The 72,089-nt window shown below is 41.8% G+C and overlaps 2 protein-coding genes and 1 long non-coding RNA gene across 8 annotated transcripts in view; all 3 read right to left on the bottom strand.

The window, feature by feature from the left end:
• Positions 1 to 1,458: 1,458 nt before the first annotated feature.
• On the bottom strand, positions 1,459 to 16,647 carry LOC121928755. Its single transcript, XR_006103569.1, has 3 exons — positions 16,498 to 16,647; positions 2,293 to 2,368; positions 1,459 to 2,049 (listed from the first exon to the last, which is right to left on the bottom strand). It is a non-coding gene; the product is annotated as an uncharacterized LOC121928755 (long non-coding RNA).
• A 3,509-nt stretch (positions 16,648 to 20,156) lies between these two features.
• On the bottom strand, positions 20,157 to 54,096 carry ZNF76 (zinc finger protein 76). 3 transcript variants are annotated; one of them, XM_042463786.1, is made up of 11 exons: positions 53,925 to 54,096; positions 47,291 to 47,371; positions 46,097 to 46,299; positions 43,234 to 43,350; positions 39,119 to 39,194; positions 38,663 to 38,788; positions 36,079 to 36,258; positions 35,485 to 35,715; positions 35,183 to 35,292; positions 25,266 to 25,454; positions 20,157 to 22,634 (listed from the first exon to the last, which is right to left on the bottom strand). In XM_042463786.1, exons 1-11 carry the CDS (start codon positions 54,013 to 54,015, stop codon positions 22,467 to 22,469), a joined length of 1,572 nt encoding a protein of 523 aa, XP_042319720.1. In that variant the 5' UTR covers positions 54,016 to 54,096; the 3' UTR covers positions 20,157 to 22,466. The 3 variants fall into 3 exon arrangements, with proteins under 3 accessions (XP_042319720.1, XP_042319721.1, XP_042319722.1); XM_042463787.1 differs by lacking the exon at positions 53,925 to 54,096 and adding an exon at positions 53,865 to 53,922; XM_042463788.1 differs by lacking the exon at positions 25,266 to 25,454 and having other exon boundaries at positions 53,925 to 54,092.
• A 4,098-nt stretch (positions 54,097 to 58,194) lies between these two features.
• The window catches only part of SCUBE3 (signal peptide, CUB domain and EGF like domain containing 3), a 177,224-nt gene continuing 163,329 nt past the window's right edge, over positions 58,195 to 72,089 (bottom strand). For all 4 annotated transcript variants that reach the window (XM_042464257.1, XM_042464254.1, XM_042464256.1 and 1 more), the window contains 6 exons: positions 71,104 to 71,271; positions 68,910 to 69,071; positions 68,440 to 68,637; positions 65,972 to 66,124; positions 64,708 to 64,787; positions 58,195 to 61,027 (listed from right to left, as the gene is read on the bottom strand). In XM_042464257.1, the coding sequence (XP_042320191.1) occupies positions 60,878 to 61,027; positions 64,708 to 64,787; positions 65,972 to 66,124; positions 68,440 to 68,637; positions 68,910 to 69,071; positions 71,104 to 71,271 (911 nt within the window). In that variant the 3' untranslated portion in view covers positions 58,195 to 60,877. The remainder of the gene's footprint in view (positions 61,028 to 64,707; positions 64,788 to 65,971; positions 66,125 to 68,439; positions 68,638 to 68,909; positions 69,072 to 71,103; positions 71,272 to 72,089) is intronic.

Raw genomic sequence — 72,089 nt, forward strand, 5'->3', positions numbered from 1 at the left:
ACTGGGGTCTGGAATGGGTGTTCTGGTTTCAAAACAGGTGTTTGCCCTGAATCTTAAAAGGTGATAAGATGCTACTTCTATGGGAGAAGAAGAACTGAGATGACAAAGTTCTATAAACAAGAAGGGAGAAATGATAGCTGAGGTTAGAGTAACTGGCTGGCCTGAGAACTCTTTTCCTGATATGCTATATGCTTAGGTGATGTTATTCCAGTGTAAAAATTCTAGCATCTTAGGAGTAAGGGCAGAGAATAGATTCAAAGCTCTGCAATGAGTATGAGAAATGGAAAAGCAGGTGTGCCTCAGGTCTGACTGGTTAAGATGTTACATCTCTGTTTTCTTAGATTATGACATCCATGCCTGTTTGTTTTCTTGATCTAGGCTCTAGGGCATCTGCTATAAACTCCTTGTGTGTTCTTGGGCAACTCATTCTCTCTCAGTTCCCCATCTGCAAAATGGAGACAACAGTAACTGGAGTCACAGCTTTCTTGTGAAACTAAAGAGAGAAAACTGTGGGATGAATTTATGTTCTTGCATAGATAGAATAGTAACACTGAACCCACATGGCAATGAACCTCTTGAAGGAAAGACTAGCTGCACATTAGTTTTGTATTCAGGGTGTTGTAATTTTTCTGAGAAAGCCCAAATAATTATGGGATGTAGATAAATGGGAGAACACATTCTTTACATGCAGAAGATCCCAGGTTGAATTCCTGGCATCTCCAATTAAAAAGAGAAGATAGCAGATGCAATAAAAGAATTATCTCACAAACCATCAAGAAATGCTTGCCATTCAAAACAGGCAATACTGGGCTAGATGGATAAATATTCTGACTTGATGTAATTCTGACCTAGTTTCCTAATCAGCTGGGTCTTAAATGAAACTACAGCAGAAAGAGAGGGAGATTGGAAAAGTTCCTTTTTTGTACTACAACTCACAGAATTCCCCTGTCACCAAGCTCACAGTAGAAATCTGGAAGCTGTGGTCCCCTCCCCCCCAAAAAATTGAAAAAGAGGCACAATAGCAACACACCACCAAGTGCAATAATATAGCACACTGTTCCCTGCAGGAAATCCATAGCACAAAATCCCTGTTCAGCATGGCAAACAGGCAGTTACTGGAAGAATGTTATCCTGTACCACTTCAGTCTTTCTTTTCTCCAATGTAACATACCCATGTCCTTCAAATATTTTGCACAAGTATGTTTTCCAACACAGCCATTTTCTTCATTGCTCTCCTTTGAATCTATTTTACATTAACTATACACTTCTAAAAATACTGCAATACAGTATTGTATTTTCTAATGAGCCATTCCTTCGCATGATGTGACCAAAATATGACAGCCTCAGTTTGATCATCCTGGCTTTCAGGGAGATTTTAGGCTTGATCTGTTCAAGGACACATTTGTTTGTCTTTTACACTGTCCACAGTTTTCTCAGCACTACATCTCAAATGAACTGATTTTCTTTTTATTCATTTTCTTCACTGTGCAGCCCTCACATCCATACATGGCGATGGGGAATACAATGGATTGGATGATTCTAACTTGAATGCTCTGTTGTATAACTTTATTATTTGGAATCTTGTCTAGTTCTTTCATTGCTGTCCTTCCCATTCCTAGTCTTCTTTTTCTTTCTTGACTGCATTCTCCTTTCTGATCAAATGTTTGATCCAAGGTACGGGGAATCTTTAACTACTTCTGTTTCCTCATTGTTTAGGTTGAATGTGTGCAGATCCTCCATGGTCATTATTTTTGTTTTCTTTATGTTCAACAACAAGCCTGCCTTTTCATATTTCTTGCCTACTTCCAATCCTAGCAACTAAAGAGTAACCAGTTCCACAAGAGTTACCAACTTCTCTAATATACTTCTTGGAATCGTGCTTCCTGGTAAGACCAAACTATCTGCTGCTGCTTTTTTCATCTGAAGATCAACAAGTTGTCAGGTGGCTCAGGTGACTGAGTCAAATAGCTGAAGTTTGTGGATTCTTCATCTGTCACAGTTCTTCTTGCATTTCCAAGAAATGCAGAAAACAGTTTCTCAATGGCACATCTGTGAAAGAAAATGATATAGAGGTTCTTCCTAAAGGAGAAACCAAACATTACAAACTCCCTAATACACTATCTAGGGCTTACTGAGGGGGGGCAGAAAATAATCCTTCTTCCCCACCATGTCAGACTGGATATGTGTTACAGGACATACATGGACATCATTCTAAGCCATATTTGCAAGATGTGGAAAGATCCCCTTGGCTACCATCTTAGGACAAAATCACCAGGTAGTAAGCTCATTTACCATAGCAGATTTACTTCTGAGCAGATGTGCATAGGACTGCACTCCTTCTCACATTTGCTGGATTCCGGCAATCTGTCTTTTAGGGTGAAAAAAAAATCCCATTTATGATTAAACAATTCTCCTCGCTATATCTAATCACATAATTCTCTTTGTGCTTTGCTAGATCTAGTTCCCATATGTATTTTCAGTTCTCTTTTCACAACTGTTCTCTGGTATCCAGAAAACCTATTTCGATACTCTTTGTGCTTTCGAGGTAATCCAATTCCCTTTCCAGATTCTAACTGTTCTTCTACTTTACCTAAAAAGTGTACTGCTAATGCCCTAGTGGTTGGACATGAGCACCAAACAGCACAGAAATTGCAATCCTTTGGCATTTTCTTCTAGCAGTACAGCCAATCATACATTTATAATCAGAATGTAAATTGAGGGAATTTTTAATCTTCTACAAAATTAATCTATAATCCCCCCCCCCTCAAATGGGCTATTCTCACACTTGCTACTGTGTGCCTTCAAGTCATTTCTGACTTATGGAGACTTTAAGGCCTATTATGGCGATTTCCTGGCATGATTTGTTCAGATGGCAATTTGCCACTTCCTTCCCCTGAGGCTGAGAGAATGTGATTTGCCTAAGGTCATCCATTGGGTTTCATGCCAAGTGGGGAATTGAATCCTTGTCTCCAGAGTAGTAGTCCACTCAAACCACTAAGACACACTGGTCCTCACATGGGTAAAATCAAATCAATTGGAAGCTACAGCTGATAGTGGCCAGAGCCAAAGATAGCCTGGGTTTGCAGGGGTGCTTCACCCGGCTCTCTTCTTCTGTGCCCTGTCACATGAATTAGGCTGAGGCTAGCATAGGTTCTATAGCTGCCAGCTCCCCAATTGGTATAGCCTTTTAAGTACTGCCAAAAAAGAGGAAACACATCATCCTCCAAAAGACCAACAAAAGTAATCTTGCAGACTTGCATGAAGTTTGCATATAAATAAAATTGTAGAAGTGTGTGTGTGTGTGTGTGTGTGTGTGTGTGTGTGTGTGTGTGTTTCAACTTCAAACTCACTGCCCACCAATTTGGGAAAGGTTGTGAATATTGCTCAGTTTCCTTTCTAGATGCCCACTGCTGCTGGGCTACATCAAAGCCCCTGCTCTCCTTTTTTCTATAATTAGACTCTTTGTATCCATTGGGCTTTGGTTCCAGGACTCCTTGTGGACACCAAAATCTGTGGATGCTTAAGTCACATCAAATGACATAAAGAAATGGTATCCCTTATATAACACAGGAAAATCAAGGTTTGCTTATTGGAATTTACATATATTTTAAAAATATTTTCAAGACATGGTTGAACATGTGGATAAAAAGTCCATGGATATGGAGAGTTAACTGTAGTGCCTGACCTTTGAAATAAATTTGAACTAGACTACAAAGTGCAATATATGCGCTACATATGGTCCTCGGGGTCCCTATGTGTGGCACCTGAAGCCCCCCTCCCGAATTTACTTTTTTAGGCTGATCTGAGGGTACTTTCCCCTCCCCAAACCAGCCAAAATCACAGTGGTTTCTAACCCTCCAAAGCCACCCAAGCATCCCAAAACATAGGGGCAAAAGTATGCAAAGGGATATTTTAGAACCTTGGAGAGTAACTGAAAGAAAGAAGCTGACAATATGAGCTTTTGTAGACTTGAGTCCTTAGATGCAGATGCTCTCTTTGAATAAGGAAAAAAGTTATAATTGGCAGAAAATCAGTCACAATGCAAGCTGGAAGTGACAGTGCATCACTTTAGATGGACTGAAATGCACCGGTATGGCCTGCCAAGTGGGTACAGAGAGGAAAAATTCCTACTCACTCCTCAACTAGACAGTCCTTCAAACAAAGGGCGTTCCCCTGCAAAGGATACTTTAACTCCATCCAGTGCTATTGATCTGTCTCCTGATCAAGTGACCTTAAATTTGATTTTTTTATCCATTAGAATACTTAAATTCTACTCTATGTCTGAAGATCTCAGGATAACATGCAATAAAAACAATCTGAACAACTTAAAATTTAAAGAAGTGAAAATAAATTGCACATTGTGAGATATACAGTACAACAATCTTAGAAAACAGTTAAAACCACGCACATGAGAATTTGGATAAGAGCCATTAGACCCCCAAAAGCTTTGGCAAAAAGCTATTTTTATCTTGCTAGCCGGTAAACATTAGCACCAATTGGGCCACTAAGAGGAGGGCATTCTACCTGTTATGCGCACAACAGAGTATGCAGTTTCCCATATCCTCACATGGTGCACTGCTCCCACTGGTGGGACACAACCTGCCAGGCCAGTGCCTGGGACAGAGCACATCAGCAGCACACATCCACTCCTTATTTTTTAGCAAAAATTCAGAAAAAAAGATTCAAGGAGGAGGTCTTCTGCACTGAGTTTTGTATTATGCAGAAGATCCTCTTCTCAAGCTCAGCATTGTTGCGAGAACTATCCCAGTCTTTTCTCCCAATTGAGAGATCATCTTTAAGAATATCTGGAGAGGCCCTTTTCTTTGTCCCATCACCTTCTCAGGTTCATTTGGTGGGAACAATGGAGAGATCCTTTTCAGTGGATGCTCCCACTCCTTTGAACTCCCTCCTTAGGGAAGCAAGACTGGGTTCCTCCTTGCTCTCCTTCCATCAGAAACTGGGGGGAAAAGTGCCACCAGGCTTTTAGAATGGGATGGAGTTTTAATGCTATGCAGTGTAGTTTTAAAATAATAAATAATAATAATAAAACTTTATTTCTATACCGCTTTTCCATCTGATCAAAGCGGTTTATATAGTGATCATAAATAAGCATACAATTCAATAAAAATTTAAAATCTACATACAACAAGATAAAATCATCAATCTCAGAATCTATCAGTCAAATCCTAAAGTGAACTTCCATCGGGGAGTAACATTCTACAAAGAGTCAGGCGGGTATGCCAACCGAAATAAATGAGCCTTCAAGGCCTTCTTAAAGGCATCCAAGGTGGAACAGACCCGAATTTCATCTGGAAGTTTATTCCAGAGGGTTGGAGCTGTCGACGTAAATGTCCTTTGGTGAATAGATGTCAATCTCACCCTAGGGCACTCTAGCAAATATTTCCCTGTTGTTCCGAGAGTGCGGGGCGGATTGTGTGGGAAGAGGCGCTCCCTCAAGTAACTCAGGCCCAAGCCATGTAGGGCTTTATAGGTAACAACCAACACTTTGTATTGAGCCCGGAAGCTAATAGGCAGCCAATGAAGAGATCTTAATACCAGTGTTATATGGTCTGACCTGGAAGTTCCAGCGACCAATCTGGCTGCAGCATTTTGTACTAGCTGAAGCTTCCGAACCTGGTACAAAGGTAGCCCTATGTAGAGCGCATTACAGAAATCTAAGTGAGAGGTTACCAGTGCGTATATTACTGTTTCAAGGTCCTTTCAGTCCAGACAGGGACGCAGTTGGCGTATCAGTCGAAGCTGGTACCAAGCACTCCTGGCCATCGCATCCACCTGTGATGACAACTGTAGAGATGAATCCAAGAGTACTCCCAAACTGTGAACTTTGTCCTTTAGGGGAAGTGTGACCCCGTCCAGGACTGGATGGCAAATTTCCCTGCCTGGACTTGGGGCACCTATCACGAGTACCTCTGTTCTCTCTGGATTCAGCTTGAGTTTGTTTTCCCTCATCCAGCCCATTACTGACTCCAGACAGGCATCCAGAGGAGAGGTGCCTTCTTTGGTCACTGTATCGGTCGGAGACATGGAGAGATAGATCTGGGTGTCATCAGCGTACTGATAACACCATGCTCCATGTTTTCAGATGATCTGTCCTAGCGGCTTCATGTAAATGTTAAATAGCATGGGGGACAGAATGGCGCCCTGAGGGATGCCAGATGTCAGCTCTCTTTTACGAGAGCAACAGTCCCTCAGCCTCATCATCTGGAACCTTCCCGAGAGATAGGACTGGAACCACTGGAGTGCAGTGCCCCTGATACCCAAGTCCCTCAGGCGTTCCAGAAGGATACCATGGTTGATAGTATCGAAGGCCACTGAGATGTCCAAGAGCACCAACATGGTCATACTTCCCTCGTCGATGCTCAGACATAGATCATCGACTAAGGCGACCATAGCAGTCTCAACTCCGTAACCCGCCCGAAAGCCAGTTTGGAGTATAGTGGAGTCTCCTTCCTTGGAGGTCTTTAAGCAGAGGCTAGATTGCCATCTGCTGGGGATGCTTTGATTTGGATTTCCTGCATGGCAGGGGGTTGGACTGGATGGCCCGTGCGGTCTCTTCCAACTCTATGATTCCATGATTCAGATAATCGGTTTCCTCCAAGACAGCTTGGAGTTGGAATTTTTTATAGGAATTTTAATGTTTTTAATTTTAATTATTTAACTGTACAAATTGTTTGTTTTTAAAATCTTATATTTATATTTTTATGAATGCTTTTGTATCATTTGTAATTTGCATTGTTTTAAATATATGGGTAGCCCCACTGAGTCCCACCATCAGGAAAAAGGCGGGATAAAAATGAATAAAATAATAATAAATTAGAATGAAGGTGAGGATGGGTGGAGTGATTCTCCTTGTACACAAAAATTTGGGGTGGTGTTTAAGCCAGCACAATTCGCAAGCTTCCTCTGTCACCTAACCTCTCAGACATGCAGTGAGGAGGAAGCCACGGAAAGCATAAGCAACAGTAGACTACTGAAGAAAGCCAAAAAAAATATTGTGGCCCTTCTTCAATTTAAGAACATTACTAAAACAATTCTCCACGAACTAAGAAGTAGGCTCCATCCAAAACAATGCTACTTCTATCTCCTTACTCCTGTCTCTACTTTGAAATTAGTATTTGCATCCTAAAAAAAAGGGGGGGGAGGTGAAGGAAAGAAAGCACAACAGCTTTTGATTTTATAGTAAATGGGAGCATGGCCTGAGGTTAAAGAATCTAACTCGACAAAGTTAGGCAAAGCAGCTTCCTTTCTTCCACCATCAAGTCTGCAGCTTTGAGCAGGTCATGTGATAATTGCCTCTGCTCAGAAGCCACAAAGCAAGTTTAGAAAGTGGTTTAATTACAGTACTTGGGTGAAATTCATAATCAGCCTGGACTACTACTATTTGATATAAGAAGATGCAATAGACACACTTTCTCACAACATTAGGTAGCAAAAACCCAGCATGTCCTACCACTTTATGGCAGCAACCAGAGAAAAACTAGTTTGGTCCTTTCCTCACTAGACATTTATAGAAATACAGTGGGCCTTTGGTATCCACTGGGGTTTGATTTCAGGACCTCCCTCCTTTGGATACAAAAACCCATGGGTGCTCAAGTCCCATTGTATTCAATGAGGTAGTAAAATGTTGTTATTGTTGTTAACTACTCTTGAGTCAGCCCCAACTCATGATGACCCTGCAGACAAGACAACTCAAAAACCTCTTGTTTTCCACTACTCTGCTTAGGTCCAGTAAATCCAGGTCCATGACTTCTCCCAATGAGTCTGCTCATTTGACATATGGTCTTCCTCTCTTTCTGTTGCCTTCTGCCTTCCCTAGCATTATTGTCTTTTCTAGTGAGTAATGCCTTCTCACGATCTGGCCAAAGTATGACAGCCTCAGGTGTCCCTTAAATTAACATTTCTTTTCAGATTTTTAAAAATATATTTTCAAGGGGTGGATGAGTTAATCCATAAATGCAGAATCCATGGATATTGAGAGCCAACTGTATCATCCCACTACCATGCCTTCATCCTATGGAATCCTGGGTTTTGTAATTTGCAATTGGAGCAATCTGACTAAGAATATTAAATATTGTACCCTCATGAACTACATATTCCAGAATTCACTAGGATGAAATCATAGCAGTTAAAGTGAAATCACAGCATAATAATTGTATGAAAGAGCCCATTTCCTGTAGACACAGCACCAATACTCTATTCTACTACACACTGCCAATTTTTGAGAAGATGGATGGTCTGAAGCCCTAATTATGTCTTTTATTATTTTATGATACTTAACTGTCTTTCTTCTCTTCAAGTAAAGGATTAGATTGGAGAATAGGGTAATGGTAGCGACCCACTGTTGTGTAGTACAGAAATGTTACTAATACGACGACCACCAATGTCACTACATTCTACACAACAGCTAGTAGGCTTAACCGTTTCTCAGACTGCTTGCTGCCCAGAATGAGGTTGTCATAAGGAAAGACTGCAGAGTTGGACCAAGACATTTTGCTCCCTTGGGTGAAGAACAAAATGGCTCCTCACCTACCTTCCATTCCACATTCAGAAGCCAACTGGACTAGCAGCTGAGTACTACAACACTGTTGACAGGCACCTGAGGACAGAAAACTAGCTTGGATAGTGTTCAAGGAATGTTGTGTAGGACAGTGCTAGATCAGCAGTAGTGCCAGACAATGAATGCCAGTCCCTGGAGAGTTTCCAGAAGAGAATGAAACAATTGTGTCCAACAGCCACAAATATGGTTTTGGCACAATGGAAAAAAAAGAATTGCCAGTCCCCAACATCAGACAGCTTGAGAAGCACTGGCATAGGTCATAGAAGCCCTATTCTTCGGCAGAGGGGAATGGCTAAGGGTCTCAAGAGAAACAACTGGGAAGGCTCCCATCCCCTACCCTGAATCCACCGACTGAACCTAAGAGTAGAGCTGGCCCCATGAGGTTGTAAGGATGTTTTTATTGTTGCTTTGTACCTTCAAGTCATTTCCAATTTATGGTAATCCTAAAGTCCAATGCTCAAGCTACTACACCATGCTGGCTCTCAGTAGGCACATGCTAGTGTTAACAATAGATCTGCAGAGTTTATCAGACTAGTCATACTGCACAATTTTTTAAATACTACAAGTACTAAAAAGTAGTGACATGCTTTCACTGTTGGATTAGGATTCTGGGAGACATGGATTTGAATCTCTGTTTAGCCATGGAAACCCACTACGTGACCTTGTGCAAGTCACACTGTCTCTGCTTAAGAGGAAGGCAGTGGCAAACCTCCTCTAAATAAATCTGGTAAAAAAAAACTCCTAGGGATAGGGTTACCAAAGACTGGAATGAATCTCAAGACACATAACCATAAACTTATCAAAAGTACAGATGGTAAGCACGTTTTACAAGAGACATTGTGCCACCCATGAGAATGAAAAAATGGGGAATGATACCTAAGATGATGATACCTTAGGCAATCCTGCCTAGAAGTGAAGAAAGCTCTCACCCTCTCCCTTTAAGGACTACTGTGTTCTTCTCATGTACAAATTTACATAACTATAACTACAATTACCATTAGACTGACCAAAAATGTATTTAAATAGGGTGTTGGCAGCACGCTAGTTAATAGTAAAGTAAAGGATGTATAAACTATCCAAGATTAGCTGGAGACCAAAGCCTTTATACATGTTAGGATAGATAAATAGACAGATGGACAGACAGGGATTTTCCACCATAGTTTTGCTACCAAGTAATATGTTTTAATCTGAATAGATGGGTTCAAACAGAAATGTGAAATTCAGAAGTTGAACCCCCTAAAAAAGCACACAGACTTAAAACATGAGAGAAACTAAAAATTACATGACGATTGTCTTGTTGCAACAAGCAAAGAAGAACAAGGAGTAGCAACATGTTCCATGCCTGCAAAAATCCCCTTTGCTAAACAGTACAGGAAGCCACAAATACCATTGTGCCCTCTGCTTTTTACAATAACATCAGTATTTGAATCTAAACGTTGCTTTAAAGGCTTTGAATGTCTTAGTGAACCTGATAGGAAGAGCAAGACTTTAGAGATAAGCAGGCAAAGTGAGGTTTAAGTATGCCATAATTGTTTAACATGAAACAAATTGGAGATGAAGCCCTGCTTTAAAAAAAAACACCCGTTCACACTGGATAATTATGATGCTGAGAATCCACTTTAACTGACATAGTAACATCCTATGGAATCCAGGTGTTTGTACTTTAGTGAAGCACTAGAGTTCCTTGGTTAAAAAATCTCTAAACTGCAAATCCCAGGAGTCCATAGAATGTTGCAGAATTATAGTGCTATAATTTAGTGAAAGAACTGCAGATGTTGAAAAGGACATTCTCCATGTGAACAATTCACGCCACTCTTATTTTTACAACAAAGTTTGCTGATATCTAGCACTGAGAATGGGTTCTCAGCTGACAAGCAATGAAGCAGGAATGATAATGCCCAAGTCAGTTTTATTCAGGTAGGGTCACAGCTCACACTGAAAGGGCATGTGCCCTGCATGCCAAAAACACAGACATCCATCATTGGCATTTCCAGTTAAAAGATACTCTCATAGCAGATGAAAATGTGTTGCCTGATCTTCTGGAGAGTTATTACCAGTTAGAGTAGACAATACTGTATTGGGCAATATGGACAAAGTCTGATCTACTATAAGGCAGAATCATACTTTACATCAAGCAGAGAATGGTAGAGGAAGCCATTATTCCTAATATCTGTTCCTAACATGTCCCGGGGGTGAGAAATGTGCAGCCCTCAATAGCTTTAGCCAGCACAGAAATAGAGGGAAAAATGTGGGAGGGAATCTAGCAATACCTTTAAGACTAACAGATTTATTTTAATGTGAAGTCGAAGGCTTTCATGGTCAGCATCCATAGTTTTTTGTGGGTATTTTGGGCTATGTGGCCATGTTCTAGAACTATAGATTTATTTTAGTTTGAGCTTTTATGGATTTCAGTCCACTTCTTCAGACACACTGATGAAATCAAAGCAAAACAAAGGCATATTAGCAGCTTCATACCGGTACAGATGGAATCAGAGCATAATAGGAGTCTCAAGAAGGGGACTGAAATCCATAAAAGCTCATGCTAAAAGAAATCACGTAAGTCATACAGGTGCTGCGAGATTCCTCCTTTCTCTCTTTTCATCCCTTACATTCCAAAGTCATCAAATCACAAAACATTTTACCTAGAGGCAGTGGCTTCAAAACCATGAGGTTCTGAAGATAGCATAAATTTCTAGAGAAGTGAATAATGTGTACAACTAAACAGGAAGAAAAGTCTTACTGCTGAGACCACTTTCTGCATACCACAGGAAGAATTCGGGTGAAGCAGGCAGCAGTTTTACGACCATACAGTACTAATATATTACAAAGGCCTAACACATCAAATTACTATGTTTTCTTCCCAGAAGGGCTCCTTTGCTTTTAAACAGCTGCATGGCAGGTTGAACAGGTGATGTTCTCTTCAACATTACATCCCGATACTGGTAAAGTAATCACCTAGTAAATTTTTGCGCAGGACAAAGAAAAGATAAAAGAACTGGGGGGAGGCAGAATACTACTTGTGGCAAGAGAAGCAATTTTTTTTCTTACTGACTATAATCAGTTTTCCCCTGCTATTGTTGGAATCATTACTATATAGTTAAAGGAATTAATATAACCAATGGAAAGACCAGTGGGCAGGGATTTCCCCCCCACACACACACACACATGAGCAGGTGAAATGTCTACCATTTATTGTAGACCTATCAACTGACCACTGGTGAGACTTAGCTGGGTGGTTAGACCAAGGGTCATTTCACACTACATAATTATAGCATGAAAATTCTATGTACAACCCTCTAAACTGCAAACCCTAGGATCTCACAGGACGGAATCATGGAAGTTAAACTGGGTGACCTTGGGCAAGTCACATGCTCTCAGCCTCAGGTGAAGAAAGCCATGGCAAAATTCCGCTGAACATATCTTGCCACGAAAACCCCATGCCAGTTTTGCCTTAGGATTACACAACAACAACAGCAACAAGAAGAAAGAATTATAATTATTTGATGTGAAAGGGTTTCAGGACTCTCCTCCCGTTTTGGGATAACACTTTGTGTCTTTGGTTCTATCACAGCAAAACACTTTCCCTTTTTAAAAAAAATAAAGGTTTGGAACCTGCACTTTATGACTTAACTATGTGTGTGTGTATGTGCGCGCACACACACACACACATTTTCTGCTCTTGCTTCCCCTCCACAGATGCCCATAGTTAAATATAGGATACCTTTCTTTTACCAGTGCTTTGGAAACTTGCTTTTTTTAACTACAAGTCCCAGAATCCCACAGTGCTAGTAAGGGGTTCTGGGAATTTTAGTCCAGAAGAACAATTATTCCAAACTTTTAGTTCAGAATAGTTCTTCCAAACACAGTTGCTGTGTGCCAGAACAACAACTTACCTATGTGAGCATGTAGATCAAGTCTACAAAAGCTAATGCTACAATTTCTTTCGCTCACTTTGGGGCTGTGCAGACCACCCCTGAAGGTGTGGCCTGCAGCCGCCTCCATTTTTGCCAGATTGGGACCGCAACAACTGCACCCCATGGATCTGGCCTTTCTGCAGTGGAAAAAGGAGCTCCAAAAAGCAGTTCTATTTTGTGCCCTGGAAAGGGCACCGTAGCCATTGACACCACGGCTTTACAGTGCTCCTCTGGCACCGCATCATCCAGATGCAGCGCCAGAGGAGTGCCATGACGCTGTTCACCATGCGGTGCAGTGCATGACAGCACACCAGCCTAGGGATGGAGTCAGAGTGTGTGTAGTGTAGACGCCATGCTGCGACTCCACCCGGTCTGCACAGCCTCTTTGTATCAAAAATTCTACAAGATCCCTTTGCATACTACTTTTCCAGGCTAACATGCATATTTCTCCAAATTTTAAATATTCCTTATTCCAAACTGTCATTGATAGCACAAAATACATACCACTTATTGTAGCATAACAGCACAAAGAGGCTGTTATTTTGAAAGAAATCTGCTCATAGAACTCTATATCTTTAGCTACTGACAAACTTATGTGGTATAGAGTATGTTTGCGGTATTGATAGATCAGATCAAGTCTCCTTCTAATTCAGCATCCTGTTTCCTTCACAGAGTCTTACACTATGTCTACCAAAAACCCAGAAGCAAGACATGAGGGAAAGAGTGCCATTACTAGGGTTGGTGTCACCCTGTGCAGTGTGTCACCCCACCCCCCATTGACTTCCTCCCTCACCACACCATACACAATCCTTGGTAATGATTTTTGTACTAATCTGAAGTCAAAGGCTTTCATAGCTGGCATCCATAGCTTTTTGTGTGTTTTTCGGGCTATGTGGTCATGTTCTTGCAGAGTTTCTTCCAGATGTTTCGCCAGCATCTGTGGCTGGCATCTTCAGATGCTGGCAAAACATCAGGAAGAAACTCTGCTAGAACATGGCCACATAGCCCGAAAAACACACAAAAAACTTTGTACTAATCTATTCATAAATCGTAATTACCATATGTCACTGAATGTATTATACCTTTAAATTACAATATCATACATACAGAATATATGTGTTTACATTTACATAGTTTCATGTGGTTAAAGTAAAAATTTGGTAAAATGTGATGTTCTTAAAGAATTTTTTTATAAATTAAAAAAATTAAAATTTAAAAGTGTTTTAAAAAAATAAATTTTAATTAAAAACAACAACAACCCTGGAGCCTCTTCTTTCTCCTTCCACTGAGCTTGCCTCCCCCCGCAACCCCCCAGCATCTGAAACGTCTCCCTTGCTTTAATAATATTTGAGTCCAAGAAGTGGAAGTTGCTAACAGAAGCATATAAAGACCTTTGGTCTCTTTGCAGTGAGCAAGATGCCGTGGAGAAACAATGATGTAATGACTGTGATGTCTCAGTGGCTGTTTTGGTCTTTATTTATTCTTCACGCACTGCCCTGTCTCTGCAGGTTTTGCAGTGTTTATACGCACATGTTTTGGCCTCATCAGGACTCCCTTTCCACAATGCCTGTTTAAAACTACTTTTTTCCAAAGCCAAAAGAAGCAAACACTCCCACACCTAAATCAAGTATATTGCCTGGGGCCAGCAAGAAACATATCCAAAAATCCTACTTTTGGACCGGCTCTAGAGTTGGCTCCTTACAAACCTGAGCAATCATCATTCATTTCTGGAGGGAAAAAAATGAAATGACGTTTTCAGAAAGAAGTGCAAATCTATCTCAGCCCTTAATGCATAACAACAACAACAAAAACCCTGAAATTGCAATTGAAGAGTATAGTTACACAAGAAAAATTTGAAATGTGATGTCAATTAAAGAGTATACTTACACGAGAAAAAATGAAAACGTGATAGCAATTAAAGAGTATATTTACACGAGGAAAAGCACACTTGACCCGGCATGTCATTAGGGTGTAAAATCTTTCTTCCAAAAACATCATACAAAAACCAAGAACTATGTCAGTGTGGGAGTTATCCGAAGGAAAGTTGGCCAGGCCAGACAGCTGCCCAGTCTCCGCATTCATATGACTCTGGCACTTCTGCCAACCTTTCATCAGCTGAGCCATTACATTATACAAGAAGGAAGACAGTCCTCGCCTTTATCACTTACATGTATCTGCTTGTGTTGATTTCACAAGGTGTCACCACCATTTACATCAAACATTAACCAGTATTTTCTGTCCTACTTCCCCTGCGTACCTCTACAATCTCCCTGCCTCTCCAACCTCTGCAATGAAACACCACATTCTAATCCAAGCCAGCCCCCCATCACTGCTACTAAAAGTGGGCGCAGGAAAAGTTTCCCCCCCCTCTGTTTCTTTCACTAATGGTCCAAAACTGCCCCGGCTCAGTGCTAGGGAATCCTGGGAATTGTAGTTCATTGTGGCACCAGAGCTCTCTAACAGAGAAGGCCAAATGTCTCACAAAACTACAGTTCCCAGAATTCCCTAGTATTGGCCAGGGCAGTTAAATCGGTCTCAAACTGGATTATTTCTGCAGTGTGCTTCGGACCTAAAGAAAGCTGGTTTTGCTAACAATCTCAAGCAGCTGAGGAAGGGGCTCAAGTCTAGGAAAACTCATGCTACCAGTCTCTTTCTTTCAGCTTGCCTCTGTGCTGCAGAAATACTGTAATCTGGTTTGACACCACTTAAACTGTTATGGCTCAATGCTATGGGATTCTGGGCACTATAGTTTGTTGGGCATTGTAGTTTGTAGGTTTGCCTTGGTGCCCCAACAAACTACAGTGCCCAGAATCCCATAGCAATGAGCCATGGCAGTTCAAGTGGTGTCAATCCGGATTATTTCTGCAGTGCGGCCGCTGATTTAAGTCTCAAAGGTGCTGCAAGATCCCTTTGCACACTGATTTTTCAGACGACTGTGCCTTTGAATTCAACAGTCAAGTTAAAACACCTGATGCTCACCCTAGTAAAGATTTGAAAATATAGCCGTGTTAGTCTGTAGACTCAGTATCTAGAGAGATGTTGCAGCACTAACTGAAAGAAAGAAGTTGGCGGCATGAGCTTCCCTAGACTAAAGTCTTCTTATTTCTTTCAGTTAACAACATCTCTCTACCTAGTAAAAATAACCAAGGAAGAGGAGAGGGAGAAGCTCTTGTGAAGACAACCCACACTTTGCACACAGTTTGCCCTCTTTAAAAACATGTGCCTCAGATCAGTACCAGTGAGTTTGAGCACATCAGTATTTGCACATTAAAATGCTCTTTGGAAAGAGGAGAGAAGCCAATGTCAAGTAATTCCTTCCCTCTCTGTCTTGGGTTTAAATTCTAATGAAGAGAAGGGCGGGGGCAGGGTGGCCAGAGCCACAAAGGAGGACAAGGCGCCCCAAAATGGAGGACATTCAATAACATGTAGGTCATTCCAAATGAACAGTTGCAAACACTCGTATAAATGTGAATTCGGGCTTCTTAGCCATGCTTAAGATGGAAGACATTTGGAAAAGCCTCCTGGACAGATGTTTGAAATGGAGGGCATGTCCTGGAAAAGGAGGACGGCTCAATGAAAGTTCAAAACACTCCTATGAATGTAAACCCATGCTTCGTGCCTATGCTCAGAATGGAGGACATTTTGAAATGCCTCCTAGACTGAAATGTAGGACATGTCTTGGGGAAAGGACCGGGCACCAGAAAATGTAGGACCTTCCAGGAAACATGTAGGACATTCCAAGAGAAAAATTAAAAACAATCCTATAAAAGATGAGTCCTGCTCAAACTAGAGGACCTTTTGGGGAACTCTCTCCTGGGCTGAAGGGGAAGGGAATGGAGGAGGCGTCCGGGAAAAGGAGGACTTCTGGCCCAGGCTGACAGACGTCCACACCACAAAACAGAGGCCCATGCTTCAGAGGACCTTTGGGAGGAATCCCTCCTGGGCAGAAGGGGAGGGGAATGGAGGAGGCGTCCGGGAAAAGGAGGACAGCCTCTCTTGACTTACTTTGAGCTGGGACTTGGAGACCTTGCCACTCTTCTCTGCGTCCAGAGCCGTGAAGGCGTACCAGATGGACTTGAGCAGCTCTGCTCTCAGCTCCATGGCGCCAAAGAGCCCAAGAGCAGCAGCAGCAGCAGCAGCCCCTGCCTGGCTCCCTCTGAGCCTCAGCCCACGAGGCGCCGCCTCCTCCTCCTCCTCCTCCCTCCCCAGCCGCTGCCTTGGTTCCCTCCCAGAGGCGCAGCGCCCCCTCCCGGCCCAGGGCGAAACAGCAGCAGCTGCCCCTTGCCTTTGGCCACTCTGCAGAAGCAGCCTGCTGTGACAGCCCTTGAACTGCTAGGCCTGGGGGCTATGGAGTTCTGGGTGGCACCAGAGCATTCTGACAGAGAAGGGCAAATGCCTCACAAAACCACAGTCCCCAGATTCCCACAACACTGAGCCAGGGCAGTCAAAGAGGTGTCCCACTAGAATTATCTGCAGCCTAGAACTGCTGTCATTTTCAGCTTTAGCATGGCCCCCGAGAGTTGTGGTCCATTTGGTCCTAGCTTTAAGGCTAGGCTGATGCTTAAGGAACTATCCATATAAAAAGGATACGTGTCTCACAAAACTACAGTTCCCAGATTTCCATAGCACCGAACCCGGATTGTTTCTGCAGTGTGGATGCAGCCCTTGAAAACATATCCAGGGTGGCCTTGGTGGCAAAGTGCAGTAACATCCCAAACCCACAAATGTAGCAGACAACAAAATCCACAAAGCACACCAGGTATTTTGTGCATTTTAGTTGGTCCACAACTCCACTGCAAACACACCGCAGAAATAATTCAGTTCAACACCACTTGAATAGCCATGGCTAAAGGCTAGGGAAATTCTGGCCACTGCAGTTGTTTGTGGCCCCAGATGCCCCCTGTAAGACAAAACAGTCTTCAGGTTGTTTCATTTACTTAAACCCATGCTTCTCACAGACATAGTGAGTATGTAGAGAGATCTTGTAGCACCTTTCAGACTAAGGGAAAGAAAGAAGGTGGCATCATGACTATTATTATCATCATTACAGTTTATTTATAGAGCACCGTAAATTTACACAGCGCTGTGCATAATCAGTTAAGTTAAAAATAAAAGACCTGTCTGAGGGTGTACAATCTAAAGTAAACAGTTGTAATGACACAAGTTAAAATACAGCAATAAAATATATTGGAAAACAGGTTAAAATAAAGGTCTATATTTTGTGCATCTGAGGAAGTAGACTTAAGTCTACAAAAGCTCATGCCAACTTTACTTTCTATTAGTCTGAAAGGTGCTACAAGATCTCTCCACATATTGATTCTGCAGACTGACACAGCTGTATCTTTGTATTCTACTACTAGTACAATGCTTAAGAACTATGGGATGAAACAGATGGACAAAATGAAGGGGCTTCCGACAATATCTTTTTATTGTTAGTAAGGTATCTTAAGGCAGAAAAATGAAATGCATAGATATAGGATGGGGGACACTTGCTTAACAAGACTACCTGTGAAAGGGATTTAGGAGTCCTAGTAGGCCACAAGTTGAACATTAGTTAACAGTGTGATGCAGCAGCTAAAAAGGCCAATGTGATTTCTAGGCTGCATCAACAGAAGTATAGTGTCTAGATCAAGGGAAGTAATAATGCCACTGTATTCTGCATTGGTCAGGCCTCACCTGGAATATTGTGTCCATTTCTGGGCACCACAGTTCAAAAAGGATGTTGAGAAACTGGAGTGTGTCCAACTGAGTGAAGGGTGACAAAAATGGTGAAGGGTCTGGAAACCATGCCTTATGAGGAGTTAGGGAGCTTGGGATATTTAGCATGAAGAGAAAGTTAAGAGGTGACATGATAGCCATGTTTAAATATTTGAAGGGATGTCATATTAAGGAGGGAGCAAGCTTGTTTTCTGCTGCTCCAGAAGACAGGACATGGAGCAATGGATGCAAGCTCCAGGAAAAGAGATTCCACCTCAACATTAGGGCTGTTCGACAGTGGAACAAACTCCCTCAGAGTGTGGTGGTCTCCTTCCTTGGAGGTCTTTAAGCAGAGGCTGGATAGCCATCTGTCGAGGATGCTTTGATTGAGAGTTCTTGCATGGCAGGGGGTTGGACTGGATGACCCTTGTCGTCTCTTCCAACTCTATGATTCTATATCCACACACACATACTGCTTTCCACTTCCTCTGTGAATTCCACTTCCTCTAGGAACTACAGATTGACACCGCAACCTTATATATGATTCTGAAATAAGTTCCACAGTGTTCCATGGACTTTACTTTCAAGGAAATGTCCAAAAGGTTGTACTTAATTATTGGGACTAAAACCCATTTAAGTACACTGGGACTTACTTCAAAGTAAATGTGCACAGATCATAAAAACACTGACCTCTTTATGTGCATTTGGGGTTTTAAACAACTGCTATCTTAACATATCTAAACACATAATTTACAACACATGACTGGAATTTTGGAAAACAAAAAGGCAAAGGAAGCCTCACGTTTAATTTTGTATATGATCACCACGGCCAGAATTTTGTATGCCCAATTTTGGAGAAACCCGCAAACCCCAACAGCTGAGGCATGGTTGGTCAAAATCAGGGAGGCTAAAAGTCTAGATATACTTACCGCCAGCCTGAGAAATAAAAATGTTGATATGGTTAAGGAAGAATGGAATTGTCAAAATATATAAGATGGAATGAAAGCAGTGTACAGTAATTAGGGAGTTAGACGAAATATAGCATATATATAATAATATTCAATGAAGAGATTAAAATATAGGATCTTTTTCCTTTTCTCTGGCTTAAACGATTGAATGGATATAACTGAAGGGAAAATATATTTTTATAATTTTATATGAATTTTTCCCTTTACTCTTATTTCCTTTTCCCCATACGGATACTCTAAAGGATATATGTACTAATACAGTTTTTTCTTTTTTCTTGGTAGTATTTGCTATAAACTAAAAAAGAGGGATACCAATTGGCTTCCTGGAAGCAATGGAAGTGTTTAGCTTTAGAGATTTACTGATAATATGTATAATATGTATGCGTGTATGTACGTAATGTCTATTTGTAAAATGCTTGTTAGTTTGTTATTATGTGTCATTATTTGTTATTCGTGTTTTAATTTTAAAAAGTGGGGGGAAATAATTTACGACACATATAATTTACTTTCAATTAGTGATTAAAAGGAAATTCCTCTTAGATTTTAGTCACAATGATTTAAAAACATCAGTGTTCAAGACTCATCAGTATTGTGGATTGTCCTGCATCCACAAATGCTTATATGTAAAACAGAATATCCACTGATTTCAATTGAGTTATATCAGTTTCAGTTGCCATGGGGCTGTTTTTGCTAAAAGGAACAAAGCTACATATTTTTCCTTTCAACATGACTCCTCTACTTTTTAAGTACATAAATGATGTAAAAGAGATTTTAAAGTTTTATTTTCATCAATAGAGTCCTTTTAAGAAACCTCATTTGTTGTTGTTGTTTTACTGTAATGATGTGTGCAAGTTTTATTCTGAATTCACTATTCCATCCCAATCCTATGCATGCTAAGCAGCATGCACCACCAGGTTCAATCACACTTACTTCTAGGATCAAGCAAGGAGTCCCATCCTAGGTATTGTTAAACATAAAACATACTAGGAAAAAAATAAGTGATTTTAACTCTTTATCAGACTTCAGGTTTAGTCAATTATTTACACCAGCAAAAACTTTCTGCCTATAGACAAGTGAATTCAAGAAATAATCACAGAAACATTGTACACTGTAATGTAAAAAAACAAAACAAAAGGTTAAGCCAGTATCCTGGAAACAACTGATATCAAGTTGTGCAGGGACAGAATATGTTGTTGTGTATCACTGATCAAAAGTTGTGGATTCTCTGATGTCCCTTGGATAGTTACCAAAGTTCCAAGAATGTCTTGGAACTAGGAAATTAAGCATAGCTTTAATACATAAATGGGTGTGAAGTTTCACTTTCATTAAATATAAACTCAAAGAGGAGCCAGCTCAGCTATAAACCTGAGGGCTTTCAATAAACCCTTTTTTCTGTAATGATGAGATTAGAGGTTAGATTATTAGAGATTGTCTTCAACCCCATACATTTACTTGTAAGAATGTTCACTGCCTTTGAGTTTTAAATATATCACAAATGTATCCTCCCTTTCCCCCAAAATGCAGGGTTCTCACCTGCAAAATATACTAATGTAGTTTACAGGTTTTGTGGGGTGTTTGAATTTGTCTCCATAACAGTATTTTTCCAGCTCTTTGCTGCTGACCATGAACTGGTGAAACAGTGCTGACAAAACTGTGCCTGTTCATTTTCTGCCTTGCTATCTCCATCACTGGTTAAGGTCACTGGGTTCTGTCCTCCTAGCCTACCACTCTCAGGTTATGACTACTGCTTTCTGTTCCAGAAATTGCCAGCTGCATTGGTGCTTTAAAGGGAAAATGTTTCATGAGAATATTGATCTGACAAACCAACATGTTTTATCTCTTGAAAAGACTCTGGCTCAGGGCCATTTTCCCCCTCCCAAGTCATAGCAATCTATTTTTAAAAAATCTAATTCTAATTTCACAAGGATCTGTCACAAATGACACAATATTTTCTATAAAGCAGAGAGAGAGAGAGAGAGAGAGAGAGTTCAAATGTGTTCAGAAACCTGGGCAACATTACAGGTTACAGAGTAAAAATATAGGGTATAAGACAGTACAATAGCATGAGTTGCACTAGAAACTAATGTGCAAAATAAACAAGGTCATGTTAATTTAAGATTCAATATGCTGCCAATGTTCACCAAGTAGAACACCAAATTTACAGGTTCAGGATGTTCTCCAATGTATCCTGTTCTTCAAATCTAAGTTGCTGCCTCTTGCACCTGGTTCTGCCTAGTGAATCCTGGGGGCTCTTGTTAAAACCAAAGAACAGTCAGGAAACCTGAAGCCTGCCTGTACCTGTTCTGTGTGAACTATAAGCAATCCAAGGCATAAATAATTCTGACAGAAGAAATATTTCATTTGTAATCCATTCTTTGTTGCTGAGAGACCAACAGGACTACACCTACTGATAAAGAGATCAGTATTAGATGCTTAATTGAATTGTGGTTATATAACTACACAGCTTTTGTGGGTACATTCCAGTTCTTTTAACAATGGGTTCAAAGCTGCTGCTGAGAAAATTAAAAAATAACAACATATGTTTCACAGTTTAATTAAACAGACATTGCAAGCTTCCATTAGGTTTTACAGAGAGAGAAAAAGCAACAAATAAAATGTTATAAAAAGCCCTTTGATTTTCTTTCAACTTCTCTACTTAGTGTTGGCTTCAGTTTATTCTACTACAGCTAAAGTGTGGAAGTGATCTCTTTGAGGGAGGAAAATGAATGAAATTATCACTACACAAATATATGTTCTTACCCCGTGCTCTGCATTTTGGAACTGCCAATGGTGAGTCCTGCTTTATGGCTTCTACCCTGACCCTTCTGACTGGGAGAGCAGAAAGCACACAGTCAGCTGTGACCCCTTCCAAGACCATCTACAGCTAGAATATATGTTCAAATGCTAAACACCATGAAGTAATAAAGTAGTTCCACTGTGAAAGTTCTATGCAAGACCATCATTTCTGTAGGCTTTCCCTTTCAAACAGACAGTGACTTTTAGGTGCTCATTCCAGTAACACTAAGCACAAATTAGAAAGGTCCAAAATATTGATGGATTCTCTATCCAAAAGTTAAGGAGTAGTTTTCGTAAAGTGGCCATAAAATATATTGTAGTGCTTGTAGAAAGGATATTTAAAAATTAAGTATCATCGAACAACCCATGTATATGGTCCATCATCTTTGCTAGTCCATTATCTACCCCTTGTGCTAGATAGAGGGCAACAATTACTAAGAATCCTCTTGAGGTCTAGATGGCTATCACACAACACTTGGGTTTTGAAGAGGAAGTTCTGTAGATATGAGTTGTCTATCCAGATGCTGTCGTTCCTTCAGAGCACTCCACTCCCTGATCTTCTGCTGGTGTAAGATGCCCACATCCACTTACTGATGTTGCCGCCTTAACCTTTTCAGGCTCCTGTTGAATAGTTGCAGTTGTTATGCCTATGGTGTCCTCCAGGCTGTGCGGTTTTTTTAGCTGGAAGGAGAAAAAGACAAGAGTTTTTACAAGACAGGTGAAACGTTACTGCTTTGAGACAGATAAATTATCCAAGTAGAAATACCTCAAGAACAGTAATCTCTTTGATCCTGTCCCTTTCAACAGAATAATATTAATTCCCCCCCATAACGTTCATAGAAACTAAAGTGACATTTGTCATCACAGCTCCTTATAATAATCCTAAAAACATCTATTATGGTTATCATGGAGACCTATTTATAAAGCTCTGATGACAATTTGGTGGGGCCCAGTCATCCACTCCAGAGTTGCTACATTAAGAAAAAAACTGCAAAAAAAAAGTTCCCCCAAAGTTAGCAATTGTAGCTTTGTTTGTACAATTATTTTCAACAGACAATGGCTGCTGTCTATGCAAATTTTATATTTGGGAGATGGCTATGATGAAGCAAAAGTGGCTGAAGGAGGAAATGAAGAGATATGTGGGAAATGAAATAACTGCATGAGGCAAAGAGAAGAGTCAATGTAGAAGGGTACACTTAAGGAAAACAAGTTATCTATGGATATATAGCATTCTTAATATTACTACTTTGTATGTACTTTCCAGAAATAGCTACTATCTATTGCCCTGCATAGATAATATTTTTCTTTGAGAAACCCAAATTATCACAGGAAAAAGTATTGTACTTTTTGTGGTCCTTGCAGTTCCCAAATATTCTAAGTAAATATTCACAATAAAACCATTTCTCTGGACCAGCTGTTGGAATGGTACAGTACTCCAGAAATGGTAACCTGTAGCTCTCATCACCTCTAGCCAGCACAGCCCATGACAAGGAATGCTGGGAGATGCAGTTCCACCAGGCACCTGGTTTTTCAGGAATCTGCACAATTCCCATCTCTGCTCTGGACCTAGCTGTTGGTGGTGGCGATGGTGGAAGCATAACACTCTGATATCTCAAAGTAAATTAACTGCACATAAAATGGGGAAAATTAACACCACCGTTGTAAAAAGAAATGGGTGTAGGCTGTTTGGGGTGATGGGCTACCAAGTGGATTTCACTTCCTTTCACTCAGTCTTCAAAGTACAGGCATATCTCAGTTAACAAAACCTCTGACAAAGAAACCTTTTTTGCAATTTTTTTTCACCTCAGCAGCCTCCTCTTTTTTTCTTGTCAAAAGTCTACCTAAAAATTTCTTTGCTAGATGGCAGTTTTGGCATTGGGAGGATGGTGAAAAAGGCCTACAGAAACACATTGTCAGTATGTGGTCTCAACAGCATGTCTGTAGTAAAAAAAAAAAATGCAATAAAACCTGAGCTGGGAAAGAATGGTACTGTATTCTATTAACTAATCCTACTGTAGCTGTGTGTGGTTGCCTAGAAGAGGCAAGGTAATCAACAGGTGTCTCTAGAATTCCTTAATGAACACATATGCACAGCAAAACAGCAAAAAGAGGAAAGCCAGTAAGCTTGCCTTATCTACCCCCAAGGATGATTTTAAAAGAATAGGTATATAAGTTTGGTCACAAAAATAAAAATGATATGAAAAGTGGAAGCTGATGAAAGAAAAATATATTCCTGAATTCATTTTGGAAGAAACTTTGAAATAGTCTCTAGAAGGTTCAACATGTTTCTGTTTACTTATGCAAGGCCTACCTTATCTGGTTGTTTCATTTCACATGGGTAAATTATTAGTTTTAGATAAAAGGTTTGTTAAAACATATTGAACTGCCCTTTTTTGTGGCACTGGAATGCATTCCTATTCGTTCCATGTTATTTCTGTCTTTGTCTTTCAGAAATAATGTGCAGGAAGACATCTACTTTGTTAACTGAGGTATATCTATATTTGGCTCAAAACTGTATTTGGATTACGGCTTCTCCCGCTCCCGCAACAGTATCCCTTTTGTTTGTCTTTCAGGAGTCTGCCAGGATATCTGCTCAAACATTTGTTCAATGCTTTATATTTTTATTTTTAAAAATAATGCTGCGTGTGACTGAAATACAGGCAGGACCCTGGACAAAAACAACTGCAGACCAGTCTCGTTTTTGCCATTTCTAAGCAAGACGATCGAGAGAGCAGTCACCATTCAACTCCAAGCAGTCTTGGAGGAAACTGATTATCTATATCCATTTCAAACCGAATTTAGGAAAGGATACAGAGTTGAGACTGCCATGGTCACCTTAATCTGGGCACTGACAGGGGAAGTGTGAACCTGTTGGTGCTCTTGGACCTCTCAGTGGCCTTCGATACCATCAGCCATGGCATCCTTCTGGAACGCTTGGGAGATCTGGGAATTGGGGGCACTGCATTGCAGTGGTTCCATTCCTATCTCTCAGGCAGGTTCCAAATGGTGATGCTGGGAGAGTTTCTCTTCTGAAAGAGAGTTAAGATCTAGCGTCCCTCAGGGCACCATCCTGTCTCCCATGCTTTTCAACATTTAGATGAAGCTGCTGGGTGAGATCATCCAGAGACATGGGGTGGGGTGTTATCAGTATGCTCATGACACCCAAATATGTTGTCTCGGACTGCTGCAGTGACTAAGGATGGCATCTCTCGTCTGAATGAATGTCTTAATGCAGTAATGAACTGGATGAGGGAAAACAGACTCAAGCTGAATCCAGGTAAGACGGAGGTACTTGTTTTAGGGACCCCTAACCCGGGAATGGAGATATGTCCACCAGTGCTGGATGGGGTCACACTTCCCCTGAAGAACTGTGTTCGCAGCTTGGGGGTGCTTCTGGACTCGTCTCTCCAGTTGACAGTTCAGATTGATGTGAAGGTCAGGAGTGCCTGTTATCAGTTTCGGCTGAGATGCCAGCTGCACCCCTTCCTGGAGCTCGGTGACCTAGAAACAGTAGTACATGCACTGGTAACCTCTCAACTTGACTTCTGCAACACGCTCTACATGGGGCTACCCTTCCACCAAGTTCAGTAACTTGAATTGGTGCAAAATATGGCAGCCAGGTTGGTCGTAGGTACATATAGAACCGACCACATAACACCTGTTCTGAAATCTCTTCACTGGCTGCCAATTAGTTTCCGGGCAAGGTACAAGGTGTTGGTTATAACCTTTAAAGCCCTACATGGCCTGGGTCCAGACTACTTGTGGGAGTGCCTTCCTCCACCTAATCCACCCGCACACTTGGGTCCTTTGAGAAGAATCTGTTGCAACCTAAGAAGACCAGACTGGCTGTAGTGACCCAGAGGATCTTTTCATCTGCCACTCCTAGGAATGACCTGCCAGACGAAAGCTGTCACATCACCACTCTAGAAGCCTTTTAAAAAGGCCATTAAGACGGATCTCTTTCAGCAGGCCTTTCCAGATTAGACCTTCCAGACTGCCTCCCCCTCACTGACATCATTGGCCCCGTTTCCCCCCCCCCCCGAAGAAGATACTCATCTTGCCTCAATTCTATCCGCAATTTTAGCTAATCTGTATTTGATATTTTTAATTTACCTTGTTGTTTAATTTCTATTTTACTGCTTTCCGACTAATGTTTTTATGATTGTGGGGAGGGTTGGGTTATGGGATTTTTTATAATTGTGAATTTTATTTTTATGTATTTTATTGCTATACTTATGTTATAATCCACCTTAATTACTATGGGAAAAGGCAGACTATAAATAATAATAACAACAACAACAACATTATTATTATTATTATTATTATTATTATTATTATTATTATTATTATTCACATAAAGTACCTGAACTGCAATGTGAGTGCTATTAGCCATTGCTGGCACTGCCAGCTGCTGTTCATGGACAGATCTTATAGCAGAAACTTCTGATAGTATTTTTCTAGAAGTGATTATTGCTGTCTAAAATCACTGAGGAGAACAGGACTTGAGGTCCCACAGAATTTGCCATCCACTGCAGAGGGGTACAGAACAAAACCCCCATGGATATGAAGGACCTGCTGCAGCTGTTGAAAGTCTTCTCACCTCAACCATGATGCTTTTTGCAATTGAGCTTTACACTTTCACAGCTGGCAGCCACCTTGTATGTTGATGCATGAACCAAGACCACAGCAAGGGAGACTAAGGGGAATTACACTTAAGAGCCTTCAATGATTCACAAATATGGCAGAAGGACCTTGTGCTTTATGTTCCCCTAAAGAACTGGAATTCTGAGTGATTAAATCAGAGTGCACAAGTGTGAGTCTCCCTCAACAGCCTTTTAAATTTGGTTGGGGGGGCAACCAAATTTGGCTGAAAGAGCTCTCCGCCCACCCCATGTGGCTCCTTCAAACACTATGATTCTATGTCCTCTAGGGGCCATAAGAGCAATTCGCCACATCTGTAGGTACTGAGCTGCTTTAGGCTGTGGTTATTTTTCCTTCCCAAGTGGAAGTGACTTCTGGTCATTTCAAAACTGGGAAGAAGTCCTTGCCTTGAACTAAAAAAGGCTGGAGAGGGTGTTCAAAATGAGACAAAACTGGACCCCATTCCCTTACAGAGCACAAGAAAACTTATCTATTAAAAAAATACAAAAAGATTAGACACAAGGGTGTGGGATGAGCTGTACTGGCCTTCTGGGTCTTTCAAGATTTGTATGCCTCACTAACAGCCATGGTTCAATGCTATGGAGTCCTGGGATTTGTAGTTCATTGTAGCACCTGCGTTCTTTCTAACAGAGAAGGATAAATATCTCACAAAACCATCCATCCCAGAATTTCATAGCATTGAGTTGTGGCAGTTAAAGTGATGTCAAACTGTATTATTCTGCAGGGCAAATGCAGCCTTAGCCATGACAGTGTGACATCGCTTTAACTGCCACAACACAATGCTCTGAAATTCTGGGATGGGAGGTTTTGTGAGATATTTATCCTTCTCTGTTAGAAAGAGCTCAGGTGCTACAATGAACTACAAATCTCAGAACTCCATAGCATTGAACCATGGCAGTTAAAGCAATGACCAGCTGTATTAATTCTGGCTAAGAATTAAGGCTAAGACTTTGTTTCATGGAGAATCCAGCCAAGTGGTATTTCTCAGTTCACTACTAACAAGCCAGTAAAATGTGGGCTAGACAAGGTAACTGTTACATGGATTTGTAATTGATTGACTGGCCAAACCCAAAAGATGCTCAATAATGGCTTCTTTTCATCTTGGAGAGAGGTGACCAGTGGGGACCCATAGGGTTCTGTCCTTGGCCCACTGCTATTCAACATCTTTATCAATGACTTGGATGACAGAATTGGGGGCATACTTATCAAATTTGCAGATGATACCAAATTAGGAGGAATAGTTAACACCCCAGAGGACAGGATCAAAGTTCAAAATGACCTGAATAGACTTGAAAGCTGGGCCAAAACTAACAAAATGAAATTGAACATGGAGAAATGTAAGGTACTGCACCTAGGGCGGAAAAATGAAATGCACCAATATAGGATGGGGGACACCAAGCTGAATGAGGCTACACGTGAAAGGGATCTAGGAGTCCAAATAGACCACAAGTTGAACATGAGTCAACAGTGTGACGCAGCAGCTAAAAAGGCCAATGCGATTTTAGGCTGCATCAATAAAAGTATAATGTCTAGATCAAGGGAAGTAATAGAGCCACTCTATTCTGCTTTGGTCAGACCCCACCTGGAATATTGTGTCCAGTTCTGGGCACCACAATTCAAAAAGGACATTGAGAAACTAGAGCATGTCCAAAGGAGGGTGACTAAAATGGTGAAGGGACTGGCAACCATGCCCTATGAGGAAAGACTCAGGGATCTGGGGATGTTTAGCCTAGAGAATAAAAAGTTAAGAGGTGATATGATAGCCCTGTTTAAATATTTGAAGGGACTTTGCCTTGGGGTCTGTTGTTTTATAGCAGGCTGTTAGCCACACCCAGGAGGACAAAAGGAGTTTCTTACAGCCAGGCAGATACTTCACTGGTGAAGACTCTGTTCTTTCTCCCAGAAAAATATACAAGTTCCCCCCAAAAGTATTTATATGCTATCTTGGTAGATTTAACTTCAGCCTTTGACAGAATAAACAGGCAGAGGTTATGGCATAAATTCTGGAGGTTGGGAATGGATAGACGCTTGCTGATCTTAATTAAGAATTTATACTCAAATACTAGTATCCAAGTAAGAGTAAGTAAAACAGGACAATTATCAGAAGAGGCTAAAACTTCCAAGGGTGTGAGACAAGGCTGTCTGCTTGCCCCATTTTTGTTTAATATCTATGCAAATAATATAATTGCTCAACTGGTCAGTAACTCTAATTTTCCTTTGTCTTTGGGAAATCAGAAAATTAACATTCTGCTATATGCAGATGATATGGTCCTTTTGGCACAAAATTTAATAAGTATGAGAAGATTATTGAAAACTTTTGGGGAAGTATGTAACAAAGCACCACTCTGTGTGAACTATAAAAAAACAAAGGCTATGGTCTTTGGCAAACATCCACCCAAACATAAATGGATACTGAATGAGTTTCATCTGGAACAGGTCAAGCAATCTAACTACTTAGGGGTTTGCTTTTCCGAAAATGACTCATGGAATAGCCACTTGACAGCTGTAAATTTGAAGGCACAGCGATCTATCCAAACTGTCTTAAAATTTGCTAGAGTCAAAGGTGGAAATGCAATTGTGCCAACTGTAAGGGTTGTGGCAAATGTCATATCATAGATTGGAGCAGAGGTATGGGGAAATATTAAGACAAATAAATTAGAGATTTTACAAAATAAAATTTTAATAACAATATTGGGCCTTCCATCAGGAGTACCAGTCAGCTATATGCGAGTACAAGTCAGATTAATGTCTATATCTTATCACCTCTTATATGCATCATTTCTTTATTTTGTAAAACTGAATTATTCAGTCAATGAATTAGTAACTGGCATTGTAAATGAACAAAGAGGTTCTATCTATAAAAATTCATGGTTATCAGATTGTGGGGCAAATTTGAAGAAATTTGGCCTGGACCCTATAATTCTAAAATCTGGTGATATACAGCATAGTAGGAAACTCATCAAAGAAAGGATGAAAGAGCATTATGCTCTGTGGGATATTAATGTCATTAGAGGTTCAAAGTTCTCTTCTAGTTTCCCTTTTCTAAAAGTATGTTTTGGAGAGGAAAAATATTTATCAGAAATAACTCAACCTCTTCTTCATAGGGCTTTTATAGCCCTACGATTCCAGACAAAGAAAACCAACTACATTGAAGGGAAATATAAAAAGATTCCCAAGGAGCAGCGTACTTGTATTTGTGGAAGTGGGGATATTGAAAACACCATACACTATATGCTACATTGTAAAATATATGAAACCCCAAGAGATAAGTTTCTGAAGAGAAGTTTAGAACTTGTCACTAACTAAAATGACTTGGAGAAAATCACTTACTTGTTAGCTAATACAGTCGGCCCTCCTTATACGCGGATTTGCCATGCGCGGATTTGTGCATACGCGCATGGCAAATCCGAAAGTTGTCCCCAATGGCGGCGCGCGTGCCGCCATTGGGGACAACTTCCCTCCCTCCCCTCTCCTCCCCCAAACTCTTTCCTTCCCTCCCTCCCTCCCTCCCTCCCTACTTACCTTTTCCTCCCCGGTGCCGTGTCACTGCTGCCGCTGCCGCCTCAGCCGTAGCAGGGGGAAGGCCGGGTAGGGGTTTTGGAGGCAAAGAAGCCTCCAGCCTGCCACCCAGCCCTTCTGTGGCGGCGGCGGCAGCAGCAGAGGACCAGCGGCAGAGGCCTCTTCGGCCTCCTCTTCGCCGCCGCCACCACTGCCACCACCGCCGCCAGCACCTCTGTGCAAGGGCCGGGGGGTGGGCTGGAGGCCTCTTGGCCTCCAGTCCGCCACTCGGCCCCTGCATTGAGGTGCTGGCGCCGGCAGCGGAGAGGAGGCTGAAGAGGCCCCAAGCGCTCCTCCTCCTCCTCCTCTCAGCTGCCATTGCCGGGGGGAAAGGCCGGGTGCTGCTCCTGGGAAGTTGTCCCCAATGGCCATTGGGGTCAACGGGACTTGAGCATACACGGATTTTGGTATATGCAGGGGGGGCCAGAACGGATCCCCTGCATATACCAAGGACCGACTGTACAACTAAGTCCGTTATGTTAAACACTGCTAGATTTGCTGTGAAAGCAGCTAAACGTAGATTAGGCTTTGAGGATAAAGGCCTGCATGAGAATCTGCAGTAAACAGATTATATTAATTTGAATAGAGTATGGAAAATTGTGATGTTTTTGTATGAAACATTTTTTGTAATTTTAGTGTAAACATATTGCTCTATATGTTATAGAGCTAATTGACTGTGGAAGTTTAAAGAGTTTTAATTATTTTTGTAATTTGATGGATATAACCTGTATTTGGTTGTCATGAATAAACCATTCTGTATTTGAAGAGATGTTATGTTGAGGAGGGAGCAAGCTTGTTTTCTGCTGCTCCAGAGAACAGGACCCGGAACAATGGATGCCAGCTCCAGGAAAAGAGATTCCACCCCATCATTAGGAGGACCCTCCTGAAAGTAAGGGCTGTTCGACAGTGGAACACTCTTTCTTGGAATGTAGTGGAGTCTCCTTCCTTGGAAGTATTTAAACTGAGGCTGGATGGCGATTGGCCGGGGATGCTTTGATTGTGATTTCCTGCATGGCAGGGGGTTGGACTGGATGGCCCTTGTAGTCTCCTCTAACTCTATGATTCTATAAGTAGGAACTCTATTGTCATCAATAATCAGATGTGATACTGGAGCGAGAAAATAGCGGTCGCGTGGCGTTTGTTCTCCTCATGGCGACAGAAGTAAAGGCAAGAAAGACCTGTGCTGCCTGGAAAGACCTTCCTGCTTGCATTGGACTTTTCCACAGGAAGTAAGAGTAAGTAAGACTTTCTGCTCCCTCAGGCCCACCTCCTGCTTGCATTGGACTCTTCCTCAGAAGGCCTGAGCTGGCAATAGCCTCAAATCGCTTTAACACCTCAGAAAGGGAGCCAGCTACACCTCTTTCTTTTTTCTTTCCTGTCTCTGCCATTGTCACACCTTCTCCTGTTGATCACTGGGTAGTGAATCCCATCCTTCCCATGGCTCCACACATTTCTCCTAACCTGATCCCCATTCAGCCTCTTCCTGTCTCCCTGCTTCCATTTCTCTGTTCTCTCTGGAACTGTCGCTCTGCTGCCCCTAAAGCAGCAGCAGTTCATGACCTTTTTTTCTCTAAATCCTTTAATCTCCTCGCTCTCACCGAAACCTGGCTCCCAGCCCATGATACCTCTGCTGCCCTTTCTCTTGGTGGTCTCTCCTTCACCCACACAAGCCGCCCTGAAGGTCGAGGAAGAGGGGTTGCTATCTTGCTATCTAACTCCTGCCAGTTTCAAGTTCTATCTTTTCCCCCCAGCTATCATTTGTCTACCTTTGAGTTTCATCCTATTACAGTATACTCTTTTCTCCTTTACAGCTCTGGGTTGCAGTTATCTATCGCCCTCCTGGTTCTGCCACCCAGTTCCTCTCAGACTTTAAATCATGGCTGACATTCTTTCGTTCAGATTCAGTCCCCACTTTGATCCTAGGTGACTTTAATATCCACGTTGATGATTCCAATAACCTGACAACGTCTCGCTTTAACTCTCTCCTAGCTTCTTTTGGCCTCCAACCACACTCCAACTCATTTTCTCGGTCACTGTCTTGACCTAGTTCTTGCTGCAAATTGTGCCATTTCTGACTACCTGGCACTCGACTTTCCACTATCTGACCATCACTTAATCTCCTTTGCTCTCACTTATACTCCACCTCCTCGTCACACTGTTCAACGCTATTTTCGTGATCTTCGGTCTGTTATCTCTAACCATCTTGGTCAGACCCTGGATTCTTCTCTCTCTTCCCTAAATCTTGGGGATTCTGCTGACTCAGCAATGTCTTTATTTAATTCCACTCTTTCCTCGACTCTTGACTGGTTTGCCCCTGTCTCTGTAGGCACTTCTTCCTCTAAGACTAGGCTTCAGCCCTGGCTTACCCCCATCATCAAATTTCTCCGGTCCTGCCCTAGAGCGGCCGAACGTCTTTGGAGAAAGTCCAAACAGTGGACTGATTTTATTCATTACAAATTTATTCTTTCTTCTTTCTCATGAGCCCTCTCTATGGCAAAACAGAATTATTACAAATCATTGATCTCTGCCAATGAGAGGCACCCGCAGCATTTGTTCTCCACCTTCAACACTTTGCTTAAACCTCCCTCTCCTCCCGTCTCTTCATCATTCTCTCCCAATGACTTCGCTAATTACTTCATCTCAAAGATTACCACTATTTGCTCTGAGATAGTCCCTTCCAATTCTTCTTCTGCTCATAATCTTCTTTCGCCCTCGCCTAAAAAATTTTCTGTGTTTCCTCCTGCTTCTTTGCATGAACTCGCTACACTTCTGAACTCTTGCAAACCTGCAACCTGTCCTCTTGATCCAATTCCTACTCATCTTCTAATTTCTATAGCTCCTTCTTTTCTGCCCTCGCTCCTCCATATCTTCAATCTCTCTCTCTCTCCTGGCTCCTTCCCGTCGGACTTCAAACATGCTCTCATTTCCCCAATTCTGAAAAAAACCTTCTCTTGACCCCTCCTCTTTGTCTAGCTATCGTCCGATTTCTCTTCTTCCCTTTCTTTCTAAAGTTTTGGAACGGGTTGTTTATTCTTGCTGTCTTGAGGTTCTTGAAGCCAACTCCATTCTCAATCCCTTTCAGTCTGGTTTCCGCCCAAAGCATTCTACAGAGACAGCTCTCACTAAGATCTCGAATGACCTTTTACAGGCCAAGGCTAATGGCCTTTACTCTGTTCTCATCCTTCTTGATTTGCCTGCAGCCTTTGACACCGTTGATCACTGTCTTCTAGTTGATATACTTTCTGACCTTGGGTTCTCAAACTCTGTTCTCGACTGGTTTAGATCTTATTTGTCAGACAGATCGTTTGCAGTGGTCACAGGTGGTCAGACTTCGTCCTCTGTTCCCTTATCTGTTGGAGTTCCCCAGGGCTCTGTTCTGAGTCCCCTTCTGTTTTCTCTCTACACACTGTCCTTAGGTAAACTCATTAGCTCTTTTGGTTTTTCCTACCATCTGTACGCCGATGACACCCAGTTGTATCTTTCCACCCCTGACCTTTCTCGAAGACTTGAACAGCAAGTTTCGTCTTGTCTCACAGTGGATGCGTTTGAAGGTCAACATGTCCAAGACGGAGCTTCTTGTCTTTCCTCCTAAGTCCACCCTTCAACATTCCTTTTCTGTCTCTGTGGACAACATTTCTATTCAACCAGTCCAGCAAGCCTGTAGTCTTGGTTTTATCTTTAATTCTTCTGTCGTGTACCCCTCAGATCCAGACCACAGCCAAAGCTTGTAGATTCTTTTTATACAATATTGCCAAAATCCGACCATATCTCTCCGCCTCTACTACCAAGATTCTGGTCCATGCCCTAGTGGTCTCACAACTTGATTACTGTAACATCCTCCTGGCTGGACTTCCGCTTCCTCACCTCCATCCTTTAATTTCTGTCCAGCATTCAGCTGCACGCATTATCACATCTGCCCACCGCTCTGACCACATCTCTCCTGTGTTGGCATCCCTTCACTGGCTCTCACTCCCTTTCCGCATTCAGTATAAGCTCCTGCTGTCAACGTTTAAAGCCCTCCATGGGCTGGCCCCTCCTTACTTATCAGACCTTATTTCTCCTTACCTTCCTACTAGGGCCCTCAGTTCTGGTAGTCAAGGTCTGCTGTCCCAGCCCAGGATTTCCTCTGCCCCATCTCAGATTCGCCCCTTTTCACTCGCTGCCCCTCACTCCTGGAACCTTCTTCCCCCGCGAGCAAGAGCCATCACTTCCTTAACCAGGCTTCAAAACAGAGCTGAAGACCATCCTGTTCAGAGAAGCATTCCCAGGCATTGCATAATTGTCACTTGCATTTGATGTTCTTTGTTGCCTGTTTTTATTGAATCATTTCCTGTATTGCTATGTATTTTAATATGTATTATCCTACTAGAGAGGCAGGCTAGCTCCAACAGGCTTCCTGGAAGAAGATTAACCATTCCTCCAGTCCATCTCCCCTGATCCAAGCCTCGGAGGTAGAGAAGAACTGCTGGCCCTCATCCTCTTCCCCACCACCACTCCCTTCTCCTTTTGTGTCGTGTCTTTTTAGATTGTAAGCCTGAGGGCAGGGAACCATCCAATTAAAAAGATTGTATGTACAGCGCTGTGTAAATTTACAGCGCTTTATAAATAAAGGTTAATAATAATAATAATAATCTGTTCTAAGAGGAAGGCTCATTCATTCAAACTAATTTGACTAGAACACAGATCTGGATCAAAAGAAGACTGAACACTTCAGCAATTATCTAGCACACATGAACATTTCCCAGAAAGCAACAAACCCAAGTTCTAATTTGTCACAGTATTCTGATTGTAAGATGGACCATTAACTAAGCATATAAGATGAGGGCTAAAAATGATGTATTTAAGTATTATAGTCAGATATCTTGGTACAAATACTTACGGCAAGGGCATATCAGGGTAAAGAGTACTAACAGAATCATCTGATCTGACCTACGTAACAAAGCCTCAAGATGTTTACCTCTCTATGGATTTCATCTCGTTAAAAACATCACTACCATTTTCCTTCTTACCTGCTCTGCTTCATCCTGAGAAACAAGAGACATACAGTCTTCCTCTTCCTCTTTCACAGAAACAATACAATGGTGTTTCAGCTGAGGCAAATCCTTTTCAGCTGTGGCAACTGGGAAACCAAGGAAAGGAAATTCAGTTGAAAGATTACATTAAATGGTCTTGGTTTCTGTGAGTGTCTAAAAGATAAGACAGGCACATGAAAATGAAAACAATGAAAATATTAAGCACTTGGAAGGGCAGGATTTTATGGCAAGTTGGGAAGTGACAAGAATTAACTGGCCCAAATCAAGTTCCTACTGACCTTCTAGCTGCTGTTCATAGAGAGCCAGTTCGCTCTCCTCTGTGGCCTCCAGCTCCCCATGTGTGGTGCGCATATGTGTGGCCAATGTAGAGGTCTGACGATAGGTTTTTCCACAGGTGTTGCAGGTGTATGGCTTGCAGTGAGTGTGAACCACGTGGTGTTTATAGAGGCTAGAATACTCTGTGAAGCATTTTCCACAGCCAGGCACCAGGCACGCATATGGTTTCTCTCCTAGAACAGAGTAACATCCCAAAAAAGAAATTTGTTTCACTTTTTGTAGATTGCAGCCCACCTTCATGCTATTATATCCTGATTACTGGGGAGTAAATCCTCATTAAATACAGTGGGGGATACTTCTAAGTAAATACGAACAAGATGGTAATGTAAGAGCAGTTAGAAAGAACACATTCAAAACCAACATAAATGACCATATTTTACTGCTTAAACACAACTTTTGTTTTTGTCTAGCCCCCTTACAGATGGTGGCTAATTAAGGTGACAAGCTCAGTGCGGTTCTTTCTATATTGATTCCTGAAATTCCAAGTTTCAGCACTGTTCACAATAAGGGCAAGCAAATAAGATACCACAGTTTACCCGTATGGATTCTCATGTGGTTCTTGTAGTTGGTGGTACTAGTGAATCCTCTTCCACAATTGGGTTCTGGGCACATATATGGTCGTTCACCAGTGTGTGTCCGGATGTGGACTTTCCGTATATTAGAGGTGGTAAAACAGCGGCCACAACCTTCAAAAGGGCATCTGAAGGGCTTCTCACCTACAGCAGAGGAAAAGACAAACGGCTTCCTTATTAAACTACAAAAAGCATTTATTAATTTCTTCCAAAAAATCACACTAGCTTGTGTGAAGGCTGCTACACTGCCACTCTGGAATAATAATAGGTGTAATCTTCTGTTATAGCTTTTATAGTACACTGTGTTGCTGACTATGGAACCATCTAGGAGCTGCAAGGCAGATGGAACCAGAACAAACCCATTCACCTATTCATAACTACATATACTCTCACATTCCCACACCCACCCTTGCCTTGCCTAGAGCCTATCTCCTCCAACAAACTATTGTCTATTTCCACCCCTACCCACAGAATTTATTGGCAAGGGAGACACAAACTTGCCTGAAGGGTTGGGAGGAGGTTAAAGCCAAACCCTGACTTTAGCAATCCTAATCTAAATGGCTGTTTCTTGCTACTTCTAAGAGCAGCAAGAAAACAGTGATTTTGATCCCTGCTGCCCAGTTGATAAGCTGATCAGCTGGAAAGCATCTAATGAAGTAGTCTCAGTCTACAAAAGCTTATGATACAAGCCTATTTCTCTCAGTCTCAAAGGTGCTACAAGATCACTTAGCATACTGATATGGACTGACACAGCTATATCTTTGAATATATATATATGTGTATGTGTGTGTGTGTGTGTATTATCTTGGTGTAATTTTCATGCATTTTCTAAGTAGATGCTAAAGTACAAGGAAGTTCATACTGAAAATTCTATCTTGGAGAAAAAGGCTACATTTTAGTACTTGCATATTTTAAAGCCATTTAGTAACATTTATATTTAATTGGTGATGGAAATTGTACAGTCCTTCAGATATTTTCAAACTGCAACTCCCAACATCCATACCCAAAGGTTCTGCTGGCTACAGCTGCTATGAATTGCAGTTTAGCAAAATCTAGAAGGCTGAACAAACATCATACATAATGTAATGTAATGTTACATGACCTATTAATTTTTTAACTTAAGGTCATTTTTGAATGGTGGTCAGGGAAACCAATAAAAGTTGATCAGAAGTTATCAAGGAAAGGGGATATTACATTTTTATGGCAATCCCGAACTATTGCTTTTTAAAACATAATGTGATGGCCTATACATTGTTCAGTTTTTGAAGTGATAAGTCCTGTTCACTCATTACTATAAGATGTTACTTTGGAAAAGCATTTGCAAATTATTGGGGAAGAGGGGTGATCTGGGCCCAATTCATCAACATTTTAAAAAATTAAAACCTTAGACTGCAGGTTTAAAAGGTAACTTAATGTCAGCATATTCCATTATGACAATCCAAAACAAAATGTAATAAATAAAAACAGTTCCTTTTCCAAACCAACAAGTAGTAAGTTACTTTTTAAAAAGTAATGATCCAAGCTCCGATGTTCAGAGATGCACAAACACTTTCCCACATGAGCACACTCTACGTCCTTTCTTATAAACTTGCTAAGTATCTATAAGGAGGAGTTCCTAGGAGGAATCAGATTCTAATGATGTAGCTGAGGAAAGCATTCTCGCTCCACATGCTGCTTCCAGAATTCCCATCTTGTGGTAACATGGCTAGACATTAATAAGTAAATTAATAGGAGCAATACTTGGAGGTGACCTGATGGAGGAACAGTAATTTGGAGAAATATTAAAGAAAAAAATACATAGTCTCAACAGCATCCTGCCTATAAATTGTCACTGACCACAAGACCAGAGATTATTCAAAACCTAGTGCAAAAGAAAATAAAGCACAACTCTTAGTGATTAGGAATGGCCAGCTACTCATCTCCGTTAACAAGTCCAAGTCTCTCTGAGTCTCCTTGCATGAATCCTTCTACCATTGTTCCTAGGTGCCTTTCCGCAGCTTTCCCTCTTTTTTTGTGCTATATACCTGCCTTTGCCAAAATTCTAAATTATACTGAAATTCAAGTACTGTAGGAAATGGACTGTATTCCATGAAAGCAATAATTAAATTAATGGGCCACATGACTGTGTTTTTTTCATGCAGCAGACCAATATAGGCATCTTTCTGGTAATGGCACTCTTTGGAATAAAACCTGACTGTTAAACAAGTACAGTGGTGCCTCGGGTTACGAAAATAATTCGTTCCGCGGCCGCTTTCGTAACCCGAAAAGCCTTCGTAAGCCAAAAACCCATAGGCGCTAATGGGGAAAAATAGCGCCGGAGTTTTTTCGTAACCCGAAAAAACTTTCGTAACCCGAAACAATAAATCCCTATGGGATTTTTTCGTATCCTGAAAAATTCGTAACCTGGGTATTTCGTATCCCGAGGTACCACTGTATGCAATTTTGGCTTTTTGTTGTTGTTTAATATTTGGTCTTGATTTTTTTTCCTGTTTAGACTTCAGTTCCTACCAAGACAAGAATTAAAATAACTAGCCTGAAAGAAACATACCAGTGTGTGTACGAACATGTTTTTGCAGGTCTCCAGAAGTCTTGAAGGCTTTTGTGCAAAAATCTTCAGGGCATTTATATGGCTTCTCACCTGTGTGTGTTCTCACATGACTTTTCAGGCTATATCCTATAAGGGATAAGTTGCACAGCATTAGTAACTATCTCAAGAAGATGCATGTAGAACAACATATATACTTATACAAAAAATGTAAGTAATCAATTTTTATAAATTACTGTAAAACAGGTAACTTGGAATGCAAGAATATTTGGGTTACCAGAAACTATACTTTTAGCTTGCTTTTAGATACATTTCATCAATATTCCAAGTTCAAAACTTCTTTAGTTACTTCAAGTAAAGTGTTCACATTCTCAGATCTACAACTGTCCACTACAGCAATATACTGTTTCATAACTCAGATTTTATGGTGTGTCATTGGAAGTGACCTATAAACATTACCTGTTGAAAAGGCTTTTCCACAGCTTGGGAAGTTACATCTGTAAGGACAATCAGCTCTATGAACACGTGCATGCACCTGTTCAGAAACAAGAAATTCAAAGCTTAGGAGAGTGGAAGGTATGCGATGGGAACTCCCAATATGAAATCTAAGGATGAAGGGAGAAGTTGCCTCCCCCCCCCCCCCCATGGTTGTTACTGCACTGTTTAGGATATGTTGTCACTAATACTCTTTGGATATGATGCCTTTAAGGGCATTGAGGAGAAAATAGGCGGATTGGAACCTTGGCACTAGCCAATGGGAGCAAAACCAGGAAAAGGAGGGAGGAGCAGGTTTGAAAGTTGTTGATATTTAGTGTGCCCTGAGGATTGAAGCGCCATTGAGGCTAGGTTAGGCTGCTGTGAGGGTAATTAGAAAGGGTTTTAGGTACTCAAGGACACTCTTCATACCTTTCTTGTATAATTAAACTGTTGTAGTGTCCTGCGGGACGGAGACATAGTGTTTGGTGTCTAGTGAAGTCACAAGTAACCAGAAGGGTTATACAATACAAAAGTTTAATCAAGGTTCTGTGAGAACTTAGTCTGTAAGGGGACATATATAAAGCTATAAAGAAACAATTACAAAGACAAGCTAAAGAAACTAATGTAAATAACGTGTAACTATAAAATATTTATATACCGTATCCATTGTGAACATCATCCACTAAAAGAGATACTGTATTCAGCCTGACGTGAAAATAAATTTCTTACAACAAACAACTGTCTGGAGTGATTTCAGAAGTACATTAAAAATGCTTGCCGAAAACTTTCAAGGAAACATTCAAAATCATCACCATCCGGCCGCCCCTCATCTCGTACAGGTGTAGGCTGAGATTGCAGCCGTTCAGCCAGCAGCTTGTTCTGGCCACTTATCTGGTGTTGCAGCTCAGACAACATCTTGTGCTGCATGTCACTGAACACTGTCATCATCTGGGCCCACATGTCCATGGATATGGATGTTAGGCCAAGGGATGGAAATTTGGTGCTTCCTTCCTCTTCCAAGGTCAGCTGAGTGGCTATGTTCCATGGCAGTGACTCTGCCACAGCGCAGAAGCATATACTAACTGCCTAACTGTATTGCAGACCCGCAAAAGAACCAATGAAAAAACAAACACAATAGCTTGTGTTAAATGAATGTGTGTGCAGAACAAGCTGCAGTACCTGTAAGGACAGAAATGAGAAGGAAAGGACAGAAGAAACTAGCTTCCCTTTCTGCATTTGTTCAACTCCACCACCAGGTGTTAGTCACTAGTCCTCAGTGTGGCTGGAGAGGAAAGGACAAAAAACCTTCTCACTTGTACAACAGTTCACTGACCCCCCCCCCTTTCTCAGACCCTCCCCCCTCTAGCCAGAGAGAAAGAGTAAACACAATGCCAAGCAGGAAATGCCACCTTTGGTTGCCCCTTGCCAGCCAGGCAAGCAGAACAAAGGCACCTTTCCTCTGCTCTGGCCAGAGACAAGAGAGCTATTTGTTGCCCTTAGCAACCCCTTTTGGCTCCCTCCTTCCAAGCCTCTGGGGAAAAAAAACATCACTGGTGACTTCAAAACTTCTTTGTCCCAGCTAGGAAAAAGAAAACACCTTTTTGAAGGAATGTGGCCACAACTGACCAAATCACAGCTTCCCAGCCCCTGGCTCTGACAATTGCTCCTGAAGCTCCTCTTGTTGGCTCAGCCCAAAAGAAAATCCGCCTACAAAAGCAGACAGCCCAGCTTTAGGTAAAAAGGGGTGCTGTGGGCAAAGACCTGTCCCCCTTCCTCTTCTAACAGCAAACAGACAAAAACTACACACAGGGCAAATAAGGAGCCAACCCTTGTGGATGGCTCAAAACTTTCCAGTCCACAAGATTCAGGACCCTTTTCCCCCTCAAGGAGAAACGGAAAGGGAAAATCCATACAGGCAATAGAGACAGAGACCCCAGCTTCTCCCCTGTGAACAGGTACCAGTTTCCTTCCCTTGCTAACCTAAGCAAGCACCAACTGAGCTAAGGCACATGCATAGGAGTACAGAGACAGCATATACTTTTTTAAAAAGTATTTATTCTAACTGGACAGTACAGAGCAGTAAGGTATCATTCATGCAAGGCCTCCCTGCCTTGCAGGTACATAATGCATAGTTACAAGATGTTCATTTCAGGCAAGCCAAAAGATAAAAATAACAAAAGCCTAGACACTCTAGATAACACATTTTCTAAGCTACTCACACAGCGATGGGATCTGCAGTCCTTGATGGGTTTTCGATGTGGTCTTCCTTTTTTTCCTACTGCCTTCCCCATTGCCTAGCTCAGACTGCATCCCTTAAGCCTGCCCTCTTGGCACAGGCCCAACAGCTGGGCTTTCAAACAAGGAAGACTCACAAGGCCACAGAAGGAAAAGACAGGCCACATGGCCCCAGAGGCCTTTTAAAAACATCTGTTCCTGCTCAAGTGATTGGCCAATTGGGCCTTAGGTCAGGTATGATGTAAATTCTCATTAGCATGTACCTTCCCCCAGCTTAACCCTTTGCTGTCTCAGAGAACTCCTCAAGTGACTGGTGAGCCCAGTCATTAGAGCAGGGGTAGGCAACCTTTTTGAGCCGGGGGCCGGGTTGCTGTCCCTCAGACAACTGGGGGGCCGAAGCCAAAAAATAAATAATTAAATATTTTTTTTTAAAAAAAAATTAAATATATAAATAAACCAGGACAAATGTAGGACAAAAATTTCAAATGGAAGACACTTTTTTTTTAAAAAATGGAGGACACGCGAAAAAATTTGCTGATTTTTTTAAAAAATGTTAATATAAATGCATGTTTCTGAGGCTTCTATAGACAATTGCCCCCCAAAGGCCCCGGCGGCAATCGGCAGCAGGACCAGGCTGGGGACGATCCCAAGGCCTCGCCGTGCCGCATCCGGCCCGCGGGCCGCAGGTTGCCTACCCCTGCATTAGAGCTACCAACACTGAGAAAAGTCTTTTAGGTTTGGGACACATTAGTTGGTGGGTGTGTGGCTGTCAAAGAATAGTTGGTGCCAAGCCTGGGGGGGGGGGGAATTTGAAACCCAGAGTGCTGGCATCTAAAGAGTTATAGTGCAGGAGACACTTAAGGGAGTCCCGGGTTCAAGTCTCACAGTGAAGAATTGGTGGGACAGTGGCCATCATCTTCACATAATTAGTGGCAGTGGTGGGATCAGGTCTTCTGTTCTCTTTCACCAAGCTTTCTCCCCTGAAGTGTGAAGACCAACATGCTTGTTGACAACAATATTCTGCCTTGCCCCTGGATGCGGATGTTTGATGGATTGCTGTATTGATTGATGGAGTATTATTTTTATGCTTTTATAAGAGTGTCATATGCATCTGATTTTAGTAGTCTGTAACCCAGCTTCGATCCATTGGGAGAGGCGGGGAAACACAAATAAATAATAATAATAATAATAATTATAATAATAATAATTATTATTATTACTATTATTCTAGATATTCTTGGACTGCAACTGCCAGCTTGCCTTACTACTGGCTGTACTAGCTAGGGATGGAAGGGCCACACTTAACTTACACTTCCCCCAGTGGCATCACCTGGCTTAGTGACACCCAGTGGGGGAGGCTGTTGAGGGGACTGACAGCAGCAGCCTGTCCCGCTCCATCTGCTGCTCGCACCTTGTGGTTTCATCACTGGCCCGGCTCCCTTCCCAGGAAGGAAGCCAGGCAAGTGACAAAGCTATGAGAGGTGTGCCTGCCCGTCCACAGCCCTCCCTACTATCTCGGATCCCTTCCCAGGGAAGGAGCCTGGTGGCGTCAAAACCACAAAAGGTGTGCTTATTCCTCCACTTCAGTGGGAGGAGTAGACCACTAAGGTGTCACCCCTCCTGTAGGTTGTCCCCCGGTGCAGTCTGCATCCCCACATCACCCAATGATGCCACCACCTTCCCCGGTTTTTTTTAGTTTGCTCTCTTCCTGCCTCTTTTGTGATAGCAGAAAAATGCTCCCAATTTTACTCAAGTCACGACACTGTGGCAGCTCTCTTCTGTATTCTTCATGATTTCATGTTAGAGATCACCTCTATGATGAACTGAAAACAGCTTGAAGGCTTGAATATATGACAACTTACCTTCAAATGGTGAGATGTTCCGAAGAAGCGGCCACACCCATTGTGTTCACAATAATACCTTCTGTTATGTCCATTTGGTCCCTTCCCTTTGCTCCTGACCTCCTCTTCCTTGAAGCCCTGATAGGCAAAATGAAAGCGGTCAAATTTGAAAAAGTCCTGAAACTGACAATCTGATCTCACAAAGTTCTATACAAGCACATGCACCTGTACTAACAGTAGAGTCACAATGACATATAAAACAAAACTGGAATTTGGAGGCCTGGATATTTTTAGATATTTATTTTAATCCACATAAGGGGCCAATAGTGGTTTGAGTGTTGAACTACGACTCTGGAGACTAGGGTTTGATTCCCAGCTTGGCCATGAAACTTACTGGGTGACTTTGGGCAAATCATATTCTCTCAGACTCAATTTCAGAGGAAGACAATGGCAAATCTCTTCTGAACAAATCTTGCCAAGAAAACTCTATGATAGCTTCACCTTAGGGTTGCCATGAGTCAGAAACAACTTGAAGGTGCACAACAACAATAACGAATAGCAGAATATAACTACCAGTATGTTAAAGAAGCATGCTTCGTATACCTTTTTTCTGTAACATGTATATATTTTTATAATGATGAGCCCTGGTGGCGCAGTGGTTAAATGCCTGTACTGCTGCCATTCACTCAAAACCACAAGGTTGCGAGTTCAAGACCAGCAAAAGGGCCCAAGCTCGACTCAGGCTTGCATCCTTCCGAGGTCGCTAAAATGAGTACCCAGACTGTTGGGGGCAAATTAGCTTACTTGCTAATTAGCTTACTTGCTGTTCACCGCTATGATCTTTGGAATAGCGGTATATAAATAAAACAAATTATTATTATTATTATTATTATTATTATTATTATTATTATATATCATGTATGATGGACAGTGATTTAGCATCTCTACTTTGTTCATGTTGCTAACCATTACAAGGGCAGGTGGTTACATAGCAGGTATGATTTTAAAAATGGAAAGTGGAGCATAGTGACATTGATTTCACTAAGACCACACTTGATGGTTGGGGAGAGCTTATACCTAAGTCTCACACCTCCAAGATCAACATCTTATACACTAACTCTTACACAATCCTAGGCAGATAACTGAACTTGTTTGTTCATGTTTACTGTCTCCTAAAGCAAATGACACTGTATTGATCTGCATTTTCTTTTATACAGAAGCGTCGAATACCTTTGATAAAAGATGTTAAAGGCTACAACAATTAATAAAACTTGCATCTAAAATTACATTGCAGTATCATGCACTGAATAATGCCCAAGCCTTTAAATTTCAATGGGTATCTTGTCAACATCATGGCTTTTCTCTGAAAAGCAAAATAAAGCATACAAGTTTAATCACTATCCCCAGTCTTGTTAACAATTAAATGTATTTTCAGGATAAGTCTCAGGCCATGTGAAACCAAAACTATACACTGTAGAAAAATTCTGAAGAAAGAAAAACTAACAAAGTGCAGTGATTAGGATATCAGCTGTGACTTTTAAATTCTTGGCAGTAGATTTATTTATCAACTAGAGTTGCTGATCTTTGCAATGGCATTGACAATGGTTTCCTCAACAAGTGGCTGCAAGGATATAATAGAGGTTGAATACCCCTCATATGAAATGCTTGGGACTAGAAATGTTTTGTATTTCAGTTTTTAAATATTTTACAATATTTGTATCTGCATATACATAATAAACAAAACACAAGACACAACATAAGTAGCTTACAATGTACTGTATTTGTGAGGCTGGTGACAGAGATGCATGAGCTGTGAGACTGGAGAGAGACATGCTGGAAAGAAGGTGAGGATCTGTGAAACATGGGGAATCCAAGAGTGGGATAGGTGAGAATCCAAGCTTCCTGTTATTTCACAGACCCTCATGTGCCTCTCTCCAGTTGAGTCTCTCTTCTACTGCACGTCTTGTATGTTTTCTATTTTTTTTTATCTATGACACATGAAGCTAGAGAGAGACCTAGGATCTGAGAGACATATGAGCAGGAGCAACACTGCCACCACCTCTAAAGTAGAAATGGGTGGCTGGCAGCAAACAATTTCAGTTTTTTGCAGTTTTTGGATTTCATATTTCCAGATTAGGAATACCCAATCCGTACCAGATTATTCCTAAAAGTAATACAGTCTGTAAATAAAGAGGTTTGGCAGAAACACAGTGGATGAAGATTATGTGTTTGCACACTAATGGCAAATAAATCTCCTCATCTGGGCAAAGAACATTGAAGGGAACACTGGCCTGGACATGGAAGGTGCTTAACTATTCCCTATACTTCCTTACAGACTTACAACACAGAATCTTAATACTTAACCAGTCTCTTGAGTAGTATAAAATTAGTATTTAGTCAAAGCAAGGTCATAGTCACTTGGCACAAGGCAAACCTGGCATCCTTTCATAAATTGCCATTCACTACCTGAAGGGTGAAAACAAAAATACTGTATACTCTTTTCTAGTGAAACTCAGAAAAATACCCATCATATCTATATAGCTTGAATTAGCTATTATGCCACTGCCACAGCACACTCATGTCATCAGGAAGCACAATTACAGTGGGCCCTTGTTATCCGCTGGGGTTTGGTTGCAGGAACCCCCATGAATAACAAAATCCGTGTATGCTCAAGTCCCATTAAATACAATGGCATAGCAAAATGGTGTCCCTTATATAAAATGGAAAAATCAAGGTTTGATACTTTAAATTTATACTTTTTATGAATATTTTCAAGCCAAGGATGCTTGAATCCATGTATAAAAATCTGTATATAAGGAGGGCCAACTGTACTTGAATCATGCCATGCTTAGAATTCCACAGGAAACAAACAACATATCCTCACCTTGTTTGCATAGTCCTTGAAGGCAGTAATGTTATCAAGGTCAAAGGCATCATCTTTCTTCCCAGCAGCCAATTCCTCTAGCTCCACATCAGCTTCTACTGCCAAGACAGCACTGCCCATTGGCATGGAAACAGGATGGTGTACAAAAGGTGTGGATCCATCTTCCCGTTGGATTGCTTCCAGGGTGTTGGGGTCATAACCCTCTGGAATGGACCACAAACAATGAAGAAGCACATGTCAGCTTTTACTGCTATTTATCTACCTCTCAACCATTACAGCTGGTAAAAAATGAAGAGTTAAGAGCATAAATGGAAAAGAACTCAACTGTAGTTCAAATTTCAGTCTTTATATATCAAGATATATGTTCCAATTCTATTTACGATTAAAGACTGCAATATGCAACTTGCTCCACAATTAAAGGGTAACTGGAAATTATGCAGACATCTTTTTAAATATATGTCCTCATAACTTTGATTTGTTTGAAGAGCAACTAGGAAAAATTTGCAGGGTACTATGTTCTTGATCAGAGTAGCACATTCCTTATAGCTATATGGAAACTATATAGGAGAATACAAGCATGGGTCAATGTCCCAATCCCCCAAGGCATGGTAACAAGCTCATGTTCTGCCTATCTGTTCTCTTAATAGAAAGTTTCCTGCCTTCCTCAAAGCATAGTTTATATGCAAACTAGAAAACTATGGTTTTCACTGATCACTTCAAAGCTGGATTGACCCATAAAGAGGGGAGAAGGAAAGACTTCAGGCTGTTGCTCATTCCCAGCCCTCCACCTGATAAATGGCAACACATCTTTTCCATTGCTAATATTGGATGGCAGGGGTAAGCAAAATGTTCCAAATAAGTTGTACTTCTTTTAAATGGACAAACAATCACATCTACAAAAACATGTAGATGGCTATGAATTATTTTACCAAGTACACTGAATAGAAGTTTCCAAGACTGATAACTACCTTTGGGAACATGATGTCATGGTGCCATCTTTATGAATCCACTAGAACACTGAAATCAATTGGGACAGATCTCCCATGAAAACAGAGGGCCAATTGTATATGCATTTACAACTGCTTGATGCAAATTTTAGGAGCTAAGAAAACTAAAAAGAAAGGAATCACACAGACTTTGCAATCAGCAAAAGCCTCTAAGAATACAGTAAGCATTCCAGCAAGTTCATCTCACCTTTCTGCATTGTTATGTGTTGGACAAAAGCTGTGGATCCATCTTCAGATTCAGTCACTTGTTCTTCAATTAGCTTCTCGCCTGTATCAGATAAAGATATAAAGACTTTTACACAGACATACCTGACACAACTTAATAAATGATACTGTTATTTTAATCTGCATCAGTCATCTTATTTTCTTAAGGTGTGGAAATGATGGAAATTTTAAAAATCACTTTAAATATTTGAGAATTCTTCTAACAAATGCCTCTGGAACCAATTGTTCATTATTGATATTAACTTATGTCTGTTATCTATAAATAAATATGACAATTGAGGTTTACAGCAAGAATGGAATGGAGAACTCAAGACATCTTATAGAGCAGAAATTGCTCTTTCAGGTGTATTGCTTGCCACCCTTCTATTCAAAAAAGGGCTTTCTAGATCAACAAATTGTTGCTAACTTTTCCCTAACACATATGTTTTGCAGTTGTTCCATAGTAGCTACATTTTGAGAGGAAGTAATCACACAAATAAATTTGGGTTTGGAATGTTCCTTGATATTCAGGAATGTGCATGTTTGTTTTAATTTTTTACCTGTTTCTTGGAAACTAAAAATGGAAGTGGATTTTTCACATCCTTGTGACACCCTAAAAGATTGCTACCTTACAGGAAAGATAATTTTTCTCCACCTGTGATCCAATGGACAGAAGATCAAACAATGCTTGCCACATTTGAAAGAATGTTGTATATGTTAAGGAAAAAGCAACATGGGATATACAGTAAATGAAATAAAACATGTATGTGAGAGTCAGGATGACTCAGCAGAAGCCAATTGAGAACCACACAGGTGTAAATGGTAATACAATTAACAAGTCTTGAATGCCAAGGACAAGAAATGTAAAGTGGATAATTGGACACACCTGACAATTGTTAAGTGGTCAAGGCTGAGATGATGAAATCATTAATTGTAGGATGAACCAAGAGAACCAATGAGAATGATGTACACGCCTACTGGGTGGAAACAGACAACAGTGGGTGGTATCTTGCATTGACTATAATAATGACTATGCATCCCAATGTATTTTGTGGGTTGTAGTAGTGGATAGAGAGGAGTAGAGTATTGTTGTGTTGGATAGTTTGGAGCTGTATATAGTAGAATAAAGTAGATCTTTTATATAAGACTACTGAGTTGTCTGGTGTCTTGGGTGAAGCTACAAGAACCAGCTGGATCCTGAAGAAGGGTGAAGACTTCTGTGGAAGCAAGAGTGAGAAGGCTGGGAGAATTTGTCAGGGTCTTCAGCCTGTTCTCTGTAACTTTTGCTAAGCTATAACCACTGGCCAAAACTGGTCAGCGCGGTGCACAACCAGGTGGTGAGTTCGAGCCAGAGGTAGAAGAGCTACAACTCCCATCATCCCTGACAGTATAGACAAAATGTACAAATGGACTTACATTCAGACATTTGATCAGCTTTTATAGCTGTGGTAATTTTTCCTCCTTTTATGTTTTTATTTTCTTGCTTTTATTACACTGCAACACTATTATACGTAACTGAGATTCCTTTTGAATGTAAATACTTTTTTTAAGTTACAAAGAAGTAAATTTCTTTAGTCTCTAGCTAACATTCAGTTTTAGTAGTATCTCCCCTGTATTATCATGCAAATTTTAAATGGCTTTAAGGAAGATATTATTTGCAATCTTATTTTAATAGAGGATTTCACATTCCCCCTCATAACTGCCAGTAAGTGCCCTTTTTGTAGATTCCAAATTTTGCCTTCTGTGGATAGGCCACTGAGGATCAAGTGAACTGGCACAAACCTGATTCAGACACATATCTGAACAGCAAGAGCACTTCATGAGACAGAGGAGCAGCAGCAAGCTCTAAATATTTAAGAAGTTAACATCTAACATGAATGTGCCACAAAAATCATATCTAGTTCCCATTCTGTCGAATGGAAAAAAGCTCTATTACAGTTTTGTCTTGCATTATTATTATTATTATTAATTCAAATAGGCACAAAATCACAAATTGGTTTAGTAAAATACTTTAACTGTAGTTAAATGCTGCCGCATGCTTTGAGAATACACTCATCCTTTCACATTCGCTGGGTTAGGGGCACAAGATCCCTGTGAATGTGGGAAAACCACAAATAACAAAAACGCTATGTTTTTAATTGAGAGAACACTTCTCTAGGAATCTCTAGGTCCTCCAGTGCAACTCTGTGGTCAACATCTGACAGACACTGACCCAGAATTGAGCTGGAGGAGCTACTAATGCCTAGTGGAGTGTTCTCTCTGGAAACCTCTAGGTCCCTCAGTGCAACTTTTGGTTAAGGTTGACCATAGAGTTGCATTGGGTGACCTAGATATTCCTAGAGAACATATTAACAAAATCAATGAATCATCAAATCTGCAAAAGTCAAAGCCGTGAATGTGGAGGGATGAGTGTATAATCATATCATAATCACCTAACCACACCAGGACAGCTGCACCAGCACCAAGGTGACTTGTCACTGGCATCTTGTTGAATATAGATTGTTGCCCCATCAGAAAGAGACATTGCCTGTAGGCCCAAATTATCCAATCTGCTCTGATGGTGGGCCTTGCGACATATACTCAAATGGAAGGCTATTCTCTGAGACAGAATTAAACATACACTACGAAGTTCTTATATTGCATTTTCTCGAAACTTCTGCTTATCTTGTGTATAAAATGTGCTTGGAATCCCTCTACTCTGATAAAACGTATAGTTAAATGAGAGTCCTACTTTCAGCATCAGCATGCCTGTACTCAGACAAGGGAGGGATGTTCCCATCATGTCCTACTTATGTACCTGGTCAACCAACATTGGCCACAGGACACTATCCTAGGGGCCATTCAGCCTATCTTTTGAATCGAATTGTAACCCAGATTAAAAGTTGGAAGTTCCCACTGGCACAGGTTTAAACACATCAGAATTAGGGTCTTTTACACCTGATCCAGGGCAAATCCCCCTTACAGTGTTTTTTCCGAAAGTGGATTATTTCCCATGTCTTTTAGGAAAACCTGTTTCTTCCCTGCTGCCGGCAAATGTGAACTTGGCCCCGGTCATGATTGGGTCAAGTTCAGGGGAGGGATTTAGGTCGGAGGGGGGGCAGAGGGCAGAACATGCCTCCCTCTCGCAGGCAGCTTTCTCTCTCTCTCTCTCTCTCTTGTAATTTTATTTTTGACAGATTATGCAAATGCTTTTTTACAGGTTGATACATATTGATAGAATGTGTCTGCTTGTGCTACATTTCCCTTTCGTTTGCTTGCTGCCGGCACGGCACCTCACTTTGCAAGTGGCATTTTTAAAATTATTTTTGTGTGTGTATGTGACAGAATATATGAATGTTTGTGTTTCATTTTAAATTTGGCAAATTGATACAATGTGTGAATGCTTTTGCTACATATGTATATGCGTATGTAAGGGATTCTGAGGTGGCAATCGGAGGGAAAGCAAAGAGGATGCAGAGATGGCCTTCTGAGCTGAGGTATTATTGTTGTTGTTGTTGTTGTTGTGACGGGAAGAGGATGGTATGGGGGGAGGTGGAATTGGGCTGGAAGGGAAGGGATGAGGTTCCAAAGAGGAGGAAATGCTGGGCTGGAAACGAAGGGGAAGCTAGAGGCTGGCATTCAGAGGGAAGAAGGCTGTGGAAACCCATGACTTTGGGGGAGTCACACTCTCTCAGCCTCAGGGGAAAGGCAATGGCAAATCTCCTTGGAACCAGTCTTGCCAAGAAAACCACAGGATGGGGTCGTTTTAGGGTTGCTATAATCTGTAATGACTCAAATACAACAACACACACACTCACACCTGGAGGTTTTTAAATTTGACAAGTTGACAGAATATGCGCACACTGCCGCCAGTTTTTTTTTTTAAAAAAGGAGGTGGGAAAGCACCCATTCGGTTGGTCAAAGGCTGTAGGATATGTCACCTTTGACAAAAGCGGAAGTGAATTTGACTGACAACAATGGAGGCCCCATTTTAAAACAGTACTGCAAATGTGAACTTCAGGGGGGCAAATTGCATCAATCAAGGTAAAGGGTAGTACGAACTTCTTTCCGGGAAGATTCAGTATGGGGGCAACCAGATCTGCCCAGTTCTATCCAGAGCAAATGGACTATGAGAATGGGGCCCTAGACAGACTACAGGACTCTACCAGAAAAAAAATTGCTCTTAAAGTGTTATATTCATTATTAAAAGATAATGCATGCAACTTTAGCACCTTTTGTGTTGACACATAACCAGCAAGAGTTTCCTTCCTAGTTAAACAGACTTTGGGTCCAAAACCAGTATCAGTCTCACACAGCATAGCCAGCGCTCTAAAAATTATTTTGAAAGGTTAATAATATGTTACAACAACAATAAATCCGACAGGCATCTCCAGGGGTAGCTGAGTTGGGCATACAGCAAAGTACAATAACATCCCTAGTCCATAAAACAACAATACCTTGGTCGGCCAATAAAGGCATTGCTGTTTTGTGAATTTTGGATGCTAGTATTTTTTATTCCATTCTATTTTATAATATTATCTATTGTTTTATCTATTTGTTATTATCTTTAGATATTCTTCTATTTGATTTTTTGTACAGCACTGTGTACAGCTACAGCACTTCACAAATAAAGTTTAATAATAATAATAATAATAGTATAAAAAATCCAACAATAAGCCATCAGATAGGAAATCACAAAGCAACTGTACACATCAACAGAGAAGCAGTAGACTTAATGTCTCCAGCTGTACTTCTAATTGCTGCATGGCCAGTGTATAAAAATAGGGAAATATAAAAGACATTTTTAGAACATCGCGCCTGTTTACAAACATGCATGGGAAAATGGTATAGCACATACTTCTGTAGTGTTACTTGCACATGAAATAAACAATGTCACACATCATAAATTATAAACCGAACTTTATATTTCTACTGGGCAACAGATAAAACATTTTGGCCCTTCCGACTCTACGCAATTACTGGCAGCAAGACTACTACAAAGTCCACATAATCATTGCTTATGTGCTATGGAATCACTGGCCTCAGAAAAATGAGCCAGGGGTCCTCAATTGATGATAACTACATCTGATGTCAAGTCGAAGGCTTTCACAGCCGGCATCCATATTTTTGTGGGGTTTTCGGCTATCATATACAGCCATGTATATATAAATCAGATTTATTGGGGTTGTGTACCATTGACTCACAAGCTTGAGGCCGTGTTCCCTCAGTCTGGCTGACGGAGCCCATTGGGAAAAACACCCCTGTAAGTCATTCCAAATACCCTCAATTTGTGACATTTTCCTCTGATACTGGTTTAATTCATATTAAGTGGGCAACACAAGAGACACTGACCATAGAAACTGCCCTGGAGGAGATTCAAATGCCTAGTAAAGTATGATCTCTAGGAATCTCTCGGTCCTTCAGTGCAACCTTTAGTTAAAACTGACCATAGAGTTGCACTGGAGGACCTAGATATTCCCAGAGAGAACATATTAATCAAATCCACAAAGGTCAAAGCCTCAAATATGGAGGGATGAGTGTATATTAAAGGGTCACGATAGCATTAGGAAGGTTGAGAACCACTGTCCTAAATCTATCTATCTATATCTAAATCTATATATCATTTTATTTATATACCTGCTCTCCTCCCCAAACATTTGCGGACTATTACTTCCTTAGTCAAGTTTCAAGTCCGAATTAAAGACTTTAGAGCTAAAATTTAATGAATACATTTTTTAAAAACGTTGTGCTTTGTGATTTTAGATTGTATGTCGTGGGCTGGTTTTATCTTATAATGATTATTATTATTATTATTATTATTATTTATTTTTACCCTGCTCTTCAGCCAAAACAAAAACCTATCTTTTCTCTTAATAATAATAATAATAATAATAATAATGTTTATTTATAGCCCGCTTTTCCAGGGTAGATCAAAGCGGGTTACAACAAGGCAAAAGATATACAAAACAAAATACAAAACATATCTTAGACATATCTTGCATTTTTTAACTATTGTGTAAAGCGCTGAGCAAAGCTTATGTCGCTATATAAGTAAACTTTAGTAGTAATAATAATAATAATAATATCAAATTAAAATGTTTATCCAAAAATAAATACAGTTTCAAGAAGGCTAAAAGCAAGAAAGTGGGGTTTTTGTGGGGTGTGGAGAGATAAAACTTGTTGAATCATTACAGGAAGAGGAAAGGAAACAAATGCAATCTCAATCTGAAAGGAAGGGGTTTACTTCCTCAGATGGGAGGAGTGTGAGGAAGGTCCAAAGCACACTGCAGGAATAACCCACTTTGAGACCGCTTTAACTGCCCTGGATCAGCGCTGGGGAATCCTGGGATTTGTAGTTTGTCGTAGCACCAGACCTCCCTCCCCCTCTCTCTCTTTGTCAGAGAAGGCTCAATGTCTCACAAAACTACAACTCCCAGGATTCCCCAGGGCAGTTTAAAGCGGTCTCAAAGTGAATTATTTCTGCAGCGCGGATGCAGCCAGACCTGGAAGAGAAGGAACCGAGAGGAAAGACGAAGAGAACAAGGACGGAGGAGGAGGGGGAAGGAAGCCTACTCTACCCCGCTTTCTATGCCGTTTCCCTCAGGGACCCTAGTCCCAGCCTCCCTCTGGGCACCGACCTGCCGAGGCCCGAGTCCGCCGCCTGACCGCCATGCACCAGGCCTCTCCCACAGCAACAGGGCCCCGCAACCTGTATGGAGGGCTATTCATCGAGCTTTCCGGCTCGCTCGTAATTTTTCCATCCAGGTTCCGGGGCCTGGTACACTTCTTCTACACGGAAACCCCCGAAAAGGAAAACGATCCCCGGAAGAGTCGTTTCTGCGCATGCGCCGCGTCTTTCGAACATGCGCACAAAATATAGCGAAGCCCTTCCCTTTACAGGGCTGTATCCCAGGGCAACCAGGCTCCTCCTCCTCCTCCTTTTCCAGGCCACGCCCTCCATTCCAGCCTATTCTGTCCAGGAGGAATGTCATGACTAAGCATGTTTTGAGCTCCAGGCGTCCTCCTTTTCCAAGACATGCCCTCCATTTCAGTCTTCTGTCCAGGAGGAATGTCAAAATGGCTTCCATTTTGAGCATAAGAAGTGTGAATTTACTTTAACATTTACATGAGTGGTTTTATCTTGTGTGTGGCCGTGCCCTACATTTTCCTTGAATGCCCTACATTTTGCTGTGCTATACTGTTAGGACATCTGGTCCCCCCCTCCGGCTTTATCCTCACTGCAGAGATAATCCGCTTTGAGACCTCTTTAACTGCCCTGGCTCAGTGATAGGGAATCCTGGGAATTGTAATTTATTGTGTCACCAGAGCTCTCTGACAGAGAAGGCTGAAGGTCTCACAGATCTACAGTTCCCAGAATTCCATAGCACTTAGCCATCACAGTTAAAGTGGTGTCAAACCAGATTATTTCTGCAGTACGGATGCAGCCTAAGTTAAAGGCACAACAAAAATTAAACTGACGCAAAGCAGGGAATTTTCTCTCTGTCAGGCAGGCAGCAAAAATCATAGCTCACCTGGGCTCCTTGGTAATAAATACAATAAATATATAAATAACTAAAACAATTAAACTCCCATGTGAGTAGATTTATGCTATTTAACATTTACATGAAACCGCTGGGAGAGATCATCCGGAGACATGGGGCGCGGGGTTATCAGTACCCTGATGACACCCAACTAATTTTCTCTATGTCTCCGACTGATGCAGTGACTGAGGATGGCGTCTCTCCTCTCGTGGCCTGTCTGGAGTCGGTAATGGGCTGGATGAGGGAAAACAGACTCAAATTGAATCCAGAGAAAACGGAGGTACTAGTGATAGGTTCTCCTGGTCCAGGAATGGCGGTGGTTCCACCTGTCCTGAACGGGGTCACGCTCCCTGTGAAGGACTCCGTGCGCAGTCTGGGGGTGCTTCTTGACTCGTCGCTTCACCTGTCTGCTCAGGTGAATGCGACAGTCAAGAACACCTGTTATCAGCTTCGGCTTATTCGCCAGCTGCGCCCATACCTGGCCCAGAGGGACCTTGAAATGGTAGTACACGCTCTGGTAACCTCAAGATTGGATTTCTGCAATGTACTCTACATGGGGCAACCCTTATACCAAACCCGGAAGCTACAAATGGTACAGAATATGGCAGCCAGGCTGGTCACTGGTACTTCCAGGGCCAGCCATACTACACCGGTGCTTAAAGATCTGCATTGGCTGCCTATTCGCTTCCGGGCACAATATAAGGTGTTGGTCATGACCTATAAAGCCCTAAATGGCTTGGGCCCAGGATACCTGAAGGACCGCCTCTCCCCGTACATTCCGCCCCGCACCTTCAGAACATCTGGGCAGCAATTACTTAGGGTGCCAGGGGCTAGGTTGACCTCCACTGTGAGGAAGACATTTTCCATCGCCGCCCCGGCCCTTTGGAACACGCTGCCCATAGAGCTCCGCTCGGCCACCTCCCTGGCCCAATTTAGAAAGGATCTAAAAACCTTTCTATTTCAGTGTGCATTCCCCGACTAAAGTTCAGTGGGCCTCCCTTCCTCTTCTGTGGCAAAGAGGACTAGCTACGGGGGTTTTATTCTGGTTTGTGTATTTGTTTTTAACTACAGTATTGATGTTTAATGTACATGTTGTGTTTTATTATGTTGTAATATACCGCCCTGATCTTCGGAAGGGCGGTATAAAAATAAAATTTTTATTATTATTTTATTAAAATGGTGCTATTTCTCTCTCCCCATCAAAGTGTCTTCAGTTTGAAACCGAAGGCTTTCATGGCTGGCATCCAGTTTTTTGTGGGTTTTTCAGGCTATGTGGCCATGTTGCAAAAAACTGTGTCTTCAGTTTATTATCTTTTCATTTTGCGACATCTATAGAGCACAAGTAGGCTGCCTCCGCACTGCAGAAATAATCCAGTTTGATACCACTTTAACTTCCATGGCCCAATGCTATGGAATACTTGGAATTGTAGTTTGTTGTGGCACCAGAGCTCTCTGACAGTGAAGGCTGAGTGTCTCACAAAACTGCAGTTCCCAGAATTCCATAGCACTGTGCCATGGCACTTAAGAGGTGTCAACCCAGATTATTTCTGCAGTGTGGATGCCGCCCTTGAAAACATATCCAGGGGCAGCCATGTTGCCAAGTGCAGTTACATCCAAAATCCACAAAACAGTGATACCTTTATGGAGATCACAAAAATCCACAAAATACATAAGGTATTTTGTGCATTTTGGTTGGTCCAATAAAGGTATCTTCTTTGCAGATTTGGTGCGTTCTAAGGCCAGAGCAGAAGGGTATGAAAGAGAGTCCGAGCCCAGTCCAGCTGCAAGCGGGTCAGACCCCTGCTGACCACTTGGCCCAAGGCGAGCTGTGGACCCTGAGGCTGACCAGAGGCACCAGGAATTGGTTTATCCCAGCTCCTTTTTGCTCCGGTCTTATAGGACTGGAGCGTGGCTTCTGGCCTCTTTGGAAGTGTGTTGTCTAAACGCAACACCTCCAAAGCGGTTGGAGGCCCCTTCATTTTGACTGTCTGTTTCAGCCCATAGTTCTCAAGCATTGTACTAGTAGTAGAATACAAAGATATAGCCATGTCAGTCTGTAGAATTAATATGTAAAAAGACCTTGCAGCATCTTTGACACTAACTGAAACACACTGGCAGCATGAGCTTTCATAGACTTCAGTCTGCTTCCTCAGATGCATTCGTTCCAGGTCCTGGAACCAAACATCAGCAGATACCAAGGACCCACTGAATTGTGAATGGTCCCCAAGTTCTCCATCAGACTCTCCACACAAACCAGCTTGGACGATGAGATCTGTGGGAAAGACTCTTCTCAGTTCCACCAGCTTTAGAGGCATCTCTGATGTCATTCTCTTGGCAGTCAGAATCCCTAAGCCTGTTTGGCAACTGAGTGTCTGCCAAACAAGGCTTTTAACAACTGGATGTTCTACTTCACTGGTAAGTTTAGACTACTTTTAATTAGTAGGTGTCTTAATATCAGTGGCATCATTAAGAGGGTGTGAGGGGTGTGAACCGCACCAGGTGACACCCCATATGGGGCATGTACAGCCAGTGGGATAGGTGCAGCAGCTGGGCAAGCAAGAAAGGGCATTGCGTCCCTTTCTCGCTTGCTCAGTGGCTGCACGAGAGTCAAACCAGCCATCCACAGCTGCAGCATAGCCTCCTTGAGCAGCAGGCACTGGGGGGCATGCAAGCCAGGCATTGGAGGGAGGGTGGTAGAGCAGTGTGCTGGGTGACACTGCTTCATATTATAATTTGTTTCCATGTGTCTGAACACTGTAAATTTTGGTGCTCTTTAAAGCTGTGCTGTGAGTCACCTTGAGTCCCAGTTTTTCCAGAAAGTCAGGGTATAAATAAATGTGTGCTTGCAATATACTAGCAGGATTGCACTAGCGGTTGAGAGAGAAAACAAGTATGATGTAGAAGCAACACCTGCTAACTCTGAACACCTGCTGTTAACAAGTTCTTCTGTGAGGCACATCTTACTGAACTCTAGATGGTAGCTTCCATTAAAGGGGAAGATGATGCCTGGAAGCAGATGAGGTTTTTACCACTGTAGTTTGCTCTTGAATTTGTATACGTACATTCTTTATTCCATTGTTTGTTGCTAAGTGCGGAAAGAATAAGGATGGTCATTGTTTTTCTTCAGCACCTTAAAACACAGTGGACTATACCAAGAATACCATAACAGAAATATTACTTGTAGTGAGTTTTCACATTCAACCCTTGCTTTCTGGAAGCTATATAGTGGCAGGAGGAATGTGTATCCAAAGGACAATAAGAAAGAAAAAGGATACAGAGAGAAGGGACCAGAATGGAACAAAACTCCAAGCAGTCGTAAACATCAGGAATTTACAAGTAGAAAACACATCTGAAACATCAACACAACACCAAGAAAATCCATTTAATAATTAAAAAAGACAATACGAAATGCAAACTTTTCTTTTTACAAGTTCAGATACATTTTTTTTATCAAGTGCAAATAACTTTATGGACTACACCTTTTTCATCATTTAATCTTTCTTTTTTGGCAGGAGATAATGGACTGTGGCACACCACACAATGCAGTTATAAATATTTCGGCTTTGTTATTTAAACATTGTTACATTTTCTGTGCTGAGAAAGAAATTTCAGCTTTTCAAACCTTTTAGATTTTTCACGATTAGGACTGAATGGAAACAAAGAATCTAGCCAGAAAGAATTCAGGTAGAATTCTTAAACTGAATTAAACATAAGTTTTGTCTTCAGAGTTAGTTTCCATTTGGGCTTTTGCCTCTTTGTCCTCTCCTGCAATAAACACAGGTGTCTCTTCCCCCATACCATAATAAATAGGTATTGTAGGAAAAAGCTACATTTGTTGGGATTAGTGCTGGATATTGTCTTGGCTATTATGGTGAAAAGTATAGACTGCTGCAGTTGTGTTTATCTCAGAAACAATTCTACTTTATTAATGAATCAATTCCATTGACTTTAGTTAGACTGTGGATAAAGGTGTGAATGGGAGGAAAAGCATATTATTAATATCCAGGCAGAAAAGCATCATTACCAGTACAGCAAATGGAGATTATCCCATCCAAGTGCAAGCCGTTTATCTAACAATTCAAAATCCTAGCTTCAGGTCATGGCTCAGAGAAGGCAACAATTACACCAGTGTAAGATTGGCATTCCCCACTAGTATTTGCACTTGAAAATAATTAGTGACTGACAGGTAAGATTCTGCAAGGGAATTTTAAAGTGATATAGAAGGCATGTTGCTCAGGGTTACTATTAGCCAGGGCTCCAAAGCTTGTGTTCATTGTTGGGGGTCTACCACAGAATATGCAAAGATGAGAATGCCTTAGAGGAGGTGCAGAAAACTCTTCCTTCTTTACTGAGAATATAGGTTTAAGAAAAAGAGCTTTTGAGTGTGACTTCCCAAGGGACCTGACCCCCCCAAAATCTCTTATTTTAGAAATCAGACCCTCCAAAAACATTCAGAAAGAGAAGTGTGCCACCTCAGGAGGCACACTGGGGATCTCGGATCTGAACATATAAAAAACTCCCTGTCTCTTCCAAGCTAATTTGTTTGAAAGAGTGATGGTTTAGCTAGACTGGAGAGTTTAACGTAGAGACAGATTCTAATATGTGATCACTAATGTGCATTCTAAAGTTGCCTTTGGTAGTATGTGAAATGAACCAACTCTTGAAAGCTACTTGTGGCCAAAACAACATTTCCAGTCAGCTTATGTCCTGTACCTTCATGGGTTGCAGAATGACTGAGTTTGCTTTTCACAATTTACACTGGGATTTACTGTGGTAAAGAAACCGAAAGGTTTCAAGAGCTGAAAACTTAAGTCACATTTAATCGTCATTTCCCCAATTCCTTGTTTGTATTCTTTGCTGTTTCATTATTAACACATGCGCACACACACACACACACACATTCTCTTTTCTCAGGCAGGTATAAATATTGCAGTTTCTAGTAGAAAAAAAAATCCCTCTAAATAATATAAAGACAACTCAAAATGATTGCACTTAATAATATGAAAAAGGTAGAAAGGAGAACATCCTAGTGCACAAACATTCACTCATTCCTGCCCTTCACACTGCTTGCTCTTTTGTCATCGAATTACTCTTTGGCAGAGCTTACAAGAAGTCTGAACTCATATCACAAGTGTCCATGGGGGAGAAATCACATTGGAAAGTCTCGCTTTTCACCAAGTTTTCCTCCACCTTTTCCAGACATTACTCCATAAGAGAACGTGGCTAGGCCATGTTTTCTTCAAACACAAAAGTCAGACACCATCATGAAATGATGGCCTTCTAGTCAACAAACTTGCCATCATACAAACATGGACCATTTTCTTTCGTACTTGTCAGCTCTCCTTTTTTTCTTCTTCTGTATGATCTTCCCAATAATATATATATCCCCTCTGTAAGACTGTGTCTGATTTATTTTTCTTTTCTTTAAAAACACAACAGTCTTAAATAAGGCATAACCTTCTGCATCCTGGATAGCCTTTGACCCCATTTCTTTACAAGAGAGTTCAGCTGGACCAACTCCATTGCTTAGCAGCTGCTCAAAGTCCCCCATTTTGCATGTGTTCCAGAAGCGGATGCATTATATGGTAGCAGGGATCTTTCCTCTTTCTAGAAACAGTCATGCAGAGAGGTGCCTCAACAGCCTGTTTGGCAACTGTCCTGCAGCACAATAGCCTGCATATTATGTGTATATATGGGAGAAAGTTGAGATAGCCTTGGAGTGACTCTGGAGTGACAGGTCCCAATAAAGGCTATCTGTGAAGACAGCCTCGCTTATTAGGATGTGTGAACTCCATAGGCTGAGACTCCAGTATGGAAAGCACTGGAAATGTGTTTTAGTTCCTCGTGGCTGCCAGTTGCTCCTTCTGTGGACAATATCATCAGCGAGTTTGGATTGAAGAAAAGACAAGGAAAGACCAATAGTGACATAGTGACAGATTGGGTCAGGGATTGTATTTGTAGAAAAAGTCACTGGAAAACAAGAATAAGTGTTAGAAAAAAGTTTTCTTGGCTGTTGAGGTGCCTGGAACACTGGTTCAAGTGTCAAGGGGCTATTTGTAAGGTCTCAGAAAGCTGGAAACTTTGGAGCGGAGGAGTTTGATGAAGGAACGTGGCAGCATCTCCTTGTGCTTCTCTGTGTATTTGAAGTAATTTTGTGGGTGAGCCAGCACATCAAAGAATGCTTTAATCAGCTTCTTGTCCTGCAGGAAAAGCAAACAGAACAGATGTATTATCGTCAAGGCAAGGCTGGGAATTGGATAGCTCTCCAGATGTACCTAAACTGCAACTTCCACCATCCATTGCCAACATAACTAGTGGTGAGGGTTAGTACAAGTATTCTAGTTCAAACCATCTGAAAAGCCACATGCCATCCTGCTTGAGGGATAAGAGTCAAGACTCAGTGCTGAATTGCACTGGGGTGGCTTTGGCAGATAGATGGCCAACTTGGAAACTGGTACCACCTTTGCTATATATTCTATCTTTCTCTCTCTCTCTTCTCTTCTTTTCTTTACAAAGAGAAATGTCAGGAAGAAAAAAAAATGAGAACATGAGGCTCAGAGAAGAAAATATATAAACACAGAACACTACCCAGCACAGAGCTATCCAACATGTAAACCCTTCACCAGAGGGAAAGAGACCAGGATTATTTATCAAGAAGACTGGTTGTTTAAAATATATGAATTTGTAGAAATACATAAATTTCCCATGTTAATACATGAGACATGGTTAGATGATTTTAAGAAAGAATGGAAGCTTTTAATAAATTATCTGGGGGGGAGCAAGATTCACAATGACTTTAGGTTTCTAAGTAAGAATGGTCTCATTCTGTAGGGGTTTATAGATTTAATTCTTATTCATTTTAAAGTGTGATGTATCATTATGTTAAGGTTTGAACAATAAGCATGTGCTGTGTGTCTTCAAGTCATTTCCCACTTATGGCAACCTAAGACATACCTATCATGGGGTTTTCTTGACAAGATTTCTTCAGAAAAAGTTTGTCATTGTTTTCCCTGAGGCTGAGAGCCTATGACTTGCCCAAGGTCATCCAGTAGATTTCATGGCCAAGCTGGGAATCAAACCCTGGTCTCCATAGTCAGAGTCCAACACTCAAACTGCCTATGCCATGCTGATTTGAATAGTAAGAGGGGAGTGAACAGAACCACAAACAGGCAAGTTGGAAACTATACTTCCCTTGTTTGCCTGTTTCTCCTTTAAGTAATCAGATTTGTAGTTTAGTATTATTTGTATTTTTTCTATATCTTTGTTTTAAGTATATAGAAATGTACTGATTTGATTTTGTTATTATTAGTGTTATCGTTGTTGTTTGTTGTATTTTTTTTTAAGGAACTGAAAAGGGAGTAGCTTTTAACAACAAGAATAGTGCCTGAGATGCTGTTTGTTACTGCCAAAACTATTCTGTACAGGAACTTGCATAGTTGTGGCTCTGTGCAGGTGCAAGAAAAGTTAATTTTTTTCAAGCAACAATGTATTATTTGGAGCTATTTCTGCTGCAACTCAAAGTATTTTATAGTGGCTTGGTTCTGAGTGAGAGAGAACCATTAGCTTTACAAAACACCTATTCTTGATACTGTTGAAAACAGCGAAAAATGTTTATGTGCATACACACAAAGCACACATGTATATACACAGCTGTATGCCTTGTTGGATTCTCCTTGTGGATATCACAATAAGAACTGTTACAATGAGGGCATGTGCTTCAAAATTTACCACTACAGCACCAATAACAACCATGGGAACATCTTTTGTCACTTTTAGGGCTCATTCCCACTTGCATTTAATCTGCTTTACATGTTGCATTGACACCAGGCCACTGAATCAATTCAGGCCAATGCATAATTCCCACTATGGAAGCAAATTATATAATTATTTCATGCATTCATTCATTGACATGACTGTGTTCCCACTAGCTGGTCTTTTTTTTAATGTCAATCATATGATGCACATCTATGCGTCATTCTTGGGCTTCATCCCTGGTGCTCCAGAGCTCCCAAGCCTCCTGGGGAGCAGGCAGTGCAAAAAGTGGGTGGTTTTCTTGGCAAGATCGTTTCAGAGGGGCCTGGCCCTTGCCTTCCAATGAGGCTGAGAGAGTGTGACTTTTCCAAGGTAAGTGGTGGCCCAGTGCCTCTCTGGCTGTCCAGGTGCTTTCCTCCTTCCTGCTTTCCTCCAAATCCAATCTGTGAATCCTTCATTTGCTTTCCTTTCACTTTCTCCCTACCCCTCAAAATTCTTTTCTCCTCCTTCCTCACTAGGATCCCCTTCACCATTCCCCAGGCTGGCGTCAGTGTTGGAGCCCCCCCCCCCCGGTTTCCACCTTCCCCTGATGACAGGCAGCTCAGGTATCACCCTGGGCACATCTCCCTAGGATTAGGACTCGCCTCCCTACCCTTCCCTTCTTCCCTCCTTAAAGCACTTTGCTCGAGCTGCAAGGGAGACCCTTACCCTCCTAGATGGTAAGTTGGAGAGGAAAGGGGACCCTCTTGGCTTGGCAGAAATGAGGAGGATTTTAGAGGGTCTTTTAGGGTGGTCTCCAGTTGCTCTGGGTTCCTGACTTTTATGGGCGGGGGCTCTTGGGTCACCCCTTCCCCAGGGTCTTTCTGGGGCATCCAACACTTTTGGTGGGCCCCTGCCTTTTGTTGTGCATAGAGATGTGCTTTCAGATGGTGAGTTGAAGAGGGAAGTGGGGGGCCCCCTTGGCATGGATAGAAATGAGGGACACCTCTTTTGGAGAGGTCTTATAGGAATATCTGTAGTTGCTCTGGGTTCTTGACTTCTCCTGGGTGTGTGTGTCGTGGGTCACTCCTTCCTTAAAGTTTTACTGGGATAGCCACTGCTTTTGGGAGTCCCTGCCAATACTCAGACCACTATGCCACGCTGGTTCTCTATACTCCAACATACTTGCTTTATGTTTGTTTGGTTTTTTGGGGATGGGTTACAACCCTCTGCCAACCCTCTCCACCAATGTGAAGCAATTCAAATCTGAACAATCATTCCCATTTGTTGAATACACTTGCAAACCAATTCTTTTCAAAAGAACCAACAAATGATCTGTCTTCACAAAAACCGATTCTTTTACATTTGCCTCACTTCATCTTGATTCTCTACGCTTGAAAAGGAATGCTATCAGGTCTGAAACTATAGTTTTTTGTGGGGGTTTTTGGGCTATGTGGCCATGTTCTAGAAGATTTTCTTCCTGACGTTTCACCAGCATCTGTGGCTGGCATCTTCAGAGAAACATTTTCTCTGAAGATGCCAGCCACAGATGCTGGAGAAACATCAGGAAGAAAATCTTCTAGAACATGGCCACATAGCCTGAAAAACCCACAAAAAACAAAAACAAACTATGGATGCCGGCCATGAAAGCCTTCGACTTCACACAGGCCTGAAACTGTTTCCAGTGTGAATGACGCACATATAAACCAATCAGCAAATCAGTTTAAATCATAATGGGAACAAGCCCTTTTTGCTCTTGGTAGGCTGCTGGTAAGTGACACCTATTCAAAGAGAGTTACAGTGATGTGATGTTAACCCATATCCACTGTGCATCTTCTTGGAAATATGCATCTGGGGAAAATGCATCACTTTTGGGGCCAGTTTCCATGTAATGTTAAGCATGTGTTTTATAAAGTGTGCTTATGGCTAGCTACTTTTACTTATTTTTTCAAAAGCAGAGCTAGGATCCCCAGTCTGGATTGGGAATTTCCCTTCTGCTGTAAACAGCTCTCTAAAGTTCTCAAGTAGAGAAATATTAACTAGTTCTGCTCCGTGAGATCTTTTTAAAGCAGAGATCCATGAGAACACTGAGAATATGCTCTATCACTCAGTGATATCCAATCCCGATAATGCAAAAAAACAGCCTTGCCTTCAGTATTTCTTGATGGTTTTCAGAAGCATATAGTCTGCCATCTCGAACAATGTCCTCCACCAGTTGTTCATAATCCTCTGCATTGTTGAAAGAGAAAAGGTCTGGTAGTTACTGAGTGAAGAAATGCCATTAGTAAGTTCATCAATACACGCACACATTATTTAATAGCTTTATTAAAAAGGAATGTGTAAACTTGCCACTATTTTTGGAGCAGGACATTTTTTATTTCTCTTAAGTTCCTAAATTCATAGGACAGCTTACAATTCCATGTTTCAGAATAGCACCAGTATCATCCTGGAAGCTTCAAGTGATAACTGGACAATTAATTAGGGACTTTTTTTGGAGGGGGGGGGTCTGTCCATTCTAATGCAGGTGAGGAAAAGAGAGATGATGATGACAATGGTAAGCCTGGCCTATGAGACTCAAAGGCCAAGAATTTCAAGGACTTATGGGCCAACTTGAAGAAGTGCAGAAAACACCCAAAGGCTGGCATGTTAGAAGGATGGAAGAGGCTTCCCAACCATATTAAGGTTTTTTTTTAATGGTTTCAGATGCAATATAATAAATATTGTATATTTATTATCTAGAGGGCTCATGATTGTTCCAGAACTCAGAACTGGGAGAGAGGAACAAAGAATTGACTAAACTAATTGAAAAGCACAGAAGGTGGCTTTGTGGGTCGATGTAAGATTTCTGTGGCCTTTAATCAAACTGCCTATTTTTGCCTAATGAAACTGGTCCTATTTTTAATTATGCTTTGACCTCACACCCTTGACCAATTCAGACATCCTCCAAGTGCAGGTTGACACATGGAAGACAAAGCAAGGCCACACTTTCTGGCTTATCCCAAGATACATAGCAAACCTGCTTTCCAAAATCTGTGTGTTTAGCACAGACACCTGCAGATGCCTCTACATATAGAATTACTTGTGTTCCGGCCTTGCAGGAGTGCAGGCTTCAATGGATGTACATTAGGGAGTGGGGCCAGTATTGACAATTCTGATTGGCTGTGACTTTCCGGGGTTTCAGTCAGGTTTCTTTCCTAGTTGAGAGTCTGGAGATCCCTAGTATTCCCAAGTCATGCCACATCCAACTACTAGCCAGTCCCACTTAGCTTAGGAAATCAGATGAAATTGGGAGTGATGTCAGAGGCAGGGCCTGGACATGCTGTCAGACTCCATCCTCCAGAGATATTTTCCTAGGAACAGCTGCGCACTGCAGATTGTGCACTCACTTACAACACTAACTTCCTCCTACTTACCATCATAAGTGACATATGGGATCTGGAAACCTCTAGCGCTGTTGGCTTCACTAGTTTTAAAGTTGATCCACAGTTTTCGTGACCTAGCAGTGAAGGCTATGGGTCTCTCATAGGTCTGGCATGTCTCGTAGGTTGTGATTGAGGAAGGAGAGGCTATAGGGCAGAACACAACAAGACCATGTGTTTTCCAATATCATACAGACATCTCATTCTCAGAAATACTGAATTAAACAGCTGGGGCAGGAAAGAGACCCCAGTAATTTAAGCAGCTTCTTTTGACCCATAATTGCTGAAATTCTGAGCTAAAAGTAGGTGCAGAACTCCAGTCTCCAGTCTCTTTCCAAGGACAGGTACTGTAACTCAGGACAAGGTTATGTCCTTTGTCCACTTAAGACAAAATCTCTAAAAAGGCTATTTAGGCTTGAACTAAAGAACTGCAGATCCATTTACTTAGGGACTATCTCTGAAGACTCAAATATATGGAATGGAGGCATGTGTATCATATTTGCTGGCACAGCAAAATCACACTTCCTACAGGCAGGGAATGCATAATGAAAGAGAGTGAAACTGCTGAGGGTGCCTCCAGACACAGGGCTTTTAGCATTACCAAATAAAATAGATTGTGCAGATAACTCCCCAACCTTCTGCAGAAAGAAAAAAGATAAAAGAAGCAATGGAAAAATACAGGGAGTTGCAAATCAAAAACATAATAATCTATCCTCAGTAAAATCCTATGGGTGAGGCATGGAAATTTCACATTAAAAACCTGAAAGCACTGAAGTAATGTGCAGCACCTATTACAGAGCTGGGCAAAGTGTAACCTTCCAAGTATTGCTAGGCTGCACTTGTCCAGCATTTTTCACAACTGGCTATGTTGCTAAGGAATGATAGGAGTTACTTGCAAACTGCACACTGCCCAAATTCAGCTGGAAAATTTCCCCAGGCAGGAGGGCACAACAATCCTCTTGAAGGGTGCAGAAAGGAAAATGTACATTCCTTGTCCATCAACATGGAAGAATGGGACAAGTATAAGATCAGCACATTCTGATTGTGGTATTAGTTTAAGAACAGCCCAATTCTTAGTTTAAGAATTTCCCTTTTTGGGGAGATACCTTTAAAGCTTTCTTTAAAACTTATTTTTAAGGCCTTTTAAAACTTTCTTTTAGCTCACTCAGTCCAGAGGAATCAAATATATGCACCTACCTCAATAGCTCACAGGGCAGCCAGGCTGTCAGCACTATGAGGCATCAGGAATAGGCATATGAAGAATACTTGCATTTTTTTTCCTGTTCAGACTCAGAGAGTGGGCAATGCTGATATGGGAAAGGGGGGTGTAATTTAGGAGTGGAGAGCCAGGGTGGTGCAGGGATTTGAACATTGGACTATAACTCAGGATCTGATTCCCTCCTTGGCTATAGAAACCCACTGGGTGAAAATAGACAAATCACATGCTCACAGGCCCAGAAATTCCTGCAATAGGATCAACTTAGGGTCGCCATAAGTGAAAAATGACTTGAAGGCACACAACAACAACAACAACAACAACAACAACAACAACAACCCGCTCTTATAGCCTTTAGGGCTGAAGGGCGGGGTATAAATACCATTAATAATAATAATAATAATAATAATAACAACAACAACAACAGTTTAGTAGTGTTTTAAGAAAATTTCACATGTGCAGAATATTGGAGGGGTTGTGTACATACAAATAGGTAGTATGTATAAGATAATGTGTTTTTCATAAAAAAATCACATTTGTATGTGTAAAATGTTGTTTTTGCACACAACCCTACATTTCTTTTATACAAATGACTTTTAAAATGACAAAAATCCTGAAAATGCACAAAGACTAATAACTCTTGTCTAGTAGGGAGAAAATGTTTGCAATTCCTCATTTCTGTATGCAAGAATGATATAAGCAGAGAGGAACATTTCTAATTAGAAGTCTCAATCTGCAGCAGAGCTTGGAAAAATCACTTTTATGGATTACAACTCCCAAAATCATGACCAGTTGCATGCTGGCTGAAGAATTCTCAGAGCTATAGTCAAAACAAGCAAATTTTTAATAAGTGTTGCACTGGAGAGTCTAGCAGCCTGCTTGTATTTAACTCTTTGAACAGTTTCTTGGAGGAAGGAGTTGCTGGTTTGTTCACTACTGCTCTGCAGCAGCATCACTGCAGATAGCATTATAGATTCCAGGGATCTGTGACAACTGATACTATAAAGCTGCTGACCTGACTTGGTCTTCAATTATTTAGATGCAAAATAAATCAATACTACTCTCCATCCATCACCATGGCAAACACAGAACACTTGGCTTGATCACTTACTGGAGCTGACAGGGAGATAATGTCTCCCCTATTCCCCAAGGTTCCTTTAGTCCAGAATGCTGGAAGAAAGCCTAGACTCATTCCCATCACCCTACTATCCTCTTCATACCTTCAACACAGCATTCGGTTACCTACAGTTTTTCCGCATAACTAGGACATCCCCACATTCATCCTCAGATGGCAGGAAAATTTCAGGCACTACAATAAGAATCTTGCGCTTCGGAGGAGGGTTGATATTCCAAGTGCACTCCACATTTGCAGGGTAATTTCCTGGGTAATTAGGAGACTCAATGTAACCAGTGTACTCGCCTAGCTCACCTCCACATTGACGGTCTGCAAGAAAACACAGAGATGACTAGGATATGAGTAGGGAACAGAGCTTAACTGGCTGTCAAGGGTAAGCTGGGACACTGCTTTTGACAGCATATATTTGTCAACAGATTTGTGTCCTGAGGAACAGGAGACAAGTTTATTTTCATAAGAAAAAGCAGGAGGACCACAAAGAAACCAAGGTAGTTCCAGTGAGTCACATCTATACATAAGTAATAAGTTCACATTCTTCCCTCCCCTCAATTTCTACAGTATTTAGAGAGAATAAATCATACTTTTGCATTGTGACACAGAAGTTGAGCCATCAAAGTCCGTGGTGGTATTTCCAGGGCATGTGATGCAATAGTTTTGGCGAAAGTCTGGCTGGTAGGTGCCTATAGCACAGCGGATGCAGCGATGGACAGTGGTATTATAATAATGGCCTGGGGAGCATTGAACTATATGTTGAAGAGAAAAGAAAAATGTTACTTTCTATAAGAGAACCAATTTCCAAATTCTATTGCACTAGTTATGTTGAGATATTGTTGACAAAAATTAATATAATAGCTGAAGATTACTCCTACAAGTGAATTGAAATGCCTGATGATTCTCTCTTTGCCTTCTGATTTTATACACACACAAGAGAGAGAGAGAGAACATGGTGTTAATTATGTCTGAATATGGATCCAAGTAATAACTTTTCTCATTTGACATATGGGATCAATATTCTGCAATTAAAAATGCTTTCTATCATAGGTGTCCTATTTATAAAAATTTTCAGCAACAACATATTTGTATTAACATCTTCAAGTGTTCAAAGTGCTTCCCATGTATTATCACATTGTAAAACCACCATGTTTAAGTGAAGATAGTATTATTATACCCCATGGTATAGATTCGTGATGGCAAACCTATGCCACGCGTGCCAGAAGTGGCACTCTGAGCCGTTTCACCGGGCACGGGGACCGGGGCAAGGAGAAACAGGCAAGCGTGTGCCTGTTCCTCCTTCTCCCTGCCATTTTCCAACCACCCACTGTCTCTCAGAGACAGAGGGAAGGCAGAAAATGGCACTGGAGGGAAGGAGCCAGAGGTGCACGCGTCTGGCTCCTTCTCTCAGCCTTTTCCCAGCCTTCAGTTTTCTATTGGAGACAACTGGAGGCTGGGAAAGGGTCGGGGGGAGGCGGAGCAAATGGCGCATGCCAGTTGCTCCTCCCCAGAGACCTTTCCCAGCCTCCAACTGTCTCCAGAAAGACAGCTGGGGGCAGGGAAAGGCCCCTGAGGAGGAGCAGTGGCGGCATGCCACGTCCAGGCTCTGTCAGGGGCCCTTCCTCCCCCAGACCTCTCTCCCGAGAGAGAGAGATCTGGGGCAGGAAAGGCCGTGAAAGAGCCCAGGACAGCGGCGTGCTGGGTTCTGGGCTCCGTCACGGCTCTTCCTGCCCCAGACCACCCTTCGAGCCGGGTCCTGGGCTCCATCGCGGCCCTTCCAGCCCCAGACCTCCCTCCGGAGAGAGAGATCTGGGGCTGGAAGGGCCATGGGGGAACCCAGGACGGCGGCGTGCCCAAGCCCCTTCCTTCGGCCTCCCTTTCCTCGGAGTGAACGGGTCCCTTGGAACCATCCTCCGAGGACTGTTTGCTGGCCTCTGACGGCCTCAAAGGGACTCTCAGAGGCCGGCAAACCCCGGAGGACAGAGCCCAACGGTTCCCGCCTCTGGATGCCGTCCTCCGAGGACTGTTTGACGGCCTCTGACGGCCCCAAAGGAACTCTCAGAGGCCGGCAAACCCCGGAGGACAGAGCCCAATGGCTCCTGCCTCTGGGCGCCATCCTCCGAGGACTGTTTGACGGGCTCTGATAGCCCCAAAGGGACTCTCAGAGGCCGACAAACCCTGGAAGACAGCACACTGTCCTCCAAGACCCATCTGCTGGTTTCCGAGAGTCCCAAAGGGGCCCTCAGAGGCCAGCAAATGCCGGGGGGAGGAGCCAGATGCTCCCTCCCTCTGAAAAGGGGGACAGAAGCTCCGCCCCATAGGGGCAGGAACCCCGCCCCTGGCACCCAGCCCCCATCCTGGGGGTAGAAGCCCCACCTCCAGCACGCGAACTAGAAAAGGTTCACCATCACTGGTATAGATGGAAGAAAGCAAATGGAAAATGAGGGAGAGTGGCTTCAGTCCATCTTCTGAGTTCATGGCAGATGTGAGATTCAAATTAGGGACATTGTGGTTCACATATTAATCTCTTAGACAGCATGCTACGCTTCAGTATTTTCATCACTAAATGCATTATCCTGACAAACTACTGAAAAATCTCAAGTGCTAGCATAATTTGGAGGGTACAATCAAACTACAAAAGGCTCTGCTGCTCAGACATCAATATTCAATACACTGTAGACAAGATGAGTTGAGGGCAATAGGTTACCAGTGCTCTACCCTTCCCTTTGACAGTGGTAAAGGAACAATATGTATTCTCAGACTCAACTGCTGCTGCAGGCATACCTTTTGTATCACAGTCTTGGAAGGAAAAGGCTCCATCATGCTTGGTATTCAACCCACCACCACAATGGAAACACAAAGCTCGGCCAGCTTCAGGCTGGTAGGTGCCGCGTGGACACTGCTGGCAGGGTCTGAAACCATCTACAGAATACTGACCAGGGGGGCACTGACCTGTTGGTCATGCAGAAGAAAGAGATACTCATTGAAACAAATGAAATAACCCTTCTCTCAGATGTTGCTTCTAAAGTACCAGCTGCATGCAACATGCACTCTAAGCTGTGGACCCATGAGAGATGCCCATGGGAGCCATTCACCATCCCAGATCTTGTTGCCTAAGGCAACAACTGTGCCTCTGCACTGGAATGTAATCATGCCATCGTGTGAAAGAGAAAAGCCATTTATCCAAGTCCTGATAGTGAACCAGTTTGGATAAACTGGGCCATAAAGCTGAACTACGAGTGGGAGTTCCTAAAACTAGATAATTATTTCACTTGTTGAAGTGTTGTAGAAGAATTTATAATTTCAGAGGAACTACCAGAAGTATTAACAGGGAATAGTATTAACAGGGAAAGAATCCTGTATACTGTATCTGCATGGCACACTTCTCTCTGTTGCCCAGGTTGCCCTACAGTCAAGGGATACTAACTTGCCATTTTTCATAGAACTAGGACATAGTCTGGAATATGTTACAGCTATACCTCCACAAGAGTCTTTTTTTTCAAGAGACAACACTAAGATATTTTTGTAGTAAACCATAGGTTGCAGCAGCCACCATGCCAGATGCTCAAATATAAAACCACCAACCCTGGGTCTTTTACAAATGTATCCTGAATGAAATATTTAAGTTTAGTGTAACTACTTGCAAACTAGTGGCCCTGTTTTCATGTGGAAGGAAACAGCAAAGAAGCACTACATGACTACGTTTCTGGATGTTATTGGCTCAGTACAGGTGGGCGGGAAGCACCGTCATGGGGCCAAAACTACGCCTT

The sequence above is a fragment of the Sceloporus undulatus genome, chromosome 4, assembly GCF_019175285.1.
Source record: "Sceloporus undulatus isolate JIND9_A2432 ecotype Alabama chromosome 4, SceUnd_v1.1, whole genome shotgun sequence".
Lineage (NCBI taxonomy): Eukaryota > Metazoa > Chordata > Lepidosauria > Squamata > Phrynosomatidae > Sceloporus > Sceloporus undulatus.

Excerpts from the sequence above, each read along its gene's own strand:
- ZNF76 (XM_042463786.1), bottom strand. The coding sequence starts at position 54,015 with ATGAATAGCCCTCCATACAGGTTGCGGGGCCCTGTTGCTGTGGGAGAG. Across the intron at positions 47,372-53,924 it reads GCGGACTCGGGCCTCGGCAG|GCGAGAAGCTAATTGAAGAA; the intron begins GTCGGTGCCCAG and ends TATCTGATACAG. Across the intron at positions 43,351-46,096 it reads TCAAGGACTATGCAAACAAG|GGCTTCAAGGAAGAGGAGGT; the intron begins GTGAGGATATGT and ends TTTGCCTATCAG.